The sequence below is a fragment of the Mesoplodon densirostris genome, chromosome 20 (genome assembly GCF_025265405.1).
Source record: "Mesoplodon densirostris isolate mMesDen1 chromosome 20, mMesDen1 primary haplotype, whole genome shotgun sequence".
Lineage (NCBI taxonomy): Eukaryota > Metazoa > Chordata > Mammalia > Artiodactyla > Ziphiidae > Mesoplodon > Mesoplodon densirostris.
In genome coordinates, this window is record NC_082680.1 from 32,068,337 (window position 1) to 32,131,774 (window position 63,438).

Below are 63,438 nucleotides of genomic sequence, written 5' to 3' on the forward strand. Positions count from 1 at the left end.
CACAACAGTGAGAGGCCTGCGTACTGCAAAAAAAAAAGAGCATAGGAAGGCCTCCAAAGACGAAGAAATCACCAAAGCTTCCCAGAAGGGGTGATGCCTGAGCCAGGACTTGAACACTCAAGGAGTTAGCCAGGCCAAGGAGGGAAGAGGCAATGGCTGTTTTGGGTGGAAATGGCATGTTTAAAGGCACAGAAGCCATGGGCACATAGAGCATTCTGGGCCCTCTGAGGAGCTGGCTTAGCAAGAGCATAGGATGAGAGCGGGGGGGTGTAGCCAAAGAGCAGCTTCCCATTTCATAGGGTCTCATAGGAGGCTTATAAGACATACATGATGTGTAAGTTTTACAGGAGTCTGATTTTCCACGCTAAAAAATTTGGATTTTTGCACTAAAACATTTGGAAGCCTCTGAAGGACTTTGATTGGATCAGGTTTGCATTCTAGAAATCTGATTTGCATTTAGAAAAATCCCTCTGCTGACTCTGGAGAATGGAGGCCAGACCACAGAGTTAGAAACAGGTGGCCGTGCTGGCAATCCAGGAGAGGAGAAATGAGGACCCGGCAGCACGTAAAGGTGGAGACACGAGGCGATGGGCCGGCATCTCCGTGGTCAACTCTCATGCTGAAGACAATTTATACGCTGGATAAAATAGAAAAAGCGTTTTTCTCAAAACATCAGATGGCTAATGAGCTAGTGAGAAATTGTTGCACAAGGTCTAGAGGAAAACAAGTCAGGACAGGTGAGTGAGTCTAGCGTTGCCAAGGCAACATGGTAGCCGTGAAACAGCAGTGCTTCCTACAGCAAACGCAGGGACCCTAAATCGGGGGTTCACAGACAGGTCAACTCGGGTCTGTGAACTTGGGTAAGAAAAAAATTACATCTTTCTTTTCACTAACCTCTAAATGAAGCTTAGATTTTCCTTCTATTATGAGTCTAGGCCACAAGCCTCAGTGATGTGTGCATTCCTGTGACTTTGTCAGCAACAGAAGTCAGCTATTTTCACACCACATTTACAGCTGTATGTATCTCAAAATGTTTAGGGACTTCCCTGGCAGTCCAGTGGTTAAGACTGCGCTTCCACCGCAGGGGGCACAGATTTGATCCCTGCTTGGGGAACTCAGATCCTGCATGTCGCATGGCACAGCCAAAAAAAAAAAAAAATGTCATTTACATTCATCACTATTTCTAAATTGCAGTCACTTTTAGACCTGCTGCTTGAACTTGCTATTTAATGCTTTAATAAAGAAGCACACATATGACTCTATCACAAGATTTTTAAAAATGTTTTGTTAACTGTATTTCAATTTAATGGGCTTCCTTTGTAACTCTGTATATTTTTTCCCCTTTAATTTTTTTTCTATTTTCTTCTTTTATATTATTTTTTGTTCTCTACATATTTTATGTTTTTAAAACCATCGTTCTGAGAAGGCGTCCACAGCTTCATCAGATTGCCAAAAGGACAGAGGAAGCTAAGCACCCCTGGCCTGGTGGAACTGAAACGGAGCAGTTTGGTCCTTCCCTGCCCCCCACCCCATGTCCTCAGCCTACCTTTTGTCTGTGGAAAAACTTTAGCCGAAGAATAAGTTTAATCAGAGAAGTGAGAAAATGCAGAAACAGAGGAAAACAGTCAAAGGAGACCAAATATAACAGTTTAGTCATTAAGCATAGTTAAAGATCTGTAGTTCCTCCTTAAGGGCTATAGATAATATTCTGAGCCATGTCCTGTGAGCTGTCTTGTAGATACTGAAACCCCCACCAGATGGAAGAAGTTAACTCCGTGATGACCAGGCTGTAGCCATGACATAAGCTGCCACAATTCCAAGAATTGACCTCAAAGAAATGGAAACAAACCGACCCTGGAACTGAAGATTAACTGTACCTAAAACAATCAAGATGACACTGGTCAGGCCACCACATGACCAATTTCATGATGACTGTCAGAGCTGACTGTGCTGTTTCTGCATGTAGCCCCCTCCCTCTGTCTATAAGAGCTCTGGCCCCCTGGGCTTCCCTGGTGGCGCAGCGGTTGACAATCTGCCTGCTAATGCAGGGGACATGGGTTTGAGCCCTGGTCTGGCAAGATCCCACATGCCGCGGAGCAATTAGGCCCGTGAACCACAACTACTGAGCCTGCGCGTCTCGAGCCTGTGCTCCGCAACAAGAGAGGCCCGCGCACCGCGATGAAGAGTGACCCCCGCTTGCCACAACTAGAGAAAGCCCTCGCACAGAAACGAAGACCCAAAACAGCAAAAATAAATAATTAATTTAATAAACTCCTATCCCCAACATCTTCTAAAAAAAAAAAGCTCTGGCTCCCTGATTGTCGGGGGGCGGGGAGCCGGCCTTTGGACAGGTGTCCACCCTCCCCCCTGGTTGCCCACCTCCGAAATAAAGCAACCTTTCCTTTCCTACCAACACTTGTCTCTCTAGAGAATTGGCTTTCGAGCGGCAAGCAGCTGGACCTCGGTTCGGTAACAGAAGAAGTTAGAGTCCAGGGCCTGTGAAGGTTGAGAGTTCTGGTAAACCACCCTTCATTCAGTATCAGGACTCTACAAGTGCAGGTGAATTAGAAGCACACCAACCCCTCACACAGAGATTTCAGGCCAGCTTTTTTTTTTTTTTTTTTTTTTTTTTGCGGTACGCAGGCCTCTCACTGTTGTGGCCTCTCCCGTTGCGGAGCACAGGCTCCGGACACGCAGGCTCAGTGGCCATGGCTCATGGGCCCAGCCGCTCCGCGACATGTGGGCTCCTCCCGGACCAGGGCACAAACCCCTGTCCCCTGCATCGGCAGGCGGGCTCTCAACCACTGCGCCACCAGGGAAGCCCTAGGCCAGCTTTGAATCCAGTGGATGGTCCTGAAAATTTCAAACTCATCAACTGGATTAAAGCAGTCCAGGCACCTGATAGGACTAAAATCACCTCTGAGGAAAGAGAACATCCTAGGCCTTAAATGATTTCTATACATAATTTTTCAAATACAATATCTAGCATAGGGATAACTGGCCATAAAAGGGAAAAAAAAACAAAGGGGGAACAGATAACAGAGATGCAGGTCCTCCAGATGGTGGAACTAATAGACACAGGCTAGAAACCGACCATCCTCATGGAGATAAAACACGAATGCCAACATTTCAGGGAGGAACTAGAAGGAATACAGAGTAACGCTGCAGGTTTGAAAAAGAATGTTAGCAAAGAGCAAGCCTGAGGGAGGGGGATGAGCACTGAGACTGGAGGTGGGCGGGAACTGGAGTAAAAGAGAGAGGAGGCTGGGACTTCCTGGTGGTCCAGTGGTTAGCTCCCAATGCAGGGGGCCTGGGTTCAATCCCTGGTCAGGGAACTAGGTCCCACGTGCATGCCGCAACTAAGACCCAGCACAGCTAAAAGAAATAAGTAAGTAAATATTTTTTTAAAAAAGAGAGAGAGAGGAGGCTGGTTACCCATCTGATCTGGGTAACTGTGAAAAAAACAATGCCATTCATTGGTACAGGATAATGTAGAACAACTTTGTAAGGTGGAAGTGGAGTAAAGAAAGTGATGGGGGCTTCCCTGGTGGCGCAGTGGTTAAGAATCCGCCTGCCAATGCAGGAGACACGAGTTTGAGCCCTGGTCCAGGAAGATCCCACATGCCATGGAGCAACTAAGCCTGTGCACCACAACTACTGAGCCTGTGCTCTAGAGCCCGTGAGCCACAACTACTGAGCCTACGTGCCACAACTACTGAAGCCCGCGTGCCTAGAGCCCATGCTCTGCAACAAGAGAAGCCACCGCAATGAGAAGCCTGTGCACCGGAAAGAAGAATAGCCCCCGCTTGCCACAACTAGAGGAATCCTGCGTGCAGCAACGAAAACCCAATGCAGCCAAAAATAAATAAATAAAATAAATAAATTTTTTAAATTAAAAAAAAAGTTACTCAATCCCTCTGTTAAAAAAATGAAGAATTTTTAGAGTAATGCTAAATAGTTCATTCTTTAAAAGGACTAAACAGTAATATAATTACTTTCACAGCAAAAGAAGTGTTCTCTGAACATGAGGAAGTCTCTAGACTACAAGGAAGATAAAATCGTAGACTGGGCAATGTTACAGACTGAATGTTTGTGTCCCCACCACTGCACCACCAAAACTCATGTGTTGAAGCTCCAGTACTTCCAGGTGTTGGTATTTGGAGGTGGAGTCTTTGGGAGGTCATGAGGTGTAGATGAGGTCATGAGGGTGGGGCCCCTATGATGGGATTAGTGCCCTTACAGGAAGATGAAGAGCCCAAAGTCCTCTTTCTCTCCACCATGTTAGGACACAGCAAGAAGGCCACCATATACAAGCCAGGAAGAGGGCTCTCATCAGAACCCATCTGCACTGACACCGCGACCCAAGTCTTCCAGCCTCCAGAACTATGAGAAATAAATGTTGTTTAAGCCACTCAGTCTATGGTATTTTGTTTTACCACCCCAAGCTGACAGCAAACAAGAGACCCATGGAATTTCCATCCCTGGGAGCCTCTAAGAAATGCATAGCCCTGTCCTCTCTCAGATGGGAACCTGGGCTTTCCTCACTGCTTGTGATTCACAGCCAACCACTGATGGCTTAGACTCCAGTGACCTTTAAAATGAACCTGCTCCATTTAATGAATTAACCAGAACAGCTGGGGGTCTGGACATGGTGATGAATGATGAGACCATCAATTTGCATGTGGTAATTCAAGGCATATACTAGATCTGATGACCCAATTTGATCCTGATTTTTAAGGGTCAAATTAGTTTTGTGGGATTAAAAAATCCAGGAGGAAATGGTTGTGGAATTACTCAACTGAAAAGAAAAAGGAAGGAATTAGGCAAGTTTTATTTTATTTATTTATTTATTTATTTATTTATTTTTGGCTGCGTTGGGTCTTCATTGCTGCTCGCGGACTTTCTCTAGTTGCAGCGAGCTGGGGCTACTCTTTGTTGCAGTGCACGGGCTTCTCATTTGGTGGCTTCTCTTGTTGCAGAGCTCGGGCTCTAGGTGCATGGGCTTCAGTAGTTGTGGCACGTGGGCTCAGTAGTTGTGGCTCACGGGCTTAGTTGCTCTGTGGCATGTGCGATCTTCCCAGACCAGGGCTCGGACCGTGTCCCCTGCATTGGCAGGTGGATTCTTAACCACTGCACCACTAGGGAAGCCTGCAAGTTTTTTTTAGTGAATGTTAAAAGACCAAAATTTTCTAATATTATGACTAGTGGGGGGAAAGCAATGGAGTCTTATAAAAATCAAGCTGCTTTGGGGCTTCCGTGGTGGCACAGTGGTTAAGAATCCACCTGCCAATGCAGGGGACATGGGTTCGAGCCCTGGTCCAGGAAGATCCCACATGCCGCGGAACAACTAAGCACGTGTGCCGCAACGACTGAGCCAGTGCTCTAGAGCCCACGTGCCACAACTACTGAAGTCCCTGCACCTAGAGCCCGTGCTCTGCAACAAGAGAAGCCACTGCAATGAGGAGCCCGCGCACCGCATCGAAGAGTGGCCCCAGCTCGCTGCAACTAGAGAAAGCCCATGCTCAGCAACAAAGACACAACTCAGCCAAAAATAAATTAATTAATTTTTTAAAATTGCCTGTGAAACTGCTCTTGCCATCTACATTAGCTTTGATAGCAGTGCCAGGATCATGCTGAGCTTGGCATCAGCCAATGCAAGCAGAGAAAAGCAAACTTACACAATGTAGGTCATGAAAACACTTACTGAAAGTACAAGAAAAGAAGAAGCCAAATCTAGAAAAGCACAGTCCAACTATATTCTGTTCCCCTACAGTAACCTGACACTTAAAATAGTGGAAAAGTGGATAATAGAGAAATAAGCAAAGCTGTAACAGACTGATATTGACAAAGCAAAATAGAGGTATCTATAGAATTATCAACATAGACTCCAAGGCGAAAAAGACTAGATAGGATAAAGAATTTTATCATCCATTGATATGGGATGAAATCACTTAGAAGATATAATAGTGATGAGTCTTCACACACCAAATAAGATAGTGTTACAATAATATGAACCCTAAACTGTTGGAGAATATATGGATTTGAGAAAAATGCAAACCTCATAGGAGACTTGAGCTCTCCTTTCTCAGAATCTGAAGATCAAATTGGGGAACCTCATTTGAACAAACTGAGAAAACACTTGCTTTTTTAAAGAAAATTTGTTCACATACTAGCCAACAAAGAAAAGCTCAATAGATTCCACATTTTCTGAATGCTAGGAATTAAACCCCAAGATGATCAGCAACCTTGCCAGTTTTGTTCACCTTTGTACCTGAGCACCTGACACAATATTTAGCACACAGTAGGGATCCAAAAGTATTAGTTTCATAAGGAAGGAAGGATGACCCACAATACAACGCAAAAGCAACTTGAAGAATACATTCTCCCCCCAATTAGAAATTTCCATTACACTCTTCAAAATAATTCTTCTGTCAAAGAGAAATCTGAAATGGAAATTAGAACCTATTTAAAAGTAAATGGCAATAAAAGTACTGTGTATAAAAATGTACAGTTTAAAAAAATGTACAGGTTGTCTTTGTGGAAAATTTACACTTTTAAATGCATTTCTTGGAAAACATAAAAGATTGAAAATAAATGAAATAAAGTATTCTGCTGAAGAAAGTAGAAACAAAGTATTATAGAAAAAGAAAAGGGGAAATCATAAAATGAAAACAAAAGATAACGAGCTAGACAAAAAGAAAATCACTGCCTAAAAAATTAAAGAAAACCTAGTCTGATCATGAAAAAAATAGAAAACACAAATAAAGTATATTAAGTATAATAAAAGGACTGCAGATAACACAGAGCTTTTTAAAAAAATTAATAAAACACTATGCCCAACTTCACATCATTAAATTTAAGTTTAAAGTTTAGAAGAATGGCTGATTTTCTAAGAAAATACAAAGGATCAAAACTGACTCAAGAAGAAGTAACATCACCTTGGTTGGTCAAATATTTCCAAATACGTTTTCCTAGTCTTTTGTTTGTTGATTTTTTTTATGGTGTCATTAGCCATACAGAATTTCTCCCACCCCAAAACTGTACAAATATTCTCTGATAATCCTTTCTTATGACTGATATTTTTTTTTTTTTTTTGCGGTACGCGGGCCTCTCCCTGTTGTGGCCTCTCCCGTTGCGGAGCACAGGCTCCGGACGCACAGGCTCAGCAGCCATGGCTCACGGGCCTAGCTGCTCCGCAGCATGTGGGATCTTCCCAGACCGGGGCACGAACCCGTGTCCCCTGCATCGGCAGGCGGACTCTCAACCACTGCACCACCAGGGAAGCCCTGACTGATATTTTTTTAAATTAAATTCTTCAGTTATTTTTGGTGTGAGGTAGCGGTCTACCTTTATTTTCTTTCAGCTAGATAGCCCACTTGCCAATGTCATTTGTTAATCTAAGAGCTACTACTACTTAATTTTAAAATATACAAATGGCTTACTGTAAAAATTGGCCAGGGCTTCCCTGGTGGCGCAGTGGTTGAGAGTCCGCCTGCCGATGCAGGGGACACGGGTTCGTGCCCCGGTCCGGGAAGATCCCACATGCTGCAGAGCAGCTGGGCCTGTGAGCCATGGCTGCTGAGCCTGCGCGTCCGGAGCCTGTGCTCCGCAACAGAAGAGGCCACAACAGTGAGAGGCCTGCATACTGCAAAAAAAAAAAAAAAAAAAAAAAATTGGCCCAAGGTTGGAATATGCATTTGATTGAGAAGGAAATGGAAATGACCAATAAATACATGAAAAAATAATACATACCATTTTTGTTTAAAAATATAATCAAAACAATCATGAGATACTGTTTTTCACCTATCATATTGGCAAATATTTAAAGTTTGATCATTTTTAGTGATGGTGAAGGTATGGAAAAAGGGTAATTCTTCAAGGTTATTGGTGAAATTATAAATTTATTCAGCCTCTCTGGAGGCAGTTTGGCCATACTTAACAGAATTTTTAATGTGTACCTTTGAACTAACAGTCCTCATTCTAAATATCTGTCAAGGAGAAATTCTCACACATGTACAAAAATGTATGTATACAAGAATGTTGGTTGGACTATTTTATTAGCCAAAAACATTGAGAATCCCTTAAATGTCAATAGTAGAGTATGGTGGACCCATATGATGGACTCCCATGCACCAGGGTGAAAAATAGGCTACATCTATAATATACTAATATGAAAAATGCACATTGCCTATATGTACGCTGAGGCCATTTTTGTAAGAATAAAATCTCCAAACCACTTTATTACTAACAACTTTACTTTCTTGCTGGTTTTTTTTTGAAATAAACTTTTGATTGATTGAAGTAGAACATACATACGGAAAGTTACACAAAGAACATACCTGACTTACCACCACCCAGATCAAGAAGTGCATTATTATCTAGGAGTCTGGAGCACAAGGGAAAGGTCCAGGCTAAAGACAGAGACTTGGGAGTTAGCACAGGAAAATAATTGACTATTGTCAAAATCGGATAAGGACATCCAAGAAAAAGGTATAAAGTGAAAAATGTGAGGGCTGAGGACTTGGGGTACATTAAAGCCTAAGGGGTAGGGAGAGCATACTGGGTCTGCAAAGAAGACTGAGAATGATGCCCAAGGTAAGAACCCCAGGAAAGAGACAAGATGTTGGAGTAGAAGGACATGAGCTCCTATTCTTACAAAAACACCAAAATCACAACGAACTGCTGAACAACCATCAACAACAACAACAAAAAACCACACTGGAACCTACCAAAAAAAGATAACCTACATCCAAAGACAAAGAAGAAGCCACAACAAGATGGTAGGGGGGATGCAATGGAGATAAAATCAAATCCCATACCCTCCTGATGGGTGACCCACGAACTAGAACCCCAGGAAACTGGTCCACCACCTGAGACAATCTGATCCAGCAGAGGCTCAAAGCCCGCGAGTGCCCTCCAGGTACACAGGTGGGATGCGTTATGGATGTACTTTGTATACTATGACCCTGTAACTCCAGCCACAAGTGACTGAACCAGAAATCATTGCCCAGGGCTCTGTGCCAGCTCTCAGTATTGGTCAATGAGTGCCACACCCAATGACCCCCCAGTCTCTTTGGATCACACATGTATCGAGAAGTACCTCAACACAGAATCCAAAATGGAGAGAGAAGGCAGTAACAGAAGTGGGATTGGGAGGAAACCATGGTGGAGAAAAGCGGCCAGAAAGTGGGTAGCTTGTAGTAGCATAAGGAAAAGCAGCAAGGCTGACTGTCACAGAAGCAGAGGAGAGAGAGGGCCGTGGGAACCCTGGGGAAACTTCTCACTCCTGGAAGCCTGTCTTTCACGGCTGAAAGGGGTTCAGTCTCATCACCGGCCTTCCTCTCCCTATCACAGGTGACCCTAAACCTGCCTGGTCAGGGACGGAGTGCCACCGCCTGCGCAGAGTGTCTGAGTCACGCTTCTTGTCACCTCCTTTTCATTTCCCCAACCAAGTGTTTAAGACATGAAAGGCCTGATTGGCTGCGTCCCGGTCCCCGGGCCGGTGCCTCAGTGCGGCTGGCCCTCGGGGGGTCAGGAGCATATAAATTGTTCCTGCTGGGGAACCTGGTCTCAGACAAGAGGAGAGACATCTCTGCCACCGCTGCTGCCCAGACCCGAGTGGGGTAAGCGCTCCTGCGTCCAGGAATTGGGAGCTCCCTGGGCGCGCAAGGCTGTGCCACTTCCGGCCTGCGCCTCTTTGTATCCACTTCCATCCGACACGTGCGGGCCGGCGACCCAGGGGAGGAGAAGTGCAGTGATGGGGCGAGGGGAAGGGGGTAGGCGGGCTGGCCCTTCTGCCCTGTCGTCAGAAGGCCCTTCCTTCTTTGTTCAAAGGTCCCGGTGCTGCCGGGTCACCCGCGCGCCGCCCCATGCACCTGTGCCTCCGCCGCAGCGCATCCCCGCAGCAGCGCACCCACGGACCGTCCCAGAGGAGCTGCGTCCCCGGCCATCCTTCCGCTCCTGCCTGGCATCGCCTCCTGAAGCCCGGAGACCCAGAAAGCGGGTGGTGTTCACAGACACCAAGGGGCCCTCGCTGACGTCGGGGCACAGATTTGAAGATGCTGTGGGCGGAGACTCAGAGGAGGACTGCTGCCGCGGGTCCAGCTGCGCGCGCCCTGCACAGCCCAGCTCGCCAGAGCTAAGCCTCTAGGCTCCGGGCTGCCCCGCCACGGGCAGGACTCCGGGATCCCGGGAGGCGTCTTCAGACCCCTCGGGCGCCGGGAGCAGTGTGCGGGGCCGGGGGCCTCCTGCGAGGCGCGGTGCGGGCGCGCGGGCTGGGATTCCAGAAGGTGTTGCAGATGCGCATAGCCTTGGATGCCTGGGGTCTGTCCTTGAAGCGCCGCGTGTCACACGGCCGGTGCTGGCGGAACGGACAACACGTCCGCGCGGTGTTGCCGCGAGGTCCCCGGAGGCGGGGGGCACCATCCAGTCTTGCTCCTCTTTAGAGTGTGTTCAGAGCTTTCGAGGGACGATGATCAAGGTCAAAATTGTTGCTTGGCGCCTAGTTCACAGTCCTGCTCATCGGAATGAAACTGAACTCGGCGAGGGCCCACAGACGGGAGCCCTCGGGGATACTTTTTATGCGCAAAGCTTGAATCTCTTGCCCAGGACGTGTGCCTTTCCTCTCTCCCCTGGAGCCCATCTCAGACCCTTACAGCTCCTGCACCACAGTGGGCAGACAGGAATGACGCAACTCCTAATCGTCCAATAAGCCTTGAATGCCTTGCATTCTTATCTCACAAGGTCAGGAATTAGACCAAAGAGATGAGATTTCCTTTAGGAAGATGCCAGAAATGGCACCCTTCACCCTCTGCAGGAAAGCTTTTGGAGTGTGGAAACAGAAGAAATGTAAACAAAGCTTTTTTTTTTTTTTTTTTTTTTTTTTTTTTTGCGGTATGCGGGCCTCTCACTGTTGTGGCCTCCCCCGTTGCGGAGCACAGGCTCCGGACGCGCAGGCTCCGGACGCGCAGGCTCCGGACGCGCAGGCCCAGCGGCCATGGCTCACGGGCCCAGCCGCTCCGCGGCATATGGGATCCCCCCAGACCGGGGCACGAACCCGTATCCCCTGCATCGGCAGGCGGACTCTCAACCACTTGCGCCACCAGGGAGGCCCAACAAAGCTTTTTTATATAATTTGTTCAAAGGCCTGGCAGAGAGTGTCTGTAAAGATGGTGTGGGAGGGTAGGAGGGGTGAGGGAGGGGTTCTTTACATTGAAGGCAGGAGGATGCAGCGCAGAAAGAGGCTCTTTTTTTTTTTTTACTTCCCTCCCCGTTTGGAAAGGCCTCGTTATCTGGTAACTCGAAATCGTCTTGCTTCTTCAACTTTGGCCAAGAGAAATATTTGTTAAAGCATTTTCAAGTTGTAAACACTTGACCTTTCCCCTCTTCAGCAGATAAGAGACAGGGACAAGTTTGTCTACCTTAAAGTAGGTAGACTTTAAAAAATTAATGGTTTAGTACCGTTCTTGTCAAGCCATAATTTACTGAGGCCCAGAAGGCTGACCTTTGCTCCCATGGCCACCCACACTTTCCCTGTTGTATTTACTACCCCGTATTGAAACTGCTGACTGAACTGTGCCTCCCTAAGGTAAAGAATGTTGCCCACCCTCCAGCTCTACAAGAATCAAGTCATTAGCCAATGCAGTCGCTGGCCTACAACACACTCTGAAAGGAACTCAGGGCGGAGATCAGGATGGAGCACTTTGTGCTCTGCGAAAACAGGCCAAATGAGCCCTTAGATAGTTAGAAATATTGCAGGAGAAATTTTTTATGAACCTGGATTCGTGCATCTTCCTCTCCTTAGAAAAGCACTAAAATCATTAACTGAGATTCCTGCTCTTTGTAACTGGCAGTAACCTTCTGCTGAGATGTATGCTTGAGTGCATATACCCTTTTGCCAAAATCACATGTATACTGAACTTATCTCTTCGGAGCAGGTGCCCCGGAGCTATCTGAGAGGCTGTCTCCCTGGCTATAGTCCTTAATAAGTTCCCCAATAAAGCTGAAACAGCTCTCACGTCGTGGGGTTTTATTTCAGTCAACAACTCCCTCAGGTCTGGGGAGGCTGAGACGGGCCTGCCATGTACACTGCAGTCCCCCAGCCTGGCCACCGCTGAGATGCCCAGAATGTATGGGTTGGTAGAATACATGAGTATGTGTGCCAAGTATGCTTCAGTTTACAATATTCTGAGATCTTTAGGCTTTGGAAGATTTTAATCTCTTTTCAGAGTTTGTTCATTTCTTCAGATTATTGTTCATGGATGACAAATTTTAAATAACCGTGCTTTTTTTTTTTTTTTTTTTTTGGCGGTACGCGGACCTCTCACTGTTGTGGCCTCTCCCATTGCGGAGCACAGGCTCCGGACGCGCAGGCTCAGCGGCCATGGCTCATGGGCCCAGCCGCTCTGCGGCATGTGGGATCTTCCCAGGCCGGGGCACAAACCTGCGTCCCCTGCATCGGCAGGTGGACTCTCAACCACTGCGCCACCAGGGAAGCCCTAACCGTGCTTTTTAAAAAATCTTTATCTGTTCTGATCCTTGACTTGTTGGGCTATAATTGTTTGTGCCAGTGGCTGGTTGTATAAATGCAGTCATAGTGGTCGAGCAAGCAACCTTCTCTTTATTTTTCTACCTAAAGGGCCTGCCCTGGCCAATTCACTCTGTAAAACAGCCAGGTGGTTAACATCGTAAAGAGAGAGGCACCTAAACACACAGACTTCCAGGGACAGTGTGAACACAGCTGCAACTTCCTCATCTGAAAAGGGATGCTACTGTGATCGCCCCCCTTTCCTCCCCATCCCTATATCCTGCTTCTAGTCCTGACTCCATTAAGGGATGGTCGGGAATAGGGTAGGTGGTCCCCACAGGGTATGCTGTCAGGATTGGGGAACGAACAGTCTCTGAAATTAAAGCTGGTAAGACTTGTCCCTGAAAAAGTTAATCAACAGTCAATCTAAGAAAGAAATGGAAAATTTTATTCACGCCAACCTGAGGATTATAACCCAGGAGACAGTCTTTTAGAAGGCTGTGAGGACTCTTTCGAAGAGGTAAAGGGGGAAGCCAGTATATGTGTGATTTTGGCAAATGGTTTGTGCAATCAAGCAATCATCTTGGTAGAAGGTTACTGCTATTCAAGGTGAACAGATATCTTAGTTAATGGTTTTAGTGCTTTTCTAAGTATGGGAAGGTGCAAGAAACTGAATTCATAAAATTTTCTCCTGAAAATATCTAACTGCCTCAGGGCCAGTTTGGCCAGTTTTCCCAGAGCACAAAGTGCCTCCTACTGATCTTCCCCCAGAATTCCTTTCAGGGTGTCCTGTAGGTCAGCGACTGCAATGGCTAATGACCTGATTCTTGTAGAACTGGATGGTGGGCAACATTCTTTATCTCACAGTCCCCTCCCTTGCGGTCTTAATTTCGACCAAGGTTTGGGAAGCATTTCATGACCAGTTTGTCTCACGTCGCTAGGACTGCTCATTCCCAGGTCAGGCGAGAATTTTCTTGATAGGCCTCTTAATGTGCTATTACTGCATTTGGTCCTGTTAATAGTAGCTCAAAGCCTCTGGATCGCCAGTCTTACTAGTCTCTTATGGTCCAGGAAATGGTCCCTCTTCTTGCTTCTTCCCTTATCTAGAGTTACAATATATTACAGTCATTGATCTTATAGAACTATATAGTTCATCAATCATTTCAAGTCACCTAATAATCATTAACTTTATTTGAGACTCAGTCACACATTTGCAAGAAACAATAATCTTGTAAAATCGGCAGAATACAAGTATCAATAATATAGCTAGTAGCATTAATAAGGTCATAAGTAAGTATTTAAGCTAAGAACTTCCATTAAGTGTGGCCCAGTGTCTCTCCAGGTCATCTGACCAGTCTGTTCTACACCAATCACTGTCTTTAAGGGAAACAATATATTGGCATTGTACAGAAAACTCACCAAAGGTGTCGGCACATACAAGGTGAGTGGTGGGTCATTATGACCCCCTACAAGATTGAGGAAGGAATGTTATCTTCTAAGGAGTTACATGGCTGGCACCAGAAGAAGAAAAATGGATCTATATGGCAAGTATTTCTACCATTGGAGAGGTCTGGTTAACTTATAATACAGATGCACAGTGCACACTGGAAGGGAGAGAAGAGGCCTCAAAGGACAGATTTTATGCTTAAATTTTGTGGGGGGGGTTGTTTATATTTATTTTATATTTAATTTTTTATTTTCTATTTTATGTTTTGTTTTTGTTTTATTTTATTTCAATTTTACGTCTTGCCTTAAAATGTGAATTTTTATTTCATCAGTGTCAACAGGAAAAGTAAGTAGCCAGCTATAAAGGTGACTTACCCCTAGAAATGTGTTGTAATATATTTGTAATGAAATTAAGGTTTCTAAAAGCTCATCGATGAGCCTTTGAAAAAATACAACTCATGTCAGAACTCACCACTGCGGAGGGGAAGTCTGGAAGACCATGTGGGTCTGGTCTCACAATTACGGGGACCTAGAATCTAGGCTTTTGATATTATCTCCAATGACGTTATGCATGCCACCATAGCCATAGCTAACAGGATTGAAAAAAAGTGCTACTCATCATCATCTGTGAATTTTGCAAGCCTGTAATGCACTCTGAATTAATATTCGGTATTTTATAAAGCCTTATCTTGTAAATTGCACAACTGTGTTTATTGCCCCCTTTTCTGTTAGAATTGTTGATTTTGGAAATATGCACATGTACTATATGTCACAATATTAATCCTGTAATTCTTTTTTTATAGTAATAATCTCAAAAAAAAAATGAAAGTGGCTCAGGACCCTCTTGACCTCTGAAGACTCCAGACTAAGATAAACTGGTCTAATTTATAACACCCTTTCTTATCTGGGTAATATTTCCATTCACTGAGCTCTGATCTTTTTGCTGTTAAGAACCCCTTTTACTATTTTTCCCACACACAATGTGTGTTGTCTACCAAATTTCATGCATTCAGTACTAGTTCATTTCATGATTTCATGAACTGCATAAATAATTTGTCAAGTTTCTGATGGTTACATTTTGTAGTTTTTACTCATTCAACAAACATTGATTGAGCAAGTGCTATGTGCCAGATACTAACTACTAGGGATGGAAAGATGAGTTTAAAAAATTCACAGTCCAGTGAGGGAAGCCAGCCATATACATAGATAATAAAAATGAATAGGGAATTCCCTGGCCCTCCGGTGGTTAGAACTTGGTGATTTCACTGCCAAGGGAGGGAGGGTGTGTGTTCAATCCCTGGTCAGGGAACTAAGAGTGTTAGGGACACGAGGGAGAAATCAGAGACCACTTCCTGTTGGAGTTGACCGCTATCATGAGTCCCTACAAGCTGAGCAGATGTTGTCAGAAATTGCATGTTAGTTAGCTTAAGTGGCCTTATTTACATATGTAATTTCCACTAGACTTTTTGAATTAAAGCAACTGAAGCTCCCTTTTCGTTTCTTGAGACTCTCTGGAAGGCAGCTGTTGTCTTAATGGAGGTGATAATGGCTGATGGGTGTGAATTTTAGAAAATGGAGAGCCTGGCGAAGAGGAGTATTTTCCCATATTCATCCAAGAGGATGCTTTGCTCAACCAAGGTTTCTTCAGCTACGTGCCAGGTAGAATGCTGTACAAGTAGAATTTCAGGGGTGTATCAAATTGCCAGAGCCTTTACAGTCACACATTTCCTTTTTTCTTTTTTTAAATGTTATAGTCAACAACAACCTATTGGTATTGATTTGGTTTCCCAAGTAGATTTCCTACCGCTAAGGGTATGAACTGACCTATGGATTCTATTATCCCAGTTATATTATTCTATTATTCTAGTTAATTAAGCATTTTCAATTATCCACCTAAATTAATAAATAAGCCTTATCTTATTATCAGTGTCTCCTGTTGGTTTGATTACTACAGATCAATCCCCAGAGCCATATCATCCTGCTGTGAATTGGCAAAACTGAGTCTGTGTATTTTCAAACTGAGGACCACAGTGTGGATACAAACTGAAAAACTTGTCTTCATTTTGCTCTTAACTGCAAAGTCCTACTTAAGACCGAGTATTCTTGTATTAATCTGATCCAACATGTATATCATCTATATTCTGATGATTCTTAAATTTATATTACTAGCCTGGATCTCTCCTCCCAACTCCAGACTCATATATCAAAGAATAGCATCTCAAATAGTGGTTCCCCCAAAGTTAAAAAGAGAACTACCACACAATTCAGCAATCCCATTTTGGGGTATATAACCAAATGAACTGAAAGCAGGAACTCAGATATTTGTACATTCACGTCACAGCAGCATTATTCACAGTAGCCAAAAGGTGGGAGCAACTCAAATGCCCACCAATGGATGACCAGGTAAAGAAAATGTGGTCTACACATACAATGGAATATTACTCAGCCTTGAAAAGGAAGGAAATTCTGGATGAAGCTGGAGGGCATTATGCTAATTGAAATAAGCCAGTCACAAAAAGACAAATATTGTATAATTTCACTTATATGCGATATGAGTACTCAAAGTCATAGAAATTGAGGGTAGAATGGTGGTTGCCTGGAGCTGGGGGAAAATGATTAGGGAGTATTTGTTTAATGGATACAGAGTTTTCTGTTTCAAACTGATAAATTTCTAGAGATTGGGTGCACAATAATGTGAATATACTGAACACTACTGAGCTGTACACTTAGAAGTGCTTAGCATGGTCAATTTTATGTGTATTTCACCACAATGAAAACATTTTTCAAAAAGAACCCAACTTTTGCTTAATTTGGCCTTTTCTCTAGGGGCTTGGAAATGAGCATCGCTGTTGCTGGTTGTGGATTCACCTCTCAATAAATTTCAAAGGCTTTGCACACATAAAAGGTGACTTGGATGGGAGAGAAGTTATACAGCACACGAACGGGATTATTCTGCTGGGGGAAGGAGTATCTTATTTTTTTTTTTTTTTTTTTTTGGCTGTGTTGGGTCTTCGTTGCTGCATGTGGGCTTTCTCTAGTTGCGGCAAGTGGGGGCTACTCTTTGTTGCGGTGCGCGGGCTTCTCATTGCAGTGGCTTCTCTTGTTGCAGAGCACGGGCTCTAGGTGCGCAGGCTTCAGTAGTTGTGGCACGCAGGCTCAGTAGTTGTGGCTTGCGGGCTCTAGCGCGCAGGCTCAGTAGTTGTGGCGCACAGGCTTAGTTGCTCCGCGGCATGTGGGATCTTCCCGGACCAGGGCTTGAACCTGTGTCCCCTGCATTGGCAGGCGGATTCTTAACCATTGTGCCACCAGGGAAGTCCAGGAGTATCTTTTAAAAGGAGTATCTTCCCAGTTCATAGCACCATGTGACACACACACACAGCAAACACAGTGATCGCAGAGGCGCATTTTGGGAAATGAGCTCAAAGTTAGGACGGCGTGGGAGGTTATTAAACTTCTCACTGAGCTCATAAACACTGTGATCCCCTACTCTTAATGGACTATCCTTCATCAGGTTTTTAAAATTACTCAGGTAATTTTTGTGGTATGAGAGTATATTCATTCTAGAATGTGAAAATACCTTTAACAATAATCTCAAAGTCCCAGTTCACCGTGACAAGGAGTTTACTGTTGGATATAAGCTGATCATGCTATAGGTAAGAGGCCTCCTCGGTAGGTAAGCCTACTTTGTGTCTAACTTTTCAAGCTGCTTGTTCATTTTCTCTCTCCCATTTGTATTCCTCATGCCTAGAAATGACCATGACAGAGATGTGACCAGATCACTGACCTTTGCAAACAAACGTTTGGAGCCTAAGGGAATTATATTAACCCGGTTCTTATTGGCTTCCTCTTCGGAGAGAAGTTTGATTGCCTTCCTGCACTCAAGAAGTTTAGAGATGGTCTCAGGGAACGTGTGCATATTCTCTCGCGCGTGTGTGTGCATGTGTGTGTGTGTGTGTGTGTGTGCTGATACCCAACAACTGAGTCTACTATTTGGTTGGGCAAAGCATCAGTCAACACCATTTGTGTTCAGTCTCTAGTATGTGTAAAACATTTTTAAATTTCAAAATTATTACGTACAAAGAAATGTAGTGTATGGTAAGAATTGTGAGGAAATTTAAACATGAATGTATATGAGCAAAGCAGGTGAATGGACGACTTCTACATTTTGACTGATTCTGGATCAAGAAAGGAGAGGAGATGTAAGAACCCAAAGAGTATTTATGATGGTGGTGGCCACTTTAAAGCCCTATGCCTCGCACTGATGATGTCCAGTTTCTCCTTTTATGGAACTTAATCTATTTGAAGATTAGACATAGCCATGCATTGTTCGGCTTTGCATCATTGGGACCAAAATTTGTTAAATGAATGGATAAATGATTGAGTTAATGAATATGGGATAAGTCCCACAGGTGTGGTAGCATTTAGCATGGGGATGAGCGGTCCAGGGTTTGAGAGCACAGCCATCATTTTTATACGATGATTTTGAGGTCTAAGAATATGGACTTTACCCTCAAGCCTTACTATCAGATCATTTACCATGGATGGGCAAGCTGACAGCAGTGTGCAGAATAAACTAGGAGGGAGGGCTTGATCTTTTTTCTTTCTTTTTTTTTTTTTTTTTTTTTTTTTTGCGGTACGCGGGCCTCTCACTGTTGCGGCCTCTCCCGTGACGCGCAGGCTCAGCGGCCATGGCTCACAGGCCCAGCCGCTCCGCAGCATGTGGGATCTTCCCAGACCGGGGCACGAACCCGTGCCCCCTGCATCGGCAGGCGGACTCTCAACCACTGAGCCACCAGGGAAGCCCAATCTTTTAAGAACAGGAAGGACAAGGGCTAATTTTTCTTTAAGGAGAACCAATTTTAGGACAGATGATACAGGCTTGGGTTAGGCATTTGGAGTTTAAAGAGATGGTGAGCAATACACATGCAAACTCCAGCAAGCAGCAACTAGACTTTAGCAGAGAGGTAAGTTACCAGTTGAGGTAGACGTTGGAAAGTTGCAGCTGCGAGGGAACGGAGATGCCTACACCAACCCTTGAACTCCTTGGCTTCGCTAGTTGGCAAATGAGACTCGGATGATGATGGTGGTGGTGATAACAGCTAATATTTCTTGAGCGTGCCGGCCGCAAGCTAAGTTCTTTCCATCCCGATCTGTATCTCACTGTATACTCACAACAGCCCCAAGATGACAAGGCCATTTGGTGACTCAAGCCTCTTCTCGCTAATCAGGGCTGATTTCACTCTCTCCGGAACCTATAAGAGTCTTCTTTGCGGAAGCAGCCAGCATTCGGGCCCTGGCGCAGCTCAGAAGCGTGGAGACCTCTCTTTAGGAAGTGCTCTCCTTATCACAGCAGGAGTCTCGGGGGCACGCGCCAGGCGAGGAGCAGGCGACCAGGGCCTGGCGCGCACAGTACCGGTCTCTTCAGCAGCTGGCCCAGCCCGGGCAGCGGTTCTCGCCCGCCAGGTGGCAGCTTGGAGGGTCCCAGGAGCGCCCACTTGGGGTTCGTGACGCGGAGCCCCGCCTCCCCGCCTCCTCCGCCCTCCATTCGGCTCTCCGTCTGCCCGTCTCCCCGGAGCCCCGCCCTTCGGAGCCCCGCCTCCCCAGCGCCCCTCCCCTCGGCGCCCCGCCTCCCCGCCTCCCCGGCCCAAGGCTTGGCGCCCCGTCTGCTCATCTCCCGGCGCCCCGCCCCCATCTCCCCGCCCCTCGGGGTCCCGCCCAGCCCGACCGGGCGCGCGCCAGCGCGTGGGTACGGGGCGTGAGGTTAGACGACGGGAGGGTGGAGACTGGACGCGAAGGTCACGTCAAGGCGGCATAGACAAAGGGCGGGCGCGCGCACGTCCTTACGCACGCCTCGGCCGGCGGCGGCGAGGGCGGGGCGGACGGTCCCCGGAGGGATTTGCCTCCTGGATCCTCGAGGTAGGTGAGTACGGTCCGGCCGGCCCGTTCCTGAAGGTCACGGGTCTCTGCGGGAGCTGGGGTTTGGGCCGGCGCCCGTGAGGGCTGCGGTCGGGCGACCCCGCTCCCTGCGCCCCCCCCGTCCCGGTGTTGGGAGGCACCATTGCCGCTGCCTGGGGGTTCCCGGCGCCGGAACGTGCCGCCCTCCCTGCGGCGGAGCGGGCCCGCCAGTCCCCGCGGCGCACTCCGGCCCGCGCCCCCGCGTGTCCTGCCGAATCCCGGCCCCCACGGCCTGCCCTCCGCGCGCTCGGGAGGATGAGAGATCACGGGGAAGCGCCTTCACCGTGACTGCTCAAGTTCTTTGGTGTCCCTGGGATGTACGTTTTCCGCTCCTGTTCTCCAGAGGATCCCCATTTTGTTTTCTTCAGGATTTCTTAACCCTCGATATCCCTTGCCTTTCCGTTTTGATTTCACGCCCTGCGAAGCATCCTCCTACAGGAGGGTCTTACTTCCTCACTCTCCGTGTCACAGAGGGCTTTAACTTTTCGCAGTTGAAAAGTTAGGGAAAATACACCGTATGAAACATACTGTAGTTCTGTGGCAGTAAGCTCCACGCTGTACTAGATACCAGTGCCTCACTGCTCAAGGCCTGTGTGCCGCGGACCTTCTCGCTGATAAGTTTCTTGAGATCCGTTGAAGAATTTGCTTTCTGGTTCATTTTCCTTCATTTTGGCTGAAGTTTGAGTACCTCTGTTTAGTTTCATGTCTTGTAGATTCTATCTTAACCCAAGGGAAACGTTATGAAAAGCAATTGTCCTTATGCCAGAGATGGTAGAAAAGAGTCCTGTATTCATGCCAGGTCGGTATTATTTTCTCACTTTGACAGTGATGTTTTTTCAACCTTGTATTATGGAGAATTTCAGACATGGAAAAGTAGATAGAATAGTGAACCAGCATGTACCCATCATCCAGCCTCAAGAACTCACCTATGACTGAGCATGTCTAATCCACATCCCTCTTCCGCGCGCCCCCATATCTCTGGGATAAATCCTTGATGTCAAAAGTAGCTTGAGAGTCAAAATAAAAATCTTACTTTATGGCTTTATGGAGTAAAGCCATAACTTACTTTTATTGGGACATAGTCTATGACAAGTCCTTCAAGTCCGAAATACATAATAGCATTGGAGAAGCACCAGAAAAGGGCATCTAAAATAATTAAGCGGCTGGAGGACAGGTTAAAACAGAAGGTGTGGATGAGAACTTCCAGATCATCTTGTCTTTTTCATTTTTGATGAGCCCTCAAGGCCCACAGAGGTTCAGTGACTTGTCCAGATCTACAGGGAATGAGAGGTTGAACTGAGGCTGGAAAAGACATCTCCCAACTCCGCATCTAGTCTTTCTCCTGTACCATGCTGCTTGCGTTTATGTTGTTTCCTGTGGGAAAGAGAAATGTGTGGAAGGGCTGTGACTGAAAACTCTTCCGATGAAGGGCTTGGGTAGGCAGATAGGAACCTTTCCAGCAAAATCTGGAATAATGAAACTAGGGGATAGGCCTTAAATGATTTCTTAAGCTGGATTTGGGACAAGTTGAGGAGTTCTCATCATAGCTTTTAGGAAACATGGGAAGATGCTGACCTTAAAAGTGGAATTCCAAACAGAATACGCACAAGCTTTAAAAGATTTAGATGACATTCATAGCTATTGAATGAAGAGTGACTAAGGGAAACTGGAATGATTTTTAGGGGGTGTACCCCCGATGTTATGCCCTTGTGGCCGAGAGAACAGTAGCACCCTCCCATGAAAACATCCTTCCTTGGGGCTTCCCTGGTGGCGCAGTGGTTGAGAGTCCGCCTGCCGATGCAGAGGACACGGGTTCGTGCCCCGGTCTGGGAGGATGCCACATGCCGCGGAGCGGCTGGGCCCGTGAGCCATGGCCGCTGAGCCTGCGCGCCCGGAGCCTGTGCTCCGCAACAGGAGAGGCCACAGCAGTGAGAGGCCCGCGTACCGCAAAAAAAAAAAAAAAAAAAACAACCTTCCTTGCCATGAGCAGGTAAGAATCCTGGGCTGGGTGCATCATGGGTTAGGCTTTTTTTTTTTAAACAAAACCATGGTCTGCATTTCCTAGCACACTTTAGGCAATTAAGTTTCCGTACCTCAAGAAAGACACTAAATTCAGTACTTGGGCCTCAATTTTTTTTTTTTGCGGTACGCGGGCCTCTCACTGTTGTGGCCTCTCCTGTTGCGGAGCACAGGCTCCGGACGCGCAGGCTCAGCGGCCATGGCTCACGGGCCCAGCCACTCCGTGGCATGTGGGATCTTCCCGGACCGGGGCATGAACCCGTGTCCCCTGCATCGGCAGGCGGACTCTCAACCACTGCGCCACCAGGGAAGCCAGGCCTCAATTTTTTTTACCTTTAAATGCTGCCCGAGGGATGCTGTGAACAAGGGATGTATGTATGTAGACTTCTTGGAGTTTGCTTGTAAGTTCAGTTTATATGATATGACATAATTGTTTATAAATTTACTTTCAGGATGGACTTTTCTTCTGTGAGTTTGTGACCTAAATACAGTAGTTGTTGTGCACATCCAGTTTATGGAAATGACACTCAAATGAACAGGATCAGGGTGTCTTGGTAAATCATTGCCCCTGAAGACATGAGGGGGTGGGGGAATTGTATATTTTGGTGGAGGGGTTGGTGTGTGTTGGAGAATATTTGGTCCTGGTTAAGCTTGAGCTGTACTGCAGAATTGTTTCTTCACGTAAAACAACCTCATCATGGCATGTCATTTACTTCTTACTGTATCATTACACTCATGGGGAGGACCTGAGTAAATGTCATCAGTTCCCTGTATAATAATGCTTACTCTATAGCATGATGAATGCTTTTTTTTTTTAATGATGAAAACTGGGCCAACCTTTTTTTTTCTTTTTTTTAACCCCACATTTGTGTATTTATTTATTTATTTATTTATTTTTGGCTGTGTTGGGTCTTCGTTTCTGTGCGAGGGCTTTCTCTAGTTGTGGCAAGCGGGGGCCACTCTTCATCGCGGTGTGCAGGCCTCTCACTATTGCGGCCTTTCTTGTTGCGGAGCACAGGCTCCAGACGCGCAGGCTCAGTAGTTGTGGCTCACGGGCCTAGCCACTCTGCGGCATGTGGGATCTTCCCAGACCAGGGCTTGAACCCGTGTCCCCTGCATTAGCAGGCAGATTCTCAACCACTGCGCCCACCAGGGAAGCCCATGAATGCTTTTTAAGAGCACGGAATTTTAGAGTTAGGAGGAGTGTTGTAAGTGCTTGGAGTTTTTCGTAAGTCCTTAAAGGTACTCTCTCCTTTAAAACACATTGATACATGCACACGCCACCCAGCCATACAGGCTGGTTTGCTCTCTCTGGGGGCTCTTTTTATTTTGTCTTCATAATAGTTGTTAGTGTGTTTGCCTTCTATTAAACTGTTAGCTCAAGATCTGCAATTCTAGGATGATGCTTTGTAAAAAGTAGGCACATGATACGCTTTTGTTGACTTTTTGAATTAAAAAAACAGAAACCAAAAAGCTGCTGAGGAAACTTAAATCCACAGAAGGTGAATGACTTACTGAAAGTCACACAGAGCAGAGAGTAACAGAGCTGGGCCTCCAACCTCAGAGGACTCCTGAGTCCAGTTCTCAGCCCCTTCCTTTGCACTGTTCCCTTCACACCTCTGAGGAGTAGGGTGGGGAAGATACTATATGTATGTATTTTTTCCCTTACCCGTTGGAGATACAGAATTTTCAGGGTCTGCCTTAAAACTTTGTGGTCAGTGCTATCCAATAGAAACATAACACAAACCACATGTACAGTTTTTTAAATTTTGTAGTAGCCACTTTAAAAAAAGTAAAAAGAAACAGGTGAAGATAAGTTTAGTAATATATTTTATTTAACCCAGATTATCTAGAATATCACTTCAACATGTAATCAGTGTACAAAGTATTAACGAGATCTTCTACATTCATTTTTTTTACCCTAATTCACTGAAATTCCAGCGTCTATTTTACATTTACAACACATTTCAGTTTAGACTAGCCACATCTCCAGTGCTTAAGGGTCAGACGTGGTTAGCGGCTGCTGTGTTAGACGGTGCAGGATCACTGTCAGCTGAGCATAGAGATGAAAGAGCGTTTTATGTTCCTGGTAATATACAGGTCTGAGGTGAAAGCAGAGTTTGTGGTTTTGATGACTTTTCTTTGCACAATTAAGGTTGTTTCAACCTTGTGGCAAGTTGAACCAAGAAGTCTGATGTTTCACAAATTTTGTGCCTTTGTGATGAAATGCTTTCTCATTGTAAAGAGACTGCTTAGTCATGGGGGGGAAGGTTTGACTTTTAAAAAATGGCTAGTGATAAAACTCAATAATGAAATAACCTGATAGAAAGTAGGCAGAAGATCTGAGCGCTTCACCAGAGAGGATATACAGATGGCCAATAAGCACATGGAAGATGCTTCATATCATTGGTCATGAGGGAAACAAATTAAAACCGTGAGATACCACCTAACATCCATTAGCATGTCTAGAATTAGAAAGACTGATCATATTGAGTGTTGGTGAAGATGTAGCGCACGTGGAACTTTCAGACACTGCTGGTGAGAATTAATGCAAGATGGTACAACCAGTTCAGAAGCCGGTTTGGCCGTTTCATTAAAAGCTAAACGTACACTTACGTCATTCCACTCCTAGGTATTTACGCCGGAGAAATGAAAGTGTATGTCCATTGCAAGGCTTGTAGATAGCGACTTTATTTGTAACAGTCCCCAACTGGAAGGACCCGTCACCAGGTGAGTGAATAAAGAAGCTGTGGCCTGTTCTACCAAGGGAAACAGCTCAGCAGTGGGGAGTGAACTGTTGACACAGGCAGCAGCATGAGTGATTCTCAGAGTGATGATGCCAAGTAAAATAAACCAGACACAAATTTTTGAAAAAAGAAGGCCAGGAAGTTGCTTCCAGTTACATATACAGTACTCAGATGTCAAAGCACTGATTTTGAAATGGAACTCTGAGAGCAGTGTTCGGGTTGGGTAAGGAAACCTCTTGGGTCTTAGAGCCCCAGCAAATGAAACTGTCCTTTCCTAAACTGATGGCCCCAGGATGTCAGTGTATCCTGTATCTTTGTCCTTTTTTTCTTTTTCAGCTTTGCAGGTTATGTTGCTTTGGGTTGAACTTGGTACCACGTTTCTTGTTAGCCACGTCCAGCTGACGTGAGGCCTTTCTAGGCAAGGGGAAAGTACTTAGGGTCAGAATGACCTGAGTTAAGACCAAGACCCTGAAACTGACCATGTTCCTGTCTTCTTCCTAGTGAGTTGAGTCATCCTTGAGCCTGACATATCCTGGCTTTGTCTTGGACCATCTGTTTTATCCAGGATTGCTGTCGGTGGTAAGCATATCCCTGGTTTTTCAGCAGTTCGGGTTCACTTCACCTAGCAGCTCTGTGCTGTCCCAACTCCTTGGAAACATTTTTACACCTTTCCTCCTAAGCAGCAGCGTCCTATGCAGGCATATTTCTTATACGCCACTACTCTGACATGCTTGACATCAAACTCCCCCCAGGGTACATTTCCTCTGTGTACGTGCATTTATTTACCATCACCTCAGAATGGGGGCATTTGCTGGGTCTGACCTGACAGAGTAAACTAGGAAAAATGGATGGCTTTGCTCTCAAGTGTAACCTGCCCCAAAGCAAAGGAGAGGCCAGCCTGGGGAGCAGAAAGACCACAAGACGGGGGGTTGGGGGGCACATGTAAGTTCTAGTCCTGCCTCTGTTACTGGCCAATTTTGTAGCTTGTCTCGTCACTCACCTCTTCCAAGCCTCAATAATTTAAGCCATTAGAGGAGCTTGTATTAGAATTCTCAGTGATTCACTAATAAAGCTGTGGTTTGCGCCAGCTACCTTAGGGATTGTAAACACCTTTAGGCAGGAGTGGTGTTGAAAGACATTTCTTGTCAGTGTAATGTCATGACTTCTTGGGAAATACCTTCCCGTGCCCCCTTCTCTTTCATAATAACAGGCACTTAGTGTAGCAGTAATAACAGTTAATGTATTTTGAACATTTACCTTGTTCTAGGCACTGTGAAATGTGAACAGTCTTTTTAGTAGATGTTGAGCAGAAGTTTAAAGAGATTAAGTAATTCACGCAAAGTCACACTCACACTACCAGTTCAGTGATCGAGTGAGGATTCAAACCCTGATGTGTTTGTTCTGATTCTTGAATCATGAGTCTGTTACCTATTCAAAATGATAAATACAGTTTTAAAAGTACCAAAGAGATAAAGTGATGCCTTCCTTCCATTCCTAGAGGCAGCTGCCATTGCCAGTCTCCTGTGTCTCTTCCCAGAGATGTGTGTCTTTGCAGGTACACACGCACACTGTATGTATTTGTCCCTTTCCTCCCTCCCTCACAGTTGGTATTTGCAGTGGACCTTGTTCTGCATCTCACTGGGAGGTTGTTTCTTCTCGGTGCATATGTAGATGTCTCACTCTCTCTTTATTTTTTAAAACAAATGACTAGTATTCCACTATATCCTTGACTAACGGACAGTGATGTTTCTCTTGATATGACAGACAGTACTGAGTCAGTAACCTTGCACATACCTCACTTAGCACAGGGTTTCTCAGCCTCCGCACTGTTGCCATTTGGGGCTGGATACTTCCTTGTGGTGGCAGGGGCGGCCTGGGCTTTTTAGGACGTTTAGCAGCATCCCTGTCCGCAGTCAGCGATGGATGCCAGGAGCCCCCCGTCCCAAGTTAGGACAATCACAAATGTCTGCAGACATTACCAGATGTTCCCCAGGGGGCTACAGTCAATCGTCCCTGGTTGAGAACTACTGTTGGCAGTTTATCGTTAGCATAAGTTTTTAGAAGTAGAGTTGCTGGATCTAAGGTTATATGTATTTCAAGTTCTGACGGTGGTTGCCGAATTGTTCTGCATAGAGGTTGTACCATTGTACACTCCAGTCAGCAGTATTTGAGGGTATTTTCTCATTTTCACCAATAGCGTGGGTTATAAGAAACTTTTTTTGCCCCTCACTGTACTTTTAATTCACATTTCTTGGCTTTACAGCTGACCTTTGTATGAGCACTTAGTGCTTGCTAGGCACCACGGAGTAGTTTTTGGTTTGTGGGTTTTGTGACATACTTTGAAATGCCTTCCTCTCTATCTAGCCCTCTTAAAAAGTTTGGTACTTAGAACTGCAGACAGTACTCTGGGTGTCTTCTGATCGTAATGACGTGATAATATGTACCATTTATTGAGATCTAATATATATAACAGACACTGTGCTTAGTGTGCTTTAAAAATGCATTATCCCTGTGTAGCCTAAGCACGTTTTTGGGTTTTTTTTGTTGTTGTTGTTGTTGTTGTTGTTTTTGTGGTACGCGGGCCTCTCACTGTTGTGGCCTCTCCCGTTGCAGAGCACAGGCTCCAGACGCGCAGGCTCAGCGGCCATGGCTCACGGGCCCAGCCGCTCTGCAGCATGTGGGATCTTCCTGGACCAGGGCACGAACCCGTGTCCCCTGCAATGGCAGGCGGACTCTCAACCACTGCACCACCAGGGAAGCCCCTAAGCACTTACTTTTAATAAAATGGCATATCTTCTCCTTTTTGAGTTCGTATGTGGCATGTCTCTGGACATATTCTGGTAGTAGGTATGGTCTCCTGAAGTGTAGGATGTGTCACAGAGTCATGGAGAGCTAGCAGAAAAGAAGTTTCTATAGCTGCAAATCATAGTAGTCCCTGCCTTGTGATCGAGTCAGAACTGGTTTAGAAGCCCTGATTTAAATTTGTAAGTTCCCTCCTTTATTTTCTCTTCCAGGACTCTTATAGTCTTTTTTTAGTTGAGGTGTAGTTGATGTACAATATTATGTAAGTTACAGGTGTACAAAATAGTGATTCACAATTTTTAAAGGTTTTACTCCATTTATAGTTATTGTCGAATATTGACTGCATCCGCAGTGTTGTGCCGTAGACCCTTGTAGCTTGTTTTATACCTAATAGTTTGTACCTCTTACCCCTATATTACCCCTTCACCCTCCTCACCGATAACCACGAGTTTGCCCTCTATATCTGTGAGTCTGCTTCTTTTTTGTTATATTCACTAGTTTGTTGTATTTTTTAGGTTCCGCATGTAAATGATAGCCATACAGCATTTGTCTTTGTGTCTGACTTACGTCACTTAGCGTAATGCCCTCCAAGTTCATCCATGTTGCTGCCAATGACAAAATTTCATTCTTTTTTATGGCTGAATAGTATTCCATTGTATATATGTCAAACATCTTCTTTGCCCATTTATCTCTTGATGGACACTTAGGGTGCTTCTGTATCTTGGCTATTGTAAATAATACTTCAGTGAACATTGGGGTGCATGGATCTTTTCGAGTTAATGTTTTTGTTTTCTTTGGATAAATGCCCAGGAGTGGGATTGCTGGATCATGTGGTAGCTCTGTTTTTAGTTTTCTGAGAAACCTCCGTACTGGTTTCTGTCATGACTGCACCAGTTTATGCTCCCACCAACAGCGCAGGAGGGTTCCTCTTTCTCCACCCAGGACTCTCTTCTTGTTGACAGTCATCGAAGTGGGAAGTGATGACTGTGTATGTGCCTGTTTGCTGGATACTTGTCTCTAGGCACTGAGTGCCTAATATGGTGTGTGGCACATAGTATGTGCCCTGATGTCGTCACCCTGAGAACTGAGAAGCTCTGGAAAGTGGGCCATTTTGGGGCCCAGATTTACCATTCAGTGGGTTGAAGAGTTTCATTAGCTTAGTGGTGGACTGTCATACTCCTAGGATGAGGCCATCTTCCCTCCTAAAAGGCTCAGAACTAGTTGGGTCTTCTCTTTTTCTCTGGACCATGTGGACTGTTGGGGGAACATTGGTCCAAGGGACTCTCAGTGGATTTGGCTGAAAGGTGTGGAATGGAAGAGAAGGGGTAACTAGTGCTTTGAGCTGATAGCTTCCCCTGCCTCCTGCCAAGGAGTCGTGGTTATGTTTACTTCAGGCAAAGTGATAGCCTCTCTTACAAGAGCATTTATCTAGAAATTGTGGTGTGATGGAGTTCTCATGTGAGCAGTTTCCCGATATTTCCAGAGACCAAAGTCTGTGTTAAGGGGCCTTAAGACGCCAGCACCTCTGGCTGTGATGGCTGGTCCGCTAGTCCGGCAAGATGTTTGGAGGCCTGTTTCATAACCGCAGTGTGCTGGCCTCATCTTTGCCTCTAAGAATTCACGGGAGCATTGTTTAACGTTGGCCACGGAACTTGTTTGGCTAGTTGCTGTTGCGAGTTCTGGAGTCTCTGGGGGTGCGGGGAGCGGAGGGCAACAGGGGGAGGTCGCTGCCTCCGAGGGGAGGAAAGAGCAGCCGGGACAGAGGTCTGCACACTGTTGCCGTAAAGGGTCAGATAGTAAGTAGTTGAGGTTTTGCTGGCCGTGGTCTCTGTCACATGTTATTCTTATTTTTTTTTTTTTTTACAACTCTTTCAAGATGTAAACACCGTTCCTAGGACACGAGCCTTGTAAAAACTGGCCCAGGTTTATCCTGTGGGCCTGGTGTGTCCCCCTCTGAATTAGGTGATGAAATTATTGCTAAATGTGTTTACTTTGATGTTTTGGGGACACGAACCCAGAATAACCTTGGGAATTCTCAGTTGATTGTGATCCAGAGGAAAGAGGTCTAAGCTCTGGCTTGGGACGTCAAAGGGACCCCGGTGTTGGTCGCGTTAGGTTCACGGAACTCAAGGTAACCTTGGCTAATATGACAGCAGCTGTGCAGTGGGACAGAGGCGTGGCCCTGGAACCGGACAGGTTTAAGGAATACAGTGGCTCAGCGAAGTGACTTAAGTCTCAGAAACACATCGAATTTCCTGAACGTCCGTTGGGATGTCATTAGAAATCTGGCATGTACTATCAGCTTGGCCAGTTTATAAACATGAACGAGCAGGTTTGTACCCTGGATTCTGAGAACACCAAATTCCGACGCATGAATTCAGGTTTGCCTTGTGGCTTTTCTCTGATGGCAGGAAGTTCTCTCGAGCAGGCCTGGCGTGAAGGAAGTGTTAATGTAGCTCAAGGTAGTTTGAAAGCTAGGAGGGCCTGGTGGTTAAAGAGCGGGGCTGTGAGACAGGCAGGCACACTTGTCCAAATCCCTCCTGTGCCGTTCATAGCTGTGGGACTCCGGTGACCTTGTCCTCTAAGCCTCCGCCCCCTCACCTCTCCTAGCGGCGATGGTAACTCCCCTGTGGGGCTGTTGTAGGCATTCAGTGAGGCCGGCGTGTGCACGGTGCTTGTTGTATCCGCTCAGCGTCCGTGCTGTGAGCGGTCAGTAAACGTTAGCAGTGATAATGGTCACGTGAAAGTGGAAGAAGTGGAGGATCCCTGCCACTGAAACGCTGTCTTTTTAATTGAATTGCTAGGTGTGTGGGATGTCATGGGAGCAGTTAGGAGTCAGAGAACGGGATCCATGTCTCCCTCGCTTAGTTTCCTAACTGGTAAAATGGAAAGAATACATACTGACAGGTTGTGAGATAACATGAGAAAGGGCTTTGAGTTCTGAACAGCACTGGACAGAACTCAGGGTGAAGTCGGTCACCTGTTCATTCGTTCCATTTCTTGAACTTCTAGAAGTATTGGAACCGAGCCAGAAGGTGATTGGCGTGAGGCCAAAATGTTGGCCAGAGTGACATGATAGGATGCTCCCAAGTTCAGAACTTGGAGTGGTAACTTGTGGTTAAGAATGAGTAATATAAAATTGAAATAGTGAAATATTAAAAAATAAGTGGCTGTATTAAGTCAAAGAAGCCAAGAAGGCTTCATACTCTGTGATTCCAACCATATGACATTCTGGGAAAAGCCAAACTATGGAGACAGTGAAAAGACCAGTGATTGCCAGGGGTTGGGGGTAGGTAGGGATGAATAATCTGAGCACAGAGGATTTTTAGAGCAGTGAAAATATTCTGTGTGGTACCTTAGTGGTGGATACGTGTCATTATACATTTGTCGAAACCCATAGAATGTACAACACCAAGTGTGATCCCCAATGTAAATAGTCTTAAAGAAAAAAAAAAAAAAGAGTGGCCAGAAAGGCTGGAGGAGTTAATCTATGTAGAAAATATGACAATATCTTGTAATACTAAAACTGTATTTCCTAAGTCAGAAGCGAAAGACAAATACTGTGTATTCTCACATAAATGTGGAATCCAGAAAATATGAACTTGTAGAAACAGAGAAAAGAATGGTGGTTACCCGGGATCAAGGGGTAGGAGAAGTTGGGAAATGTTGGGCAAAGGGTAGAAACTTCCCGTTATAAAATGAATAAGTTCTGGGGATCTAATGTACAGTGTGGTGATTATAGTTAACAATACTGTATTAGATACTTGAAAGTTGCTGAGAGGGTAGATCTTAGATGTTCCCACCACACACACAAAAAAGGTAAATATTTGGCTAATACTCTGTGGATGTCACGTTGCGATATGCAGGTGTGCAATATGTAGGTGTATCAATCGTGCTTTGTACTCTGCAGACGTGCTCAGTGTTATCTGTCAGTTAAATGTCGGTAAATCTGGGGGGAAATGAATAAAAACAAGAGTTACTATTATTTTAAAACCTAGATTTCCTTTTCCTCTGCAATTCCATTTCTAGGAATTGATCCTGCAAATATGTTTGCATGTGCATTTTGTATGCTAAGTCATGTAGGCACATTCATTACATTATTTATAACAAAAAAAGGGTAGAAACATTGGTGTCCAACCTCAGGAAAGCAGTTAACCAAATCGGGGAACATTCTTACGGTTGAGAACTGTGCACCTGCAAAGAGTAAGGGAACTCCGTGTGCACTGCGGGGACACTATCCCAAGACATGTTAAGCTACAAGACAAAACAAAAAGCAGTGTTCGTGGTGTGCCGTCATGACTGTTGCCTGGGTGCGAGGTGGGCCGGAGTGATTTCCTCGTGTGTGCGTAGAACATCTCAGGAAGAATACGAAGCTGGTGATGCGGTTGCATCTGTGGACAAGAACTCTGGGCAGTGGGGGACAGGTAGGAGGCACGTGTACTCCGCCGAGTATACCCTCCTTGTCTTTTGAGATGCGTCTTATGTCCGTGTATTTTCTTTTTCTTCTGTTTGAAGTCTAAGGTATTGATTTTTTTTTAATTGAAGTATAGTTGATGTACAGTGTTGGGTTAGTTTCTGCCGTGCAGCCGAGTGACTCAGTGATACGTACACATTCTTTTTCGTATTCTTTTCCACTATGGTTTATCCCAGGACATTGAATATAGTTCCCTGTGCTCTACAGCAGGACCTTGTAGTCCGTCCAGTCTATACATAATAGTTTGCCTCTACTAACCCCAAATATGCATACATTTTCTATTAGAAAAGTTTGAACGGCCATAGGTCGTCGTTTCATCGGGGTTGAAAACTATGAAACATCTGTGGTTCTCCTCCACACGCGCGTCTGCCGCCTGCTGCTCTGCGCAGTCCCTTTGACCTTGATGTTGTGAGAGCGGCACGGGCTGTAGGCTGATCCTAAAACGCGCCGGGCCCCACCCCAGAGCACCGTGATGTCTCTCCCCTTGGCTTGTGTTTGTGTGACGGATGGTGTTTCTGTTTCCACCTCCAGCTTCGGCAGCATGTGAGAAACTTCTTGCCAAGGACCCGGGTCACCGCTGAGAAGGGGGCCTTACGGAGAAAAGTATCCAGAGGAAACCTGCGCCAGATGCGTCTGGAATTCCACGCACCGCAGGCGGCATGAGGCGTGCTGGGCCAGCACCTGCGGCCTCCTGGCGCGGCCTTTAGCTCTCCAGAGAGGAGGGTCCTGGGAGCAGTGCACCCGGAGCCTCTCCAGGGGAAGCACGGGGCCAGGTGTGAACGCTCTACGATGGACGCAATTTTCAGCCTATGAAGGTGTTTTAAGGAAAACAGTTATTTAATTTCCACATATTCATGTTCGCTAGCCTTCTGTGGGAAGTGCCAGCAGTCACCCCCCTCCACTGGAGTTGTCAGCATTTTTCTGGCACCAAGTTGAACTCTTCTTGGTACTTCTGGCAATGACACATCCTCAGGAGAGATTTATCTGCTAAATGCTCTTGGACGGGAGAAAAAGTAAAACTTCTGGAAGCAGCGCGAGAGGAGCAGAACCCGGATCGCGCCCTCGCCGCTCACTCGCCCAGACACCCTGCCTGGCCTCGGATGCTGGCACTGAAGGCTGAGCCTGCCCCGTCCACCCCTGCAGCCCGTCTCTTCTGGGGAGGGCTGGCCGCCTCGGGGGCCCCCTTCTGCTCTCCTCCTACTCCCAGGCTCTCTGTTCCGGCCGTCGAGTGACGTGAACTTGGGAATGGAGTTGGTGCCCCTCCCCAGGCCGGTGCTGGCAGAGAGGACCATCTGAGGCTGAGCTTTGTTCGCGGGGAGGAGGGCGCTGGCCTCGCCTGCATCCTCCACCATGTTCCTGTTGCTGCCTTTTGACAGCCTGATTGTCAACCTCCTGGGCATCTCCCTGACCGTCCTCTTCACCCTCGTCCTGGTTTTCATCATAGTCCCCGCCATTTTCGGAGTCTCCTTTGGTATCCGAAAGCTCTACATGAAAACTTTGTTAAAGATCTTTGCGGTGAGTGTGCTGTTTACAAACGGTTGCTTCACAGAGGAGGGAAGAAGTGCCATTAGCAAAAAGAGTTATTCTTGTCTGGTTGATTGTGAACTCGCTGCTGGATGTGGAGAGAGTTGGGAGAATGGGAAGGAAGTGGCATTCTGAGTAGAAAGAATAACTAAACGTGAGCTTGTGAAAGCCTTCAGCCGTCTTTCTTTTGAGCTAAGGGACTTGTGTGTTTGGTCTGTCTGAGCAAAGGCACCTATTCCATGACCCCACACCTGGCCTGTTTATTTCAAACGGAGGGACTTAGAATTAAAAAATCACTGCCGGACAGTGATGTAACAGATATTGCAACTCAAAGCTGCTGTTGGCATATTCCCTGACTGATGAGTATGGGAGAGTCTTTTCTCTCTTTCAAATGTTTATCTTAAATATGTTCTTGCACTTCAGACAAAAAGAAGTAACAGAAAAGGGCATCTGATGAATTTTTCTATTTTCTGAAAGAGGGGGAGAAGAGTGTATTTCTTAACATATGTCAGAACTTAAGTCATGATACCGCTGAACAGAACTAGTCACAGTGGGAAGGAAATGAGTGAGAAGTAATATTTCCTGGAAGTTGATGTCTGCCACCAGCCTTTTAACTACCTCTTCAGAGATGTGGTGATTTATTAGCAGGATCTGTTTTCAGTAGTCACCGCATCTTCAGGTTCATCTTTTCCACGGCTGAGACCATACTAGGAAACACAACGCAGTTATATTTGTTCAGATAGTATCTTACGGTTCAGAATAGTCTCACTCGTTTTCCTTTGGTTCCCTGTAATTCTGCAGTGGCCCAGGGTATCTGTCAGTGATAGACTTAACCAGTGAAGACATAGTGACTCTGGAAGATGAAGTGAGCTGTATGAAATGCTACATTACAGCAGGAAATATGTTTAGGTATATTACTGAATCTTGAGTTTTGTTATTTTATATAAGAATATGACTTTTTTTCACATTAAAAAACTTGAGGTGAAGCTGACAGAACGTAAAGGTAACCATTTAAAGGGAACGGGGGGGCCTCCCTGGTGGCGCAAGTGGTTGAGAGTCCGCCTGCCGATGCAGGGGATACGGGTTCGTGCCCCGGTCTGGGAGGATCCCATATGCCGCGGAGCGGCTGGGCCCGTGAGCCATGGCCGCTGGGCCTGTGCATCCGGAGCCTGTGCTCCGCAACGGGAGAGGCCACAACAGTGAGAGGCCCACATACCGCAAAAAGGAAAAAAAATAAAAATAAAAATAAAAAATAAAGGGAACGGTTCGCCAGCACTTGCGGTCTTCGCAGTATTGCACGGTCACCACCTCTGTGTGGCCCCACAGCACTCTCACCTCTCCGGAAGGAGGCCCCATACTCATTAAGCACTTGCCCTCCTTTTTTCCCTCCCCCGGCTCTGACAACCGTGAATCTGTGTTCTGTCTCTGGCTTGACCTATTCTGGATATTTCATTTTCATGGAATTATATAAAGTGTGCTCTTTTGTGACTGGCTCCTTTCACGTAGCATAACTTTGGAACATGTTTCAGTACTTTGGTTTTTATGGCCGAGTAATATTCCACTGTGTGTCTGTACCATAATCCGCTTATCCATTCATGCGTTGACGGGCCGTTTTCACCTTCCGGCTGCTGTCCGTAATGCTGCTGTGGTGCGCTTGTACTTACTTAAGTACTTACGTTCAACAGTAAGATTTCTGAGCCCTACCTATGGTCTCTGGGGTTGTCTTGCTACTCAGAGAGTGCTCTGAGACCAGCAGCTGAGTGTCACCCAAGACTGGTTAGAAATGCAGTCCACAGGCCCCCTCCAGACCCACTGAATTAGGATCAGCATTCCAGCGAGCCCCAGGTGCACAGTAAAGGTTGAGAAGTAGTAATCTCATCAGTCTTTCGTGTTTGTTTTAATTAATCAGGAAATGTAATTTTCTTCAACTTCAGTCCCCGAAAATCTTCAGTAGAACCCAGGGTTCCTGTGAACCACGTAACTACCCGTGCCCGTTTGCCACTGAAAAATGTACATCAGTGTAGAGGGAGCAGAAATAAACTTCTAGGAGACAACAGTGAGTGATGTCTGGCTTTTATTCAAGTGATTAATTCATAGACCTATGGAAGTACTTATTCTTAAAACATAAAAATAGGAGTCATCAGACCAGAGTTCTTTGGTAGTAGCTAAATTTTTAAAATTTGGATCACTTTGGGTGGAACAAAAGACCTAGAATCCGTGTACATTCCCTATTCCATTTTGAAAATGTCCCCTCAAATTAGTATTTTAAAGTTCATAGCCAAGTAAATCCTTATTACTATTGACTGTGTTTTTCAGATGTACATTCTTGTGGCTTTTATTTTTATTTTTATTTTTTTTTCCCTTTTTGCGTTATGTGGGCCTCTCACTGTTGTGGCCTCTCCCGTTGCGGAGCACAGGCTCCGGACGCGCAGGCCCAGCGGCCATGGCTCACGGGCCCAGCCGCTCCGCGGCATATGGGATCCTCCCAGACCGGGGCACGAACCCGTATCCCCTGCATCGGCAGGCGGACTCTCAACCACTGCGCCACCAGGGAGGCCCTCTTGTGGCTTTTAATGTCGATTATAATTATATATTTTTGGGCCAATCCATGGGACAGGTAATCTTTTTTTTCCCCTTTTTAAATTAATTAATTAATTTTTGGCTGCATTCGTTGCTGTGCGTGGACTCCCTCCAGCTGCGGTGAGCGGGGGCTACTCTTTGCTGCAGTGCGCGGCTTCCCATTGCAGTGGCCTCCCCCGTGGTGGAGCACGGGCTGTAGGTGTGTGGGCCTCAGCAGTTGTGGCTCGCGGGCTCCAGAGCGCAGGCTCAGCAGTCGTGGCACATGGGCTCAGCCTCTTGGCAGCATGTGGGATCTTCCCGGACCAGGGCTCAAACCTGTGTCCCCTGCATTGGCAGACGGATTCTTAACCACTGCGCCACCAGGGAAGCCCTTAGTTGCCGCAGAGCAACTAAGCCCGGGCGCCACAACTACTTAGCCTGTGCTCTAGAGCTCGCGAGCCACAACTACTGAGCCCGTGTGCCACAACTGCTGAAGCCTGCACGCCTAGAGCTCCGCAACAAGAGAAGCCACCGCAATGAGAAGCCCGCACACTGCAACGAAGAGTAGCCCCCGCTCGCTACAACCAGAGAAAAGCCTGTGCGCAGCAACAGAGACCCAACACAGCCAAAAGTAAAAAATCAATAAATAAAATAAAATACACCTAAACTTGTGGGTGCTTTTTAGTAAAGACGAGACCTTTATTTTGCCTTTTTTATCCTCTTCATCCACTTCCTAACCTGGGGTGCTATATGTAATTTTGCAGTTGGAAGGAAGCTCAGAGATCATCTTAATTCCGTGGGTCTCTTCCTAACTACACATCTGAATCACCTGGGGAGTGTTTAAAAAATACTTGTTTGGGAGCACTAGAATCTCCCCAGAAATTCTGATTTAATTGGTTTGGGTGGGCATTTTTAAAAAGCTCCCCAAGTGATTCTACCATCTACCATCAAAAGGTGGAGTCTGATTGCCCTCCTCTTGAGTTGGGGACCCGCCTTGGTGACTCGTTTCTAACATATAGAATGTGGTGGCCGTGACGCTGTGTGACGTTAGGTTAGAAGTGGCAGTATAGCTTCCGTCTGCCTCTGGATACTTGCCCCTGGAGCCCGGCTGCCACATTGTGAGGAAGCCTAGGCCCCGTATAGGTGTTCCAGGTTCCAGTCCCAGGGGAGCTGTGACAACCAGCATCAGCTGACACCCAGCCGATGCCAGACCCTGTGCAGTTTGCAGATTCACGAGCAGAATAAATGGTGGTGGTATTTTAAGCCAGTGTTATGGGGTGGTTTGTTACACAGCAGTAGATGACCAGACAAATAATATAATAGTAAAGAATGTTAAACATTCATTCATGTCTCACAGCTGACAACACCTTAAACATTTTTTTGTTACCTTTCAGTCTTGGCAGTATTTTATGGCTGTGTTAATGGCATGTACATTTGATTTTATGTCTACATTTTCTTCTGGGATCTTATAAGCCAGTTTTACAGTTTAGTAGGTAATTTTCATAAAGATTCAAGCTGGATGTCTGGTAGTCCGTGCAGTACACATACCTGTGCTTTTGGGGCACAGCTAGGTCGGCACAGCTTGACAAATGGTTTCCCACGATCAGTTCATCTCCCCATATAAAGGAACTTTGGGGTACCTGCCAAGGGGGGATGTGTGCGTGGGCGGGTCCTCCAGGTCTTTCCTCCTGGAAGACAGCTCAGTGCAGGTCCTTTTAATGCTGAGTTGCGGGAGATGGTCGTGTGCGGAGGGCAGCGTGTTACTTAAAGTACTTCAGTTATCTTAATGTTCGTGCTTCCGATTTACCCTCAGTACAGTGATGATGGCATTGTTTGGGGTAGAATTCCTAGGAGTGGACTTCCAGCTGGGTTGAGAATGATTTGGAAAAGGAGAGAAGAAAGCCTGGGTATAAAGGAGAAAGATGAAAGAAAAAAAAAAAACAACAACTTGAGTTTTCTTGCCTGATGTGAAGGGGGTTGATCAGGTCAGGTCAGAGAAGACGGGCCAGCTGTAATGAGTGGCGTTAAGCTCCACGGCGGAACGGGTCGGAAACCAGTGGTGGCCGTGAGGGGGTTGAAGAGACTGAACGGGTCGCGGGATCGGGGTGGGATAGGCGGGACTTTTTGGAGGGTTTTTTTACCGGCTCTGAAACTTGACCGAAGTCCTCAGACCCTGCAATCTACGTCCTCCTCTGGGGAGTGGGAGCAGTTAATGCCTCCTTCAGATGGGTCCGTGCCCCCACCCCCCGTCCCAGCATCACCGGGAGTAGCGTAAAGGCCAAACTGAAGGAGATGAGGGTGGGATTATGGGGCTAGGAAGTGGTTTTAGGTTCAGGTCTGTCTTTCATACGGAGACCTTGATGAAGAGAAATATTGGGAGCTGGTGAATGAAATGCAGCCCTTACTGACTGCCTGCGAAGTGCAGGGCGCTTGGTCAGATTCTGCTGGGTTCTGCCTCCTGCCCCTCGAGGCAGTTACAGTTTACTAGGAGAGACGGATGTCTGCATACAGAACTACTTGAGAGTGTGACGCCAGTTAAAATACACAGGCGGAGACGAGCTGTGACTGCAGGAGTTGGGTAGGTAGCATTTCATGTAAGATTTGGCCTTTGAACTGGATCTTAAAAGAGAGAAAGCATTCTAGAAGTGCAGTGGGGTAGAGGCGAGAAGGTGCCGTCTGGTTTACAGGCAGTACCTAGTTCAGGAGAGAAGAGCCTTTGGGGGCCTGGAGGGGGGAAGGCGGGGGAGAGAGCGGTAGGTGGGAGAAGCCGCGGGTGGACGAAGGGGGTGGCCTGACACTGGCAGCCAGGGAGGACCCTTCTCGGGTGGGGAAGCTTGGGGACCACGGGAGGAGGGCCGGGCGGAGGGGAGTACGTTGGGGTCGGGTGTGTGCGGCTGCCTGTCACTCTCAGGCCGGATGTGAGGATGGGGGGACTTGCACGCGGTCACGACCAGCAGGTGATTGGAAACGTGAGGTTGACGCCGCTGTGCAGTCAGGATTGTTGATTTGACAGTAGCTACTGAGAGATTCCTGCGGAAGCAGGGAGAGGAGATGTCGTCGCTGCCTGGGCGGTGGACGGTGACGGGTGCTGGGGTCTGGTTCTTTGGGTGTCTCTAGTGCGGTCGTGCGAAGCGCGGTGGAGGCTGGCTGAGAAGAGGGGCGGGTCTCTGCTGAGATCAGTGCTGCAGAGACTGTCAGGCCTTCCAGTGCGCTTGGTCCCTAACCCACCGGCTCAGGAGCGTGACCACGCAGCAAAGATGCACCGTGGCACCGCCCACGCCTCTCGGGCTGGGCCTGCGTTCACCTGCGAGGGCTGTGCTGGGTTTACTGTTAGCTCCAGTGCAGCATCATCCTTGCCCCTAACAGTCTCTGTCTGGCAGATGCTGAAAAGGGAATAATTAAGGAATCTGGTCCTGAACATCCCGGATCAAGGGAACGGAGGGGGTTTGTGGGGAAATGACTCTGAACCTGGAGCTCTCGCTTTTATTCTGGGCGTCTGGACGCGGTGCTCCTTGAAGTGACGCCAGAGAACCCAGGTGCGTAGCTCTCAGCGCCGCTGGCTCCGTCGCCCTCCCGGAGTCACCGCAGCAAGGCGGAGCAGCCCGTCGCGAGTGCTGGCCCCTGGCGGCCCCGCCCTGCGCTCTTACCCTGCTCTGCTGACCTTGGACAGTTCTCTCCTCAGCGCAGAGACAGTTTGAGGTGTGCCTGAAGTTTGGAAAAGTAAAGCTCAGGTACAAAACGGGAGGGCAGGAGGATGTTTATGACAGAGCTAGGGGACTAGAAGCTCATGGAACCAGCACCTTTCCAGTTAAAACAGAAACCACAGCCTTCCTGCACATTCCGTCATGAGGCAGCCCCCACAGACGTTGAGTCCTAGTGCTCCAGCGGCCTGAAGGCAGGTGCTACCTGCCCGTTAAAATCAGATCCAAGTATCAGAACTGTCAGCACAGAACCAAGCTTCTCTGGCTCTGAGCTTTGCAGCTCCAGTGCAGAGTCCTGGCCAGAATGGACAGCCCTCAGCTCTGGTGTGCCGGGCTTGTAAGCTCTCTCGCCCCTTAGCCACCTCTTCCCTCGATGACATTCCAAGATGGAATTCATCTTCCTCCATTGTAGGAGCTAGGTTTACATTTTCTTCTAGAAGGAGATCATCTGTGCCAGAAGCCATCAAGGGTTAACTACCTGAAATGGGCCGTGTGAGTTTTCCTGCCTTAGACCTTTAACTGGGTGACTCTGTAAACTCTGTTTTCTCTAGACAGTGGTGTTTGAAGACATTTCCAGATGAGGTCAGACGGCTGCTTAAGCTCGTGTCCTGCTTCCGGCCTTGCTGCCTTGCTAACACTTCAGGCTCTGCCGGCAGAATCTCACCAGAGGCTTTGTGCCACGTGGATTCTGCTGCGTCATGGAATGACGGGGTTCTTTTCTACCTTGCAGAGCTGTGGAAACAGAAGTTTGAAAACACACCTTTTAAAATGTCCGTTCTGTTTCCTTGACTCACTGCCGTCATGACTTTCTGTTCTGCGGCACCACGTTGCAGGAGGTGGACAGGAGCTCGTGTGTCTGCCTCTCAGCATTTGAGAGCAGGAGGGACCCAGCCTCTGGCTCTCTTCAGACAGCTAAAAGGATTTTAATGAAGGAAGGGAGGACCTAGGAAGAGCCTCACTTTCCTGGAGCCCATATTATTTCAGTGGTGCTGAGGACGATTCGGGGTGTCACGTATGGTCTCATTGGATCCTCGTGAAGTAGGAGGTTGAAGGACCATCATCCTGTTTTGTGGATAGAAAAGACTAGCATCCAGAATGTTGGAATGAGTTGCTTAAGGGACACAGCATAACTGTCAAACTTGGGACTTAGTTTTGTTTTTGTTTTTTTTATCTCCAAATAGTGTTTTTTAACACCGTTTTTTTTTTAATTTAATTTAATTTTAAGCACTAAGCTACTCTCAGGCTTTCTGTGTCAAGTGTGTGGGGTCTCTTGTTAAAGGTTACTCAGAGGGTGAATGGGCAGTCCAGACATATATATTATTTAAATCCTTTATCGACTCGAAAACTAAAATTGTTGCTTTCTTGGAATAATTTGGGAGGCAGGCAGCACCGGGTGGCGGGCAGTAGCTTAAAAGGTGCTTGGTTTTGCTGTTGGTGAAGCGCTGCTGTTTGGCAGAAACGAAGGAACCCATGAGGTCCGTGGACCGTCGGCTCGTGAGCTCCTTACGGACCCAGGAGGCCGTGAGAAGCGAGGCCCGAGCAGCTCACCCTGGCTCCTGGTTCCCAGCTTGTGACCGCCGGGGACGTGGCTTTCGGTCCAGGGTATCTGGGACGGGTGTGCTCTAGGAAGAGAGGCTCCGAGTTTCCTTCCAGAACCAGTGCCCTCCGGGCCGCAGCGTGCTCTCGGGGCACCGGGCTTGAGGCTGTCACGGAACGGAAGTGGAAGTGCCCCCGAGCGAGAAAGGGGCTCATCGCGGTGTGTGGCTGTTCCCTCCGCAGTGGGCGACCTTGAGGATGGAGCGAGGCGCCAAGGAGAAGAACCACCAGCTCTACAAGCCCTACACCAACGGTAAGACGGGGTCCCCGTCCGCCTGCCCAGCGGCCCCCGGAGCTGCGTTCCCGCGCGCCTTCGCCCCGCTCCCCCTCGTCGCTGGTGAGCACCCTGACACTCCCAGCGTGCTTTCTCCCAGCGGGCCGCTTGACCGGGCTGTTCTCTTGCAGGAATCATCGCAAAAGATCTCGCGTCACTGGAAGAAGAGATCAAAGACATCCGCCGGAGCGGTAGCGGTAAGGCTCTGGACGACGCTCTCGAGTTCGAGCTCTCGGACATCTTCTACTTCTGCCGGAAAGGGGTGGAGACCATCATGGACGATGAGGTGACAAAGAGGTTCTCGGCAGAGGAGCTGGAGTCCTGGAACTTGCTGAGCAGGACCAATTATAACTTCCAGTACATCAGCCTGCGGCTCACCGTGCTCTGGGGCTTCGGAGTGCTGATCCGGTACTGCTTTCTCCTGCCCCTCAGGTGAGGGAGGGCCTAGCCCGGCGCCTGATCTGCCTGCCCGCGCCCCCGGCCCGCGCCCCCGGCCCCTCCGCTTGGCTCTCCCACCGTAGAGAGGAGGACTGTACCGTTCTGTCACCGGCCAGGCCATCCGGCTCTCAGAAGGCTGCACCGGGGCTTGTCCTTTAAGGGCCCTCGGATTGTCTGCGTATCAGACGTAGCTGGGTTTCTCAAAGACAACTTGCTTGTCTGGACTGACTAAACACAGGGACGGGGAACACGATGTTCTTCCTGGCCACCCCTCCCCGGGCCTGGCTGATTCTGTTCCTGCGGCTTCCTCTCCAGGACAGAGGCAGTATTGATCTCCCAGTGTTCCTGTACCACGTGCTATTCTGAGTATGTCTTGCCGGCTGCTGGTACCTTCGGGCCCTATTTTCTATTGCTTCACAGCGAAGCTGGGCTTCTGCCAGGGTTTTAAGCCAAAGGGAAGGGTAAGACCACAGGGCAGCAGGTGCCTGAGGGGGCGGTGCAGCCATCAGTAGACCGTCCCGTCATTCTGGCTGCTGCCAGTGCCTGCGGAGAGGGTGTCGGCTAAACGCCAAATCCATGGTGTCCTGCCACTCTGGAAGCAGACCGCCCTCTGGTTCTGATAGGCCTGCCCGCGTTTCTAGGGACCCGGACTCCTGTCTGCGTCCAGGTGATCAGATCTTGCAGGGGGTTTTCGTGACGCCCAGTTCCATTTTCACACGTCCGGTTCTGTACTCGGGGCACAGATTTTCCGCTGTGTTGTAACTTGTCTTCTCGTTACAGGATCGCTCTTGCTTTCACGGGGATTAGCCTCCTGGTGGTGGGCACAACGGTGGTGGGATACCTGCCGAACGGGAGGTGAGCAGAGCGCGGGCATCCGAGTCCACAGGTACTGGGGGCGGCTCCCATCCTGAAGGCCAGGCCACTCCTTTGGGCATAGCCCAAACCACAGACTCTTAGAGGGAGAAAGTAACCCAACGACAACAATGACATAGGCAGGAAAGTTTTTTTCCAACTGATCTTGATCTGTGACTGTGTTCGTTTTGCCCTCCAGCCCTCATACTCTTCCCATTTTAAAGACAAAAGGGAGAAACCACAAGCCCCAGTGTCCAGGGCTAGCAGGTTTTATAGCATGTTGTTGAGTTTTGAGCATTCTACTATGTTGATGAATTGGAAAGAGGATAAGACGTGTAGGTAGGGCCTTTTGGTTTGTTTGCTTTTTTTTTTTTTAAATAAGAGAAACTGGCTCCTTCTGGGAAGTCATGGGGCTGGCAAACCTCTCTTTTCCCTGGGCTGGTGGGGAGGTTTGACTCTCTGGCCTTTGCCCTGCCTCTGGGTATTGACCAGCAAGAAGGAAAGGAATCTAGGAGACTCAGGTGTGCTGGCAATTCTAGGGCTGTGAATTCTAAGCCCATTACCTTATGTGAATTTGAGTAGCCCTCCTCATTTCTTTCTTTCTTTCTTTCTTTATCTGTAGACAGAAAGATGCTAATACAGAGTTTTACCATAGACACTAACTATTTGCAGAAGTACTTGGCAGTCATAACGGCCACAGGCGGCGATGGTTAGATGGTCGGACGCAGCACCTCCTCCTGTCCTCCTATATGTGTGAAAAATAAAAACAAATCTCTGTCCTGTTGTCGCAGGTTTAAGGAGTTCCTGAGTAAGCACGTTCACCTCATGTGCTATCGCATTTGCGTGCGGGCCCTGACGGCCATCATTACCTACCACGACAGGTGAGGGGGCTCGGGATGGGATCGAGGGGTGCGCTGGCGTGACACGAGGGGCCGGCCGCCGGCCCGCGGGCCCTCAGAGCGTTGTTAGAGCCGAGGACGCTGCCGAGGCCAGGCGCGAGTTCCAGATGGATTGTTTCACCCTGATTTTTGTTGCTTTGCCTACAATTTAAACGCAGGAAGAACCGGCCTAGAAATGGTGGCATCTGCGTGGCCAATCACACGTCTCCCATTGACGTCATCATTTTGGCCAGTGATGGCTATTACGCCATGGTAAGGCCTCTCTCTGTTGCTCCTTTAGGCTGGTCGGGGCTGGGAGCTCTTTCTTAAGGGTGTCCACAGGTAAGCACGTTTTTATACACGGGCCTGACCTGGGTTGTTGCCTTTGTTTCTGTGGCCTTGGGGACTCCCTGGGACCTGGATGTTGTGAGCAGAGTGAGCAGCGTGGGGAGGGGTGAAGGTGGGGCGGGGGGCTTTGGATAATCCGCCCAGGGAGGGCGTTTGGACACAGGTGTGCTCCGCTTCACGGTTCGTTTTAGGGTTTTCAGCTGTGTTTTTATCAATAGTTACACATCTCTGGTATCACTGATTAGAAGGAGAATTTAAATTCAGAGAGTCTAATGGTGGTTTCTGAACAGTGAGAGCCTTTGGTTCCTGATAAAGCGTTACGGGGTGAGAGGTTGGGGTCCGTGTCTCGGGGGACCTGGGGGCTTGCGTGAGGACGGCTTCAATGCCCTTGCTCCTTTGTCTGAGAGCAGGTGGGGCAGGTGCACGGCGGCCTCATGGGCGTCATCCAGAGAGCCATGGTGAAGGCCTGCCCCCACGTCTGGTTCGAGCGCTCAGAAGTGAAGGATCGCCACCTGGTGGCTAAAAGGTAAACAAGTGACACACGGTCTGCGCTTAGGGGAGGCTGTGCCCCTACAACCTTCTCCACTGAGCCCCAGCTGCTTTCATAGCAGTGTTTTTCTGAAACATGGAGTATAAAAAGTATCAAAACCCTAGTGTTATTACTAACCCAAGGTAGTAATGTTTGTAACCTTTTTTATTCCTTGTACCCACTGTAATGAATACTGTGTGAACTTTTAATGTGATTTGATTTTTTAAAAAAATATTTATTTGGTTGTGCCGGGTCTTAGTTGTGGCTTGCCGGCTCCTTAGTTGCAGCACGTGGGCTCCTTCGTTGCGGCAGGTGGGCTCCTTAGTTGCGGCTCGCCAGCTTCTTAGTTGTGGCATGCAAACTCTGTTGTGGCATGCATGTGGGATCTAGGGAAATCTCAAAATGAATTCATTGTCACAAATGAAAACACACTTAAGGCAACAGAACAGAGTGCAGCTCTGTTTTCAAGGAAAAAAAAAAAAAAGTAAACGTGGTACAAGTGATGGCGAGAGCTTTGCCGTTAATTGAGAGGAAGTGGGTCTCGGTAGAAGCCGGGACCCACTACCCAGGAATGGTGGGTCGTCCCTGAATTCCCTGTGCTGCGTCTCAGGGGGGCTGCGGGTCCCACCCAGCATGGCTGTAGGAAGTCGGGGGTGAGCGTTTCTCGAGGCTGCTGTTTGCCGGACTCTGTGGAGGGTGAGCCCTTTAGACAGTCCTAGGTCTGAGCCACGGCCCCTGTGCACAGACTCACGTACTTCATTGAACAGCTGTGCACATTAAGTAGTAGTCATCCGGTGTTCCCTGTCCTTGGGAGTTTTGTCTGTTAGCCCGTGGGTTTATAAAAGAGAGGGTCGTGTTTCTTAACCTGCTTTTATACCACATCCAGCGTCACGTCTAGACAGAGTATTGATAGATGCCTTTGGATGATGATGGACGTGAGGCTGTCTGACTCTTCGTTTTATTTTCCTCTTGTAAAGGCTGACCGAGCACGTGCAGGATAAAAGCAAGCTGCCCATCCTCATCTTCCCGGAGGGTAAGCTTCTGTGTGGGGGGGCCGTGCAGGAGGGTGAGTCCAGTGTTGTGTTGGAGCCCAGGCCCTCACCCTTGTTGGGGGTACCTGTCTTCGCTGAATAACGTGGGGGCCCTTTAGATTGGTCGTGGGACTGAAAACTCAGAGGACTCAGAATACGGACTAAGAGTGCCGTCGTGTGGCCTTCCCCATCGCGGGAGCCCCTCTAGTGTTGCTGACAGGCTCCTTGAGCTTCTTGCAGAGTCCTCCCTGGGCCCTCCCGAGTTGGCCGGGGCCTCTGGCCTCTCACCTGGGCTGCCGTGGGAACCAGGGAAGGCGGTCCTATGGGAAGAGAAGAGGAGGGAGCGCAGTAGTCTGTTCATCTGTTGTCAGTGTGCGCTCAGGAGCTGGGGAGAGGACAGGCTTATCCTCTTTGAAGAGCCATTAGAATGATTTTTATTGTTACATTTAATCCTTAAACTCCTAACCTCTGGGGTAAAGGACGGAAGGAAATAGCATTTTACTCTCTCCCGCGTTTTAGGAACCTGCATCAACAACACATCTGTGATGATGTTCAAAAAGGGAAGTTTTGAAATTGGAGCCACAGTTTACCCCGTTGCGATCAAGGTACGAGCCCTCCGAGGCCACATGATCTCCGCCGCCGCTGTGACGCACAGCGGGGAGCTGGGCCCCTTCTCCATGGAGCAGCCCACACTGCGGAGCCCTGAGCTTGGTGCATCTCCCCCACTGTTCCTCTTTCTTCCTGAGCCCCGCCGCTATGGAAGGCAGTCCACCTGAGGGGCTTCCTGCGGGCACGGGGCCACCCAGCTGGGTCTGTGCCTTTGGTCGGTTAGAGGTGAGGGTGGGTAGGTGCAGATGTGTCCTTGCTGCTGGAGGAAGACACAGCCCCGCTGCTGTGGCTCCCGTGGCTCGTGTGGCATCCGACCGACCGAAGGCCTCCCGTGAAAGTAAAGGGGCCTTAAACGAACCTGTTAGTGTGCCCCACCTTTTAGGAACTTGAACCTCTGAGAGTCCAGACTTGCTTCGGAAGATGGGAGGCACTCAGCCAGTTTCCCCTTTTCCTCCTCCTCTCTCCCCCCTCGTATCCATCTGATCTTATAAATAGATCCACGTAATTATTTCTAAAAGAATGGTGTTACACTACTTCCTCTAAAAAAAACACAGCCTTTGTCGCTATGTTTAGAGTATTTAGGTTGACGTCTCAGATCGGGGTAAGAGTAAGTCAGAGTTGTTGTTAGAATTTAGTCTCCATACTTTTGCGAGCGTCTTTTGTCTGCAAAGGCTTCTGAAGAAATATTCCTCATTGTCACCTGGCAGCACAACTGGGGCCTTTGGGGGAGGAGGTGTTCTTCTTGGTTAAGCGAACACTTTCCAGCCACGCTGCTTTCCCAGGTAGGCCGAGCACCAGGGCAGGGATGGTGAATGAAGAGTGGCTGCACAGTTACAGGTCCCTGGACCAGGGCTGCCCACGGGATTCGTTGAGGATGCTGGGTCTGGAGCAGCAGCAAACGTTCTGTTCGTAGTGTGTGCCGTGGGCGTGGGAACGGGGAGAGATGTTTGCATCGCGTGCGTGCGTCCCGCAGTTTAATGTCCTGGGAGCCCAGTGCCTCACCCCGCGTGTTTAGTAAAAACCGGCAGCTGCACAGAAGCCCTTCCTGCTCACTCCAGAGCATCGGTTCTGTGCAGCTGCTTCAGCATCACCTGGTGGGGCTGTGAAAAGGCAGATCATTGGGCCCCTCGCCCAGAGTTTCTGAACTTGGTTTCTGACCCGTCCCTGGGCGTTGCCGACACTGCCGGTCGGGGCCACACAGAGCCTGCTTGCCCTCCGCCAGTTTTGGAACATGGACCCTTGGACAGTTACGCCAGCTCCAGAACACGGGCGTGCAAATTTTCCTTCCACCCACAGGTTTATTAAAGCTCACGTGTGATTAAGAACTTCTGCTTCCCAGATACTTTTCTAGTTTTTGTGAAGACGTCATTGATAACCAAACTTGCGTGACCTTAGCGGTTTTAAAGCTCTTGTTACATTTCCACCAAAATTAAGCCATTGTCTGACTTTGAGGAATGTATTGCTGTTTTGAACTTTTGCCTTGTTTTTCTCTCTACGGTGTCTGCCCAGCATGGAATAGAGAATCAGCCCTCAGCTAAGGTTTCTCTCCAGTCATCCTGTGTAAACTGTAACAGCACTTTCTTCCAGTCACACACACTAGCTCCTGTTTAAGACTCGTTCTTCTCCCACATTTCCTCGTGGTGTTATAACATGAATCCTTTAAGCCTTCTGTAGTTACATCTGGAGTTTTTCGTTTCTATGATTAAGTCTAAATGTCTTCATTTCTGTAGTCAGGTGTGCAATTAGGCAAAATTCTCTAATTTTTATTCTGAGAATCATAAAATTTCAGCTTGAAAGGCCTGGAAAAAATCACATAGTTCTAACCCAGCCCCCTCGCCCCCAAGTGTAAGAACCTGCACTCGGGCGTCTTGGCCGGTGTCCCTTCCCAGGGTCTCCACGGAGGGGCGTCCTCCACACTGGTGGCAGCTGGGTCCTGTGAGACCGCTCGTGAAACTGCGTCTCCTTTGGTGTTTTCACTCGGGTCCTGGGTCTTTGCTTCGCAGTCACACACTCCATGTGACGGCTTGTCTCTGGGAGCCCTTCAGACGCGCAGTGGCAGCTCAGCCCTGACCCTTTTCAGGCTTTCTCCACAGGGACCGGTTCCTCTCGCTGCCTCTACTGTAACTTCCTGCGGCAGCTCTCCCTCCCGGCTCGCCTGCACTTGCTCTTCTGTTTGGGGAGAAGGAGGGTCGCAGCTGCGGCCACGTGGCCCACAAAATGCCCCTGAGCCACAGCCCTCGCCTCCCTCGGAGCGGCTGGCAGGTGGCGGTGTCCGATGCCCGCCCGCCCGCTGTGGCCGCTGCGACTTCCTCGGGGCAGCACGGCCTCCGCACACAGACAGGCAGCTCCGTTAGAAGTGCTGTGACACAAGCAGAGCTTTCTAGTTGTTTTCTCCTTGGTCTGGGCACCAGAAGCGATCTTTGAAAGCTGGCGGTTGTGTAAGAAAGTCTCTCTCTGGGGAGGTACATGTTGGTCTTCGTGAGTGTGTGACGTGACAGGAGGGTTTGGCGGAGCAGGTGGGCTGAAACGTTGGGGATTGTTGACTCAGGGCATGGATCTCTGGAGGATGTGCTCCTCTTCTGTTGGCGGATGCGCTTGAGGACTTGAAGAATAGACGGCAGACACCTGTGAGTGAGACAAGCCCCTGGATCAAAGAGGGAGGACCTTGGAGGAAGGCTGCTGGTCCTCCTCAGCGATCTGCGCTCGGGGGTGGATGTTGCTAGGTGTCACACGTGCCCAGGTGTGGGGTTCCTGCGGAGGCGTCCGCGTAGGGGGCTGGGAGCAGCGTCCCAGTACCGATCCTGCTCTGGGCGTGGCAGGGGGCATTCAGCAAAGCTGCCGTTGACGCGCACACAGGTTAGAACTCCTGACCTCTCACCGTCCGGCGTTCCCTTGTCTTGCAGTACGACCCCCAGTTCGGTGATGCTTTCTGGAACAGCAGCAAGTACGGGATGGTGACGTACCTGCTGAGGATGATGACCAGCTGGGCCATCGTCTGCAGCGTGTGGTACCTGCCTCCCATGACGAGAGAGGCCGAGGAAGATGCCGTCCAGTTCGCAAACAGGGTGAAGTCCGCCATTGCCAGGCAGGGAGGCCTTGTGGACCTGCTGTGGTGAGTCAGAGCCGGATCTTACCAGCCGAGTCCAGGAGGACGGGAGTTTCTGAAGCAGGTGCTGGGTGGTTGACTCCCTTTACGAAGGACCCTCCTCCCCCTGGTGTGGAGGACGAGCCCACCGGTCCTGGAGAGTCAGCGGTTTGACTCACTCTCAGGAGCCCAGGGTGTTGGGACGAAGCGGTGGATTCGGCGCCCCTTCCTGGGGACACAGTCCACCTGGGCACTGGGACAGCCCTGTCTCTGCGGGCAGGGACTCTGTGCCAACCCGGAAACCTCAGAGGAGCATTGGGCTCTCTCATCTCGTTTATTTGGCAAATTGGACCATCCTTGGAAAGGCCAGTTTTGTTTTTTTGTAGCTTGTTACCTACTAGAGCCGGAGTTGGCAAACTTTTTCTGAAAAGAGTCAGTACGTATCTTAGACTCTGGGCCATGTGGTCTCTGGTGCGACTGCTTGACTCTGCCATTGTAGCGGGAAAGCAGCCAGAGACAGTCCAGGAGCGGGTCCGTGTGCCAGTGAAACTCCACTTACAGACGTAGGCATCGGGTGGATTCAGCCCGTGGGCCATAGTTTGCAGACCCTTATGCTAGGGCATGAGGTAGTTATACTCCAGCTAACAGGAGGTTGATGCGGTTGAACACTGGATCAGGGGGACTAATGGGACCCTTAGGTTTAAGTGCAGGGGTCAGCTCTGGAGCGCATTTGACTGAGTGGGTGTTTAAACTGACCGGTAACCTTTTTTTTTTAATTAATTTTTTTACTGGAGTATAGTAGATTTACACTTGTGTTAGTTTCTGCTGTACAGCGAAGTGTATCAGCTATACATGGGTATGTATATACCCTCTTGTATATGTATATACCCACCCTCTTCCAGATGCCACTCCCACATAGGTCACCACAGAGCACAGAATAGAGTTCTCTGTGCTATACAGTGGGTTCTTCGTAGTAGTTATCTTTTTTTTTTTTTTTTTTTTGCGGTACGCGGGCCTCTCACTGTTGTGGCCTCTCCTGTTGCGGAGCACAGGCTCCTGATGCGCAGGCTCAGCGGCCATGGCTCACAGGCCCAGCCGCTCCGTGGTATGTGGGATCTTCCCGGACTGGGGCATGAATCCGTGTCCCCTGCATCGGCAGGCGGACTCTGAACCACTGCACCACCAGGGAAGCCCAGTAGTTATCTTTTATATATCATAGTGTGTATGTGTTAATCCCAATCTCCCAATTTATTCCTCCCCTCCCCTTTCCCCCTTGGTAACCATTAAGTTTTCTACATCCGTGACTCAATTTCTGTTTTGTAAATACGTTCATTTGTATCATTTTTTTTTAGATTCCACATATAAGCGATACCATGATATTTGTCTTTCTCTGTCTGACTTATTTCACTCAGTATTGTAATCTCTAGGTCTGCTTGGCCCTTTTTAAAAATGCTTACATTTGTTGGGCACCTACTGTGTGCCAGACACGGTGCTGCTGCTGCTCTGGTAATCTCATCTCACCCTCAGAGTAACTCCATGAGTAGGAAAATTGTTACTGCCATTTTTCAGATGAGAAACTGAAGCTTGGAGAGGTTAAGTAACTGTTTTTCAAAGCCACAGAATAAGCCCTGGAGTTGCATGTTGAGCTCAGGTCTGACTGGCTTGAATGTTTAGCCACTGCCCCACGCTCCCTGTTGCTGAAGCCCAATGAAGACAAGGATGGCCACTTTCTAAAGGAGGCCTTTGCTGGGGATTTTAAAGGATGTGGCAGGTGTCAGGGCTCCCAGGGTAAGACGGGTCCGGCGGTGAGAGCTTCACCAGAGACTTTTCCTACCAGCCCGCCTCCACGCTCAAAGTGTAAGAGAAAGACTGCAGTGGGCTTGGGTTTGCATTAGTCACTGAAGATGATGATGATTCTAGGGTGCAGGCAAGGCGTTGGGGTGTCAGGTGGGGGGGAGACTTTGAAGAAGCGAATCCACGTTTAGAGGATTTCTTTGGGGCTATTGGAAGAGGTGGGTGGTTAGCCCCAAACTCTGCGTTACTTCCATTCCCTTACGGGACCATCCCTTGAGAGCGAAGAAGTAAGAACTTGTATTTTCCGTTGTGTTCATTTGCATGAATTTGGAGAATCCCGGGATCTGAATTGTACAGATTTTATTTTACAGATCAGTTTTACAGATTCATTAAAAGTCCTAGTATTTCTTAAAGCTTGGCTCACCCTCCATAAAGCCAGGGCCTCCTTTGCTTTCTGTAAGGTGAGGATGAATGTTTGAGCAGAAAGAACTTTTAACTCCTTGGCAGGTGTGAGCAATTAGGAAGTACCCTGGATAAGAGGAGTGAGCTCTGACCCCAGGGCAGGGGTGAGAGTTGTAAGGCGGAGAGGGTGGGTCCCGCAGGCCCAGGGCTGGTTTCCGAGGCCACCGTGACGAGGGAGCCGCTGCCACTCTGGTGGGCTTCTACGGGCGGGAGCGGCGCGGGCAGCCGGTGGGGGGGCACGCCTGGCCGGGGCGCAGGGCGGCAGCGGGGCTTCTCTGCTCTTGCATCCAGCCCGTCTCTTTCTCTCGTCAGGGACGGTGGTCTGAAGCGGGAAAAGGTGAAGGACACGTTCAAGGAGGAGCAGCAGAAGCTGTACAGCAAGATGATCGTCGGCAACCACGAGGACCGGAGCCGGTCCTGAGCCCGCGCTGCCCCCGGGCCACCTCCGCCCGGGCCGCCGCGCGCACAGGACTCTTCGGGCTTCTTCGAGTCGCCCGGGCCGCTCCCAGGACGAGCTGCCTTCTTGTTCCTTCTCCGCCGAGTCGGCGGGAGGAGTGCCATTGAAGTCCCCTCCCCACCGTGCCCGTGCGGCCTGAGTGCTGGGCGAGAGCCTGCCATCCGCACTGGGGACCCGGGGTGCGGTCTGTCCCCGAGACCCGCCTGCGGGCGGGGACCTCACTCAGGGCCCCACAGACTCAAGAAGAGAACGTGTGTTCTGCAGGGGCCCTCGGCAGACTGACGGTCCCCGGCCTGGGCCGCTGGCCGCGGGGCCAGGCGGGCACGGGGACCGGTCCTCCCGCTCCAGCCGCACTCTGTCAGCTCGGCCTCGGCTGCCCCGCTGTCCCCTGGGCGGGGGGGGGGGGGTGGCGACACCTACCTCACCGGGTTGCTGTGGCAGCTCACGCGCCACCACGAGGGGAGGGCAGTCAGCTCAGCGTTGCGGGTCCAGGGCCGGGGGTGGGGCGGGACGAGGGGAGCTGGAGCCGCCCACGGGGCTCCGGGTTTGTTTCTGTGAGTAAATAAAATTGTCTTCGATGGTGACTGAATTGCGGGGTCTTTTCCTTCCCGCGCCCTCCCCTGGCTGTGGGCCCGAGCAGCATGCTTCCCAGCAGCAGTCTGGTTCTCTGACTTGAGTCGTCACGGGGACTTGGCTTCTGGAACAGGGACTAGCGCGGGTGGGAAAAAGGTAAAGCCCTCCTGTTAGGTATTTGCGCAGCTCTGGGTAATTTGGGATTCCCCACCCACGGGTGCCGTGGGATTGGAGGTGTGTGACGGCGGGTGGAGGGCGTGCAAGACGGTCTGGAGGTGAGGGCGGGGGAAGCGACGAGAAAATCCCCGGACAGTGCAGCAGCGGGGGCTCTGGGGGTTGGGTGCCCTGTGGGCTTCACGCAGCAGAGGGAAGCCACTGGCTGCCTGTGCCAGCCTGTGGTCACCTGGAGGCAGGTCCGAAGCCAGGCCCCTCCCCCTTACGGCTTCAAGGCTCGGCTGAATTCACATCCCTCAGGGGAGAGCTGCCTCTCCCCCAACTTCTCTGTCCGTCTGTCTGTCCGTCCCTCCCCGCTCCCTGCTCTGGCAGAGCAGCCACCACACCCTTCAGGGTTTTGCAGCGGCCGCGGGGAGGGTCAGCTGTCCAAGCCGCCCTCCGGCCTGGACGTGGGGAGGTGGTGGCAGTGAGCCTGGCTCCAGGGGCTTCTGACCTCAGTCTTGAGTCTCCACCCAGCTGCCGGCTGCTCCTGTCCCCTGGATAGCCTCTCATTTCCTCCTACCCCGCCCCTGCCAATGGGCGGGAAACTCTGTTTCTCTTTCTATTCCATTTCTCTCAAACTAAAACACTGTTAGGACAGTAAGAACAGCCTCTTATGAACTGTTTTACAAAATGTGCAAGAATAAATAGTGATTTTTATTCTTTTATAGGCAGTACTGTTCAGTGTTTAAAAGCTGTCTGGGGACTTCCCTGGTGACACCGTGGTTAAGAATCCGCCTGCCAGTGCAGGGGACACGGGTTCGAGCCCTGGTCCGGGAAGATCCCACATGCCGCAGAGCAACTAAGCCCGTGCGCCACAACTACTGAGCCTGCGCTCTAGAGCCTGCGAGCTACAACTACTGAGCCCATGCGCCACAACTACTGAAGCCCACGTGCCTAGATCCCGTGCCCCACAGCAAGAGAAGCCACCGCAATGAGAAGCCTGCACACCGCAACGAAGAGTAGCCCCCGCTCGCCGCAACTAGAGAAAGCCCGCGTGCAGCAATGAAGACCCAATGCAGCCAAAAATAAATAAATTTAAAAAAACAAACAAAAACACCATTAAAAAAAAAAAGCTATCTGGAATGATCTTTACAAACTGGTCTTAAAGATCAAGTTCCATTTTTACAAGTTCCCTTTTCTTTCTGCCATTCAGTATGTTTATTTCATAATTTTCATAGGTACTTTTAAACATTTTGGTTTTAGTTTTCTCACATTCTTTTCAGCACATCTGTCTGTTGCTGATGACATAGCAGAGGACTGCAAGAACCTGGTCTAGAATTGCTGCTGTGTAAAGAAATACTTGTGGAGATGAAGTAATGATTCTTTTCACTGTTACCAGCTGAGAAGGGATGTGAATTACACCCCTATAAATAGAAATCTCTAAACTTTGTATTTAGTGCTTGTTACAAGCGTACAGAATCATCAGACCACTCGATCCTTTTAAATTGGGGACCCTGCAGGCTCCCAGTTATTCATAATTGGTTTGGGATAACTGAGTCGGTCTTGTATGGTTAAACCTCCGGACATCTAGGAATAACAATGAAGCAGGTAAAGCAATGTAATGTACAAAATCCTCTCACTTCTGGGATCCCAGCACCCAGGAGGGCAGTCTTGGAATGAAACCAAGTGGTATTAAGTAGTGGTATGAGTACTGGCCAGCATCAAATCACCTTCCGGACCTGCTACTCATTTGCCATTTGGGCCTTATTTCTATTTCCTGATCCATAACTTGGGACTTGGGCTAGGTGACCCCTAAGGGCCTTTCCACATCTGAAATGTCTGTAATTTTTAAACCCCTAGTTCAGACAACTTTGAGCTGTAAAGTCATCTGGGTTCAGACATAAATGAGTTTGAATCCTTTTGCCTCCTGCAGAACATTGGGCTAGTGAAACTCCTTTGGAGGGTGTCACAACGTGTGAGAGTCCCCAGGGTTTTATGTGGTAGTGTGGCTGGGTGGATTTGATTGTGCATCTTGGGAAGACTTTTTTCACTGAAACGTGAGCTATTTTTCTCCCAGCTAGTTGGCGAAGGAACTTTGTGAAAAGGCTGGTAAGATCCCCCTGACGGGAAGCTCTGTAGAAGGCTGTCTCCAGGCCGGGGCTCAGGGAGCTCAGCTTGGCCGAGCAGTCTGAGGTGACGTCCAACTTCAGAATATGATTCTTTACTGGGTCAGACCCCACTGTCGGTTGCCACCCTGCAGCCCGATGTGAATGTGTGTGTGTGTGTGTGTGTGTGTGTGTGTGTGTGTGTTTTGGGGGGACAGGCTGCAGAGGCCTGAGTGCCCAGACCAGGCCGGGACGAGCCCTCGGGCACCACCCCAGCTCAGCCCTTCACGACAGCACCTCCCCAGCCACGGGCACTAACCCTGCTGTCCTGTGGAAGTCCTCCGGGTCTGTAAACCCTGCCGTTTCCTTCCTGGAGTTGACCGAAACCTCAGTGGTCTGGGGGATGGCGCTTCCAGCGGTCCCTGATGACCAGAGTCCACGGCGTGGCAGGTCCCATCCACCTGCTTTGCGTCCCGGGCGGCCAGACTTGATTTCTCTGGGTGCACTTGCCCTGAGTGGCCTGCCGCCCGGGCCAGGAAGGCAGCTGCACGCACACTGCCTCTGGACGGGCCCAGAGACCACCATCCCGCCATCCGTCTTGCGCTGCGCTAACCCTCCTCTCCCCCAGTCAATATGTCTCTCTCCGATGGGAAAGTTAATAAATTTTGCTCTAGATTAAAAGTATTGATCATTTCATTTGTAAACGATAAATAAAAAGGGGGAACTTTTCATTGCAGCAGAGGTAGCGTCAGGTGTGTTTTGCGGGTAAAATTGCACTAGCTGTCGGGGTGGGGTGGGCTTCTTATATGCATTCCAGCCGGCGGGCGGCATTGATTTCCTATTAGTCTCCCAGCACCACCCAGAACCACATCATTCCGGTACCTGCTATTAATGGTCTTTTGATAAATAATCACTTGTAAGTCAATAAATTTTTATTAAACAGTGTGGCTCTTTGATTTATTAAAATCCGACCATGTTTGTCTGGGAGAAAAAGGATGCTGAATTGAAGTGGAGGCTTTCATACATCTTCCTGACGCCGAGCAGTCACGGCACACTCCAGAGAAAAACAATTGCGTTTTAACAGAAACCAAACAGCCGAGTTTGGAACTTGGGCCCGGGGAAACTTTATCTCCAGCAACCTTGAGGCTCACTCTGCAGGCAGCAGCTGCAGGCTGGGGGTGCCGAGTCAAGAACTTGCTGTTTGCTTCTGAGAGGGGCAAGGTGCCGGGGCTGGGCCCCCGCGATTGCCCTCTGGGCAGCACAGACCCTCGTGCTGCAGACGGCCCGCTGTGCACCCTGGAGTAGTCACCCTGGACGGACAGACGTTTGGGATCCATGAGAAAAGTTGGACGGCGGGGCCTCAGCTTCCTCCCTGGTCAAATCACCAAAGTCACATCTTGTGGCAGGAAATGCCAAGAGGTGGTTCATGGGTTAGGTGGAGATCTGGCTATATGGATTATCTTACAAAGTGGGCTAAAGAGCTGAAGATAGGAGTCTTTTTTTTGGTGAGCTTGTCATTGGCATAAAATTCACTGTAAAGGGGTTTAATTTGCTGTAAAGGGTTTGGCAAGTTTTCACTGAGACTGATACGGTCCCAAACAGACTTGTGTACAGAGAGGCCCAACCCCTGGGTACAGAACCAGAACTTCCAGCCCGGAGGGAAGTATGAGACCTGGGAAATGCTCTTATTAGAACTGATGGCTGTCCCCAACCCTGCCCTGACCCAGGTCACTGCTGCACCCTCTTTTCCATTCATAACCAGCGTGACAGGTGTTAACGGGAAGGGTGGCTAGTGAGAAGTTCAGCTGAGGGCTTTAATGTTTTTAAACCTATTACCAAACGTTTAAATCACACGTTAAGATGTTTTAAAATTTTAATATTTTAAACCTGCTGCAAGGTTTGTCTTGTTGCTTGAGTTCCTTTTCTGTCCTGGTCTTGGGGGCGACAGCTGCAGCATCAGGGACCCTGAAGGTGGGCAGGACTCAGGTGCGCAGGGCAGGTGAGTGGTGACGCGGCTGTCCTGGAGCATGGCCCGTTCTGCCCCTTTTTGAGGGGTCGCCCGAGATGCCCAGCCTCTCCCCGGAGGAGCTTTGGGTCCTGTCCCTAGGGGTCGGTCCCACCCACCCCTAGCGGGGCGTAGAGGTGAGCCCAGGCCGGGAAGCCACAGGAGAGCTGTCTAGAACGTGAGTAACAGTAAGTATATTCTGCACTTTACACGTGCACAATTCAAGTCCACTTTCAAGGTGAAACTGGAGACGTGGCCCATGCTTCACCTGGGCTTCACTTCTAGCCTTTGTTAATTCTCCCCGACTTCCCTCCCCTGTCCTTGTTCATTCAACTCTGCCTTAGGACTTCAGTGGGGAAGCTGGAGAAGATTCATCTTAGGGTTTCTTGCACTCTGTGAGTTTCCTTCCGGGGCTTCTGAGTCAAGTACATTAACTTGGGAGAGAAGTGACTCCTGCTGTCCGGCTTCTGTTCCAGCTGATGGCGGGGGTCGGGGGCAAGCGAGGTCGGCACAAGGAGTTAGAGGGGCATCTGGCCAGCGCCAGGCAGGCACCTGCCGCTCCTGTAGGCCCAGCCAGGCAGGAGGCGGCGCGGGACGGTGGACGGTGGGAAGCTCTGTTTCCCTAGAGAGTAAGAGTGGAGGCCTGAAGCTTCTAGAATGGAGGAGCCGGTGATCCCAGAGACCTGTGACCCCAGGGTCCGCAAACTGCACTTCACTGCACGTAATGCTCCGTGTACTGCAGACTCAGCGCCGAGGGTGGGGGACTGGGGTCGGGAGGCGAGCTGGTACCTTCGCATCTGATGCCATCCGGGGCCCTGGGGCAAGATGTTCTGCTCCCCCCCACCGGCCCCTCCTGCCCTGTTTTGGGGGTCTGGACAGACACCGCCCCTCCCGAGCTGAGGAGCGGCTCTGCAGGGGGGCCGAGGGCGCCCAGCTCTTGGGGCGCCTGGTTGGGTGGCTGCAACCCGGGCTTGGGAAGGGCTGTGAGCACTCGGATTGATCCCCCAGCCGTGATCTGTCATTTCTCCGAAGCAGGCGCTGTTTTCTCTTGCTTCAGGAGCCCCTTCGACACCTGCTTTATTTTTCTTCCTGTGCTGACGTGACGGGAGACAGGTGTTAAACTACTTAATCACTTTAAAATTGTTTTAATTTTCTGTTTTTTATTGATCTCTCCAGCACCAATTAATCAGCTCACTGGACCAGGCAGTTAGTACATTAAAAATTGTCAAAGAGGCCGTGCATCTTGCAAAATGTCTAAAAAATATTCGGCTAGCAAATTTCGTTTTTCTCTGGCACGCAGCAGCCCTTGGGCCGCACAACTCCCACTCTCGAGGGGCCTCTGCCTCTGGGGCTCGAGTCCAGGAGTATTCGGGGTGCAGGGGGCTTCCGTAGGAAGGATGGACGCAGGTGCTCATTTCCTCACTGATTTGCATCTTTCCTTCCACTTTTGTTCTCTGCCTCCCAAACAACATTGGATCTCCTTTCCCCAAGAGGGTTGGGAATTTTCGGGGACGCGGTGCTCGCTCTGGACCCCATGTCTGGACCCCCATGGGCAGGACTCCGCCATCTGTAACTGCCCTTGAGACCGGCCGGGCGCCAGGCCCGCAGCCAGGGTCCCTTTCCCCGGCACTTTTAACTTGTCCCGATGACGCCAAAGACACCTCTTTGGGGCAGTGGCTCTGCTATACTTGGTAAACTCTGTGGCAGGTGGCTGCGTGTCACGCCGCCTTGTCCCTGGCAGCCGGCAGTGAGCCTGAAGTCTGTCCATGGAATGTTCTGGACAGCCCCACCCCGTCGGTCACCCGGTCCTGTGCGGCAAATCTTTGCCACTTGCCTTTTATCACCTGATTAACTGTTTGGCTGTACTTTCTTTTTTTAAAAGTTCATTTATTTTAAATTTAGATTCTATTGGAGTCTAGTTGATTTACAAGGTTGTGTGAGTCCCAGGTGCACAGCAAAGCCATTCGGTTATACATATACATATATTCATTCTGTTTTAGATTCTTTTGTACTTTCTAAATTAAATAAAACGTGGACCGAATAAACCAGGGGCTTCCAAAATCAATTCTTGGGGGTAGAAATTTGTTTTCCGGTTTTCCCATTTTTGCCATTTTTTTTGCCGCTCACTTTCCAAAAGCAAGTGCCTTATGTCTTCTGTGGCAAATGAAGTATCAAGCAGCCTGTCTGCGTGGTCTGAGTTGCTTGTTCCCTTGCAGTGGGTACCACTGTCGCAAGCATCTCTCACCCACCACACCCTCTTCCTTCTACTCCCAGCTGACTGAGGGAAGCTCTCTTTCTCTTCTTCCCCGCTTCCTTCCCCGACCCTTCACCGTTCAGTCTGGGGCCCCCTCTGGAACCGGGGCCTGCAGTCCCAGCTGAGCTGGGGTGGGGGCAGGTACAGGCAGCGCCTGCCTGTGGCTGGGGGACTTATCTCCCCCCAGCACCCGGCCGCACCCATGCTTATTAATTGGTATATGATTGGGCTCGGGCATATAATCTCGTATTGATTTTCCCTCTGGACGCCACAGCTTTATTTGCTCACATCTGCCCTGTGTTTAATTGGTGCTTTGCTCTGGAAAGGAGGGATCTTATCAGCCTGTTTGGGTTCTTTTCCTGGGGCACACGGGCACACACACACCCTCACACTCAGGTCAGTGGCCCAGCCCGGCCCCTCCCCGCCCCTCCCTCAGTGAGCCATTCCTGGGGCGGGGCGGTGGAGAACGACCCAGAAGGGCCTTCTGGAGACTTCGCGTCTTTACAGTTTACCTCACGCGTTGTACCCGATCCCGTCTGCGGTGAAAGTGCCTGTGTGAGGCTTACTGGGGAAATGCTGGCTTTGGAGTCGGACCTGGGTTCAAACCCACCTGCTCTCCGTGTGTGGCCTTGAGGCTAACCTATTGCATTTTTCTGCACCGCAGTACCTCCCTTTTTAAAAATTTATTTATTTATTTAATTGAAGTATAGTTGATTTACAATGTTGTGCTAATTTCTGCGGTACAGCTTGCAGTATCTTCTTTATCTGAGAAAAAGGCAGCATACCTGCTTTGGAGGATTCTTGGGAAATATGGGTCAGTCACCACACACAGTGCCGGACACTTAGTAGGTGCTCAGGAAACAGGGGCCCCAGTCAGCCTGTGCTGGTGTGAGAGATCATAGCCTTGTGTGCTGGGAAGAAAAAGAAAAAGGTGTCTCTGGCAGCCACTGTGTCCCCGCAGGGTGGGGAGCATGTGTCCCTAGGCCCAGGGTGCAGGGCGAGAGTCTCTGCCCCGATGCACTGCTGTTACCACCCTCTTGTCTGAGGCCAGCACCTGGGCTGCGAGGTTTTGTTTTTCTCTTCTAACTACAGTCCCGCATCTGGGCTGGTCCAGCCTGGGGTGTTCATAGCAAAGGGAAGACCTAAAGGCCAGAGGTAAACACGAATTTCCTATTGACACAACATTAATTCTCCTGCTTGGACAGGTGAATGTGCTTTCACTCACTTTACCAAGATTAATGATGTGTGTTTGCCCACTAAGAGAGGCCTAATGAAGGGCCCTGAATGCGAGCCTTCTGGCTTGGCTGTGGGAAAGAGGCCGGCAAGCTGCTCTACGTGGGGGGCAAGCAGCCTCTCCACCACTGCCAACATCACTGCCTTCCCCCTGGAAGGAGGAGGACGAGACAACTGTTGGTTTAAGAATGTGTCCTGGGGGGGCTTTCCTGGTGGTGCAGTGCTTAAGAATCCGCCTGCCAACACAGGGGACAAGGGTTCAATCCCTGGTCTGGGAAGATCCCACATGCCGTGGAGCAGCTAAGCCCACGCACCACAACTACTGAGCCTGCACTCTAGAGCCCGCGTGCCACAACTACTGAGCCCACGTGCCGCAACCACTGAGCCTGCACTCTAGAGCTCGCGTGCCGCAACTACTGAGCCCACGTGCCGCAACTACTGAAACCCACACGCCTAGAGCCTGTGCTCCGCAACCGCAATGAGAAGCCCGGGCACCACAACAAAGAGTAGCCCCCACTCGCCGCAACTAGAGAAAGCCCATGAGCAGCAGCGAAGACCCACCGCAGCTAAAAAATAAATAAAAGTAAAAAAAAAAATTTCCACATATCAAAACATTAAAAAAAAAAAAGAATGTGTCCTGCCCCAGGGGGTTCTGATGGAGGTCAGCCCACCCAGCACCCCCCGCCTGTCTTGTGAAGCTCTCTTCCCACCTGTGCAAACCGGGTCCTCGCCCCACCTGCCCCCAAAGCTGTCGTCAAAGGTCGGGTCCGTCTCTGATTCATTGCTCTGAAGAGTGACAGAGTATTGGAGGGGCCAGGTCAGGGCATCTGAGGTGGGGCTTCTGGGAGAGAAGCATCAAGACCACCGAGGATGCTCTGAGCCCTTAGGGCAGAAGGCTCCTGAGCCTGCAAGTGACGTGGTAACAAGACTGGATCTGAGCAGCTTCTGTTCTGTTACTCGTAGGCTCAGCACAGCTCAAACATGGCAAGAAGGCGCCTGCAGCTCGACTCTTCTCAGCAGAGCAGCACCTGACACATGACAGAGGAGGCTGCGGGGGGTGGCATGGCGGGGGGTGGGAGGCAGTTGCTACTCCTAATCCTGGACTCTTAGGGTCTCTGGAGGATTTCCTCAGCCTTGCGGGTGGGGTAGACAGACTGCCCATCTCCTCCCAGGCAGCCTGAGCCGGCAGACACGCCGCCACCCACCCGCCGCAACCTAAGTGTGGCTCCGCACCAGGGCTGGGCGCTGCTCTCATCAGGAATCTGATCACGGCTCGGAAGACTAAAAGCTGGGGAGGGGAGGTTTAACCCAGTCGCTTCCTGTCACGAAGGATGGTCCATTACCGGGGGCCAGAGCCGAGAGAGGAGAGCTGGGGAATACAGAGAGGAAGTGCGGGGACAGCTGTCAAGGAAGGAAGGCTGGGAAACCCGAACCCAGGGCAGCTCCCCTTTGGCCATCTGTCCCCGGGTCCCTACAGGCTCCCTGGCAGGGCCAGCCTACAAGCAAACAACAGGGGTAAAAGAAACATTTTTTTTTCTCTAATAGTGTTCTTTGAGCTGTAAATTATAGAAACCCAGCTCAACCAGACTGAAGACAAAAGGGTGTGTCTTGTCTCCTGAAAACACTAGGCTTGGCTGAAACATTGTCACCAGTTCAGTCCTGCTCTCAGATCCTCTTTCCACCGGGCTGGCCCCCTTCCCGGGCAGGCCAGTGGCCAGGCCACTTGGCGCTCCAGGTAGAGAGGGAAGCGGGCACTCCCCAGAGCAGCCTGGTCCTTCGCTCATTGGTCGGGACTGAGCCGCCGGCCCATCCCTGGACCAATCCATCCCGTAACCAGGGAGGTGGCATTCGCTGATTGGCTTAGAACGGTGTCAATCATCCACCCCCGGAGATGGGGTTGGGTCGGCCCCCCCACATTAGATCAATCAAAAATGGCAGGTAGGTTGTTTTCCAGGGTGGCCTTATCAGAGACCACAGGGGTCCGCGCCAGGTGAGCCCAAACCACAGAAGCGCACTGTGCCCTTTTCCTCCTCGCAGAGGGGAAGCTGCTGTTCACTGGGCAGTGCACAGTACTCTACAGTTTTCCTGCCGCTGGGCTGCAGAGCCCTCTGCCCTGGCTGTTTCCACCGTGGCATGTGGTGCCCCGGCCAAAGCAGCGCTGGAACTGCAAGGCCAACGCTGCTTTCTCTTCCAGAACATAGAGGCAGCGGGTTAGCAAATTCCTTAGTTAGGGCAGGGTCTCTCCCAAGAGCCCTTGGAGGTTTGCGTGTATTAGATCTTTCCATAGTATCACAGGCACAGGACGGATGCCAGTGGGAGCAGGAAACCAGAAGGGTCCTTCCACCTCTCTGTCCTCCCTGAGGAAGAAGATCCAGACCCTTTGCACCTTTTCTGGCACCCCTGCTGCCTTCCCTGACTATGTGAGTCTTTGTCTCCTGGGCAGGAAGGAAAAGTTGCAGAATTCAACGTGGGTCACTGAACAACTCAGGGAGAGCCAACGTAAATTTAAGTCAAGTTGGGCTTCTAAGATCACCATTTGCCTAATTTGTCCACTACCAAGTCCTGGGGCACTTGTCAACCAGGCACATTCCAGGGCCATACCCGTCCAACTGGGTCAGAATGTCCCAGAAGGGCCCTGGGTATCTGTATGTCTGACAAGGCCTAGCGTCAGGCAAGCTTAGGAAAGTGCCTAAGTGAATATTTTCTCTGGCTGTGGCGTATCTGCTCCATCCAGGGACACTGGCCATCAGTGATAAAGCAGCAGAAACCATACCAAGAAAAACGGTGTTCACTGTAATCGTGCCCTGCAGGGCACTTGATCAGTGAGCCTTTGATGAGGGGACCTCATCTAGTCCTCTTGTGTCCTCTGTAACTTTCAGGTCCTCATACACCTGGCAGCTGACACAGCCCTGGCCTTAGAATGGAAAGACAAGGAGTTTTGACCTTGGGTGCGTAGATTCATAGCATTTGAAACCCCGTAAAACACAGCTGGAACCTGACTGTGAG

General features: G+C 49.3%; 1 protein-coding gene across 8 annotated transcripts; it reads left to right on the forward strand.

The window, feature by feature from the left end:
• The first annotated feature begins 19,804 nt into the window (after positions 1-19,804).
• GPAT4 (glycerol-3-phosphate acyltransferase 4) lies at positions 19,805-52,613 on the forward strand. Of its 8 annotated transcripts, XM_060085769.1 has the most exons (15): positions 19,836-19,892; positions 24,579-24,676; positions 25,195-25,272; positions 26,192-26,248; positions 32,501-33,484; positions 41,533-41,602; positions 41,755-42,055; positions 42,842-42,916; positions 43,705-43,794; positions 43,971-44,064; positions 44,550-44,665; positions 45,646-45,701; positions 46,219-46,304; positions 49,212-49,420; positions 51,962-52,613. In XM_060085769.1, the coding sequence occupies exons 5-15, from the start codon at positions 33,320-33,322 to the stop codon at positions 52,068-52,070; spliced, it is 1,371 nt and encodes a 456-aa protein (XP_059941752.1). In that variant the 5' UTR covers positions 19,836-19,892; positions 24,579-24,676; positions 25,195-25,272; positions 26,192-26,248; positions 32,501-33,319; the 3' UTR covers positions 52,071-52,613. The 8 variants fall into 8 exon arrangements, with proteins under 8 accessions (XP_059941748.1, XP_059941753.1, XP_059941751.1 ...); XM_060085764.1 differs by lacking the exon at positions 26,192-26,248; XM_060085766.1 differs by lacking the exons at positions 19,836-19,892; positions 26,192-26,248 and adding an exon at positions 20,681-20,726.
• The last annotated feature ends 10,825 nt before the right edge of the window (positions 52,614-63,438 follow it).

Excerpts from the sequence above, each read along its gene's own strand:
- GPAT4 (XM_060085765.1), top strand. The coding sequence starts at position 33,320 with ATGTTCCTGTTGCTGCCTTTTGACAGCCTGATTGTCAACCTCCTGGGC. Across the intron at positions 42,056-42,841 it reads TGCTTTCTCCTGCCCCTCAG|GATCGCTCTTGCTTTCACGG; the intron begins GTGAGGGAGGGC and ends TTCTCGTTACAG. Across the intron at positions 45,702-46,218 it reads CATCCTCATCTTCCCGGAGG|GAACCTGCATCAACAACACA; the intron begins GTAAGCTTCTGT and ends CCCGCGTTTTAG.